At 46.8% G+C, this 68354-nt stretch overlaps 7 protein-coding genes, 1 long non-coding RNA gene and 1 pseudogene across 14 annotated transcripts; 5 read left to right on the top strand and 4 right to left on the bottom strand.

The window, feature by feature from the left end:
* The first annotated feature begins 1480 nt into the window (after positions 1–1480).
* On the top strand, positions 1481–5317 carry LOC120671029 (hydroxyproline O-arabinosyltransferase 1-like). Of its 2 annotated transcripts, XM_039951254.1 has the most exons (8): positions 1481–1993; positions 3083–3150; positions 3231–3432; positions 3505–3602; positions 3760–3829; positions 3948–4019; positions 4125–4250; positions 4759–5317. In XM_039951254.1, exons 1-8 carry the CDS (start codon positions 1595–1597, stop codon positions 4828–4830), a joined length of 1107 nt encoding a protein of 368 aa, XP_039807188.1. In that variant the 5' UTR covers positions 1481–1594; the 3' UTR covers positions 4831–5317. The 2 variants fall into 2 exon arrangements, with proteins under 2 accessions (XP_039807188.1, XP_039807189.1); XM_039951255.1 differs by lacking the exon at positions 4125–4250 and having other exon boundaries at positions 3948–4066.
* An 8298-nt stretch (positions 5318–13615) lies between these two features.
* LOC120670973 (putative glycerol-3-phosphate transporter 5) lies at positions 13616–16139 on the top strand. The gene is made up of 2 exons (XM_039951162.1): positions 13616–14671; positions 15421–16139. Exons 1-2 carry the CDS (start codon positions 13735–13737, stop codon positions 15936–15938), a joined length of 1455 nt encoding a protein of 484 aa, XP_039807096.1. The 5' UTR covers positions 13616–13734; the 3' UTR covers positions 15939–16139.
* Positions 16140–18387: 2248 nt separating this feature from the next.
* Positions 18388–23050, top strand: LOC120670974 (probable protein phosphatase 2C 54). Its single transcript, XM_039951163.1, has 4 exons — positions 18388–18895; positions 20238–20438; positions 20802–21004; positions 22196–23050. The coding sequence occupies exons 1-4, from the start codon at positions 18809–18811 to the stop codon at positions 22761–22763; spliced, it is 1059 nt and encodes a 352-aa protein (XP_039807097.1). The 5' UTR covers positions 18388–18808; the 3' UTR covers positions 22764–23050.
* Positions 19164–30036, bottom strand: LOC120670976 (autophagy-related protein 8D-like). The gene is made up of 6 exons (XM_039951167.1): positions 29832–30036; positions 29694–29749; positions 28984–29036; positions 28701–28819; positions 27968–28095; positions 19164–19416 (listed from the first exon to the last, which is right to left on the bottom strand). The coding sequence occupies exons 1-5, from the start codon at positions 29860–29862 to the stop codon at positions 27992–27994; spliced, it is 363 nt and encodes a 120-aa protein (XP_039807101.1). The 5' UTR covers positions 29863–30036; the 3' UTR covers positions 19164–19416; positions 27968–27991.
* Positions 30037–30159: 123 nt separating this feature from the next.
* Positions 30160–32510, top strand: LOC120670975 (THO complex subunit 4B-like). Of its 3 annotated transcripts, none has more exons than XM_039951165.1 (5): positions 30160–30458; positions 30536–30661; positions 30856–30924; positions 31013–31203; positions 31954–32510. In XM_039951165.1, the coding sequence occupies exons 1-5, from the start codon at positions 30273–30275 to the stop codon at positions 32132–32134; spliced, it is 753 nt and encodes a 250-aa protein (XP_039807099.1). In that variant the 5' UTR covers positions 30160–30272; the 3' UTR covers positions 32135–32510. The 3 variants fall into 3 exon arrangements, with proteins under 3 accessions (XP_039807099.1, XP_039807098.1, XP_039807100.1); XM_039951164.1 differs by having other exon boundaries at positions 30171–30458; positions 31951–32510; XM_039951166.1 differs by having other exon boundaries at positions 30187–30458; positions 30542–30661; positions 31951–32510.
* Positions 32511–33896: 1386 nt separating this feature from the next.
* Positions 33897–36068, top strand: LOC120669047 (annotated as a pseudogene).
* Positions 36069–45679: 9611 nt separating this feature from the next.
* On the bottom strand, positions 45680–46433 carry LOC120669046 (probable protein phosphatase 2C 36). The gene is made up of 2 exons (XM_039948872.1): positions 46061–46433; positions 45680–45976 (listed from the first exon to the last, which is right to left on the bottom strand). The coding sequence occupies exons 1-2, from the start codon at positions 46400–46402 to the stop codon at positions 45680–45682; spliced, it is 639 nt and encodes a 212-aa protein (XP_039804806.1). The 5' UTR covers positions 46403–46433.
* Positions 46434–55685: 9252 nt separating this feature from the next.
* LOC120670782 lies at positions 55686–57581 on the bottom strand. Its single transcript, XR_005673367.1, has 2 exons — positions 56875–57581; positions 55686–56667 (listed from the first exon to the last, which is right to left on the bottom strand). It is a non-coding gene; the product is annotated as an uncharacterized LOC120670782 (long non-coding RNA).
* A 487-nt stretch (positions 57582–58068) lies between these two features.
* On the bottom strand, positions 58069–66176 carry LOC120670781 (cysteine-rich receptor-like protein kinase 29). Of its 4 annotated transcripts, none has more exons than XM_039950926.1 (9): positions 65490–66176; positions 65107–65276; positions 62933–63196; positions 62590–62818; positions 62358–62508; positions 62059–62244; positions 61460–61502; positions 60549–60581; positions 58069–58483 (listed from the first exon to the last, which is right to left on the bottom strand). In XM_039950926.1, exons 3-9 carry the CDS (start codon positions 63093–63095, stop codon positions 58209–58211), a joined length of 1080 nt encoding a protein of 359 aa, XP_039806860.1. In that variant the 5' UTR covers positions 63096–63196; positions 65107–65276; positions 65490–66176; the 3' UTR covers positions 58069–58208. The 4 variants fall into 4 exon arrangements, with proteins under 4 accessions (XP_039806860.1, XP_039806861.1, XP_039806862.1 ...); XM_039950927.1 differs by having other exon boundaries at positions 65809–66176; XM_039950928.1 differs by having other exon boundaries at positions 65813–66176.
* Positions 66177–68354: the final 2178 nt, after the last annotated feature.

Genomic DNA, 68354 nt, shown 5'->3' with positions numbered 1-68354 from the left:
TTACAGTCACCGCCGGAGCTGTTCGTCGTCTGTGGTTTGAAGTCTTGGATGTACATCCCCCTACCGTACCGCTGTACCTCTCGCCGTGTAAAAATGCAATTAATTGTCTTTTTATTTATTTTGTCTACAACAAGTAGATAAGATTGAAAGTTTGTCTTAGTAGGACTGCAGGAGATAAAAAATGAGTTGGGGGAAAAACTCCAGGAAATACGAGAGAAGTCCATTCATATTCATCTTTCCAACTCATATCTAATCTCCATGATGTCTTATGTAGGTTTAGAGGACCGGTCCTCGCTAGTTAACTTTTCCGATCAATTCTGAGTACATAAAGAAGTGCTTCTTTAAAGTGGGTTTTTGTTCTGAGAATAACTAGAACAAATTCTCTCTTGAAACCTTGGAGGCATCTATCCGGCATGGGTTGAATACCTCTGAAAATCAAGTCATTTCTTTGCATCCATAAACTCCAGCAGAAAATGATTATTATGTCCATGAAGAATGGAAGACTTATCTGGTTTTTTATTTCCTCCAGGGCTAGCATTGGATCAGATTCTATCAAAATTATATTCATCTTTATTCAGCACGCTTGTGCAAAAGGGCACGTGAAGAACAAGTGAGAGAGAGATTCATCAGCCCTCAAATTGCAGCAGACACATTCATATGAAGGCAAATGCATGTTCCTTCTTCCGAAGCATCTCTCTTGTGCTGATTCGGTTGCGAAGAAGAAGCTAGAAGAACACTTTATGCTTGTTTTGACAAGAAGATTTCCATAACCATCGGAAGAGGGGGTGTGTTGGCATATGACCAGTTAAGTGAATGTATGCTTTGGAGGTGGAGAAAAAGGGAGAACCCAAGATATAGGTCTATGGTTGAATATCTACAAGCATTTGTGTAATTCTTCAGATTTTCTTTTTAATCTTTTTTGTATCTTAATGTTTTGCCCAAACACGTGTAGGGTACTTTTTTTCTTCTTTCAATATAATATAATCAGTTGGGGATCCTCTCCTGTTTTATATAAAAAAAGTGCTTCTATTTTTTTCTTTCTCGGAAAGACCATAACTAGGCCAGATATTAAAGATTGTATCACAAAAAATTTGCCTCCGAAGTTGTGTCCTAGAAGTACAACCTTTTTATGTTTGATATTTGTATTTGAAATATATAACTTTTCTGTTTTCAGAGAGAGTAAGAGGTATATGCGTGCCCCATAAATGAATCTCTCTGTCTTTTGAATTTAAGCATAAATGAATCTCTTACCGAGTGCCTGCACCCTCAACTCTGTTATGTAAAAATGAAGGACCCCTTAAACAGAAAAGATACACGCACTCCACTAAGGCAGTAAGCACGTTTTCTTCACAAAACCTAATCAGGTAAGCAATTAGGATGTAATTCCTTGGAATTCAGTACAAATTCGAACCAAATTATAAATGTTCTGGAGAATGCCCTTCTAGAACACGTGCTCCGAAAGCGAGCCTTCACCGGGACGCCAGCCTCGCCTCGCCAGCCCCCCGATTCAAGGCGCACACGCGCCCCGCCTGGGCGCACTCGCGCCACTGCCCGAGCTCGCTCGCGGGAGCACCCGCCGCGCCACCGCCACGCCATGGCCGCGCGGTGCGGCCGCGGCGCGCTGCCGCTGGCCCTGGTGGCGATCTCCGCGGCGCTCGTCACCTACAACGCGCTCCTCTCCTCCCGCTCCGGCCTCCTGCCCCTCACCTCCTCCTCCTCCTTCCCCACCGCCACCGCCTCGTCCTCCCGCCGCTTCGGCGCCGCGGGGTCGGCCGGGCGGCCGAGGCCGTTCCACACCGCGGTGACCGCGTCGGGGTCCGCGTACAACACGTGGCAGTGCCGCGTCATGTACCACTGGTTCAAGGAAGCGCGCCGGGCGCCGGGCGGCGGCGAGATGGGCGGGTTCACCAGGATCCTGCACTCCGGGAAGCCCGACGAGTTCGTCGACGAGATCCCCACCTTCGTCGCCGACCCGCTCGCCGAAGGGGATCAGGTAACTGCGCACTGTTGCTTTCGCTTGACGAAACAGCATTCAGTTTCGCCACGTTGTTCGATGCTTTTTCGCTGGTTCTCTGGTTAGTTGGAATTCTGTAGAAATGCGTATGGACGTTGAGTGAAACAGAAAAATCTGTGTGTTTATCAAGGAGCGATGGTGGACAGGTGGAGTCATGTGAATTGCTGGTTAGTGTTCTATAAAATGCACCTGTGAAACACTTCAGTATTTATTTGATTTGGGCTGATCAGTGTTCATCAGTGGGTACCAGAGAAACATGAACCTCACAGTCACAGTAGTTCTTGGAGTATCTAGTAGCAACCCGTGGTTTGCACTGCTTGAGCTTCGTATCACTACTCACTAGAAATTAGCACGTACAGATCTAAGGTCTTAGCAAACTCCTACTGTCTTGCTACTGTCGTGCTCCTCCTTAACTGGAAAAAATCAGGCAAAAATTCATGACATCACACGTATGAAGCTGTGCTACTTGCCTTGTACAAGCATGTGGGAGAAGGGACACGAGGAAGTAGTGAGGGCAAGTTGATACAGGAAAACAGTTTGGCCGTTACGAGCTCATGCGGCGACAAATTAAGGCGAAAATTGTGACAGCACAAAACCTCTGGGCAAATAACAGCTGTGCTGCTTTGGCTTGTACAAGCATGTGGTGCGAGAGAAATTAGGGAGCAGTGAGGGCGACGTTGATAGGAAAGAAAAAAACAGATTGGCCGCAAGGACCACACGTGGTGGAAAGGGATCTGCTGATTACTGCCTTTTCATCATATTGCGTCTGAAGCAAGTTAAAACCACCGGTGCAGGCTGCAAGTTGCTAATAACCCTCCTGTGGGGTGGGCTGCAGGCTTGATGTCATCATAGAACCTCCTATTGCGAAATGCAACTGTTGCTGCTTGGCTGCATCCTATCGCTTATTTTTGTTGTTGCAAAATCATATACTGGTGATATTAAAATTCAAGTATTTGCTCAAGAGATTTAACAGTTCAGATGCTTAAAGGAGTTTATGACCGACCATTATTAGTAGGAATTTGATGCTGCTTGTTTTTTGTTCTAACATAGTTCATTCTAACATCTCAGGGATACATTGTTCTGAATAGGCCGTGGGCATTTGTTCAGTGGCTTCAGAAGGCAGACATAAAGGAAGAGTAAGTTTTATATAAGTTTATTTGATAAGCAGCAATCATTCTCCAGATTCAGTAGGTCAGTAATTTCGTACTATGTGCAGGTATATCTTGATGGCAGAGCCTGATCATATTATTGTCAAGCCTATCCCAAATTTGTCAAGGGATGGTCGCGCAGCAGCTTTCCCTTTCTTCTATATTGAGCCAGAGAAAAATGAGAAAGTGTTGCGTAAGTTCTTCCCTGAAGACAAGGGGGCAATCACTAAGATTGACCCTATAGGAAATTCTCCTGTGATAATTGAGAAGGTAAGCTTTTCTTTTTTTAAGCATCTACTCAGATTTACGTAGCTAATTCAGTTACTCTCCCTGATTTACTAGGAATCCCTTGCAAGGATTGCACCTACATGGATGAATATTTCAATTGCGATGAAAAAAGATCCTGACGCAGATAAAGCTTTTGGCTGGGTTCTTGAAATGTAACGTCCTACCAAATAATTTCTTATTTTCTCAATTTGTCTAATCTTTAATCTGGATTTATTATGTACTCCAAATTTTTTTTACAAATTATATGCTATTTTGTTTAGGATTTAAGTGGGTATCTAATTATTTGTTATATGTATTTTCTGGAAACAGGTATGGATATGCTGTAGCATCTGCTATTCATGGAGTGGGCAACATCTTACGCAAGGACTTTATGATTCAGGTTTGAAGTTTGGTTAACTGTCATTTCACCATCATCCAAAAAACATATCATGTAACCATCCATATTAGGCAGCTCGTGCAGTTATTTTCCTAGATGATAGTTTGATTCTGTTTTTCAGCCACCTTGGGACTTGGAAGTTGGTGATGCTTTTATCATACATTATACTTATGGGTGTGATTATGACAATGAGGTACATGATTCACCTTTGATGTGGAATTTCAGAAAATCCGACTCCAGGTTTGTGCTAACAACCATGCTCTTCTTTTGCGTTAGTAACCATGCTCTTTTGCGTTAGGGTAAACTGACTTATGGCAAAATTGGAGCATGGAGGTTTGACAAGAGGCAGTACATGGAGAAACCTCCACCTAGAAATTTACCATTACCTCCAGATGGTTTACCTAACCGTATACCTCAGAGTGTGGTATTGTTCTGCATTGTTTGCAAATATGTAACATTGTTTCAATGCTTCGTACCATTTCATTTGGATGTTAAACAATGTTTGCTTGGCAATCTAGTCTTTTGAGTGAGTAGTGGAACCAATACGCTAGTATATTATAATACACAAAAATAAAAAATAAATTATAGCTATTATGTTGCACCTAGAAGCATCATTGAAGCACTTAAGGCCACCATGAGATAATTCAGTAATGTCATGCATTTTGTCTGTTTCATCACCGGTTTATATAAGGCATTCCTTATGATAAAAAGTTGTTCGTCCACAAGACTTGTTAGTTTCTTGAAATTTTAGGATTAGAAATGACACCATAAAAAAAACATTAGAAATGCCAACATTTCTTTTGTTGATATATTGCAGTGATACATAGTACATGGACACACATGGCTACGATTCTTTGCTTCTTCCCTGTCCTTGTTCTTCCAATATCCTTCTTATACATATGATGGATTTTGTTTTTTTGTGTTGCGCACAGGTTACACTTGTGAAAATGGTCAATGAAGCAACATCCAGCATACCGAACTGGGACTCTTATGCAGCTGGTTGAGCTTTTACAGATCTGGCTAGCCAATTCAGTTTGCCAAATGTTTCCATGGTGGTACATGATCTTGCCGAACATGGAAGCTGGGTGGCTGACAACCATGGGATGCAATGATATAGAGGTTTACCAGGCTACTACCGGCTCCTGACCTTTCTGCCTGAATTTTGCTGAGAATGTCTGGCGCAGAGGCGCTGGTTCGTTTCTGTTAGGAGAATTTTGTGGAGACAAAAATGTATGGTGACCAGTCTTTTCCATTGATCTCAAGAGTGCACCTATATAGGGATTACATGCTGCAGATGTTACATCTAACATAAATGTAATGTTACAAATTCCATCTCTAACAGCTTAATAAACAGCCTTAACAATGGCTGTTACTGCAGCCTTAACAATGGCTGTTTACTATTGTCTTAACCATGAGATTCATGGCCTCAATTGTAACTGTTGTATTGATGAGATCAAATAAAGTTTTGTAACACTCCCCTTTTGATCGAGTCCATCTTGAGATCAACATGTTTCTTTTAATTCCTTTGAAAACCCTGTAGGAAAAAAAATAGGAATAATATTTCTGATGATTATACATGCCTTGGTTTATCTCTAGAAAAACCCCGGTGGGAAAAAACATGACATAAGGCATATGCTTGCATCGAACATTGTCTCATTAAAAAATTTATATGAGAAAACCTGATGGTAAAAACTCATAAAAGAAAAGAGTGCAATGTGAAGCGTTTAATAAGGTCCATCATTCAGAGAGTCTCCCCCTGAAGCCGTCTCATATCAATTCCCTTAACATATTTCTAGAATAAGGTAGGGACTTGGTAAAGAGATCTGCCAGATTATCACAAGACTTTGTTTGTAAGATGTTTATCTCTCCACTTTGCTGAAGCTCATGGGGATAAAACAATTTAGGATCAATATGTTTGGTGATATTGTTTTTGATGTGACCTTTTTGCATCTGTGTAATACAAGTGGCATTATCTTCATAGATAATGGTAGGTGATTCTGCGGAATCAATACCACAAGATTTCTCAATGTGGTTTATCATTCTGCGGAGCCACACGCATTCGCGTGATGCCTCGAATAGTGCAATAATCTCATAATGATTTGTAGATGTAGTCACTAAGGTTTGTTTAGATGACTTCCATGATATAGCGGTTCCTCCGTGAAGGAACACAAAACCTGTCTGTGATCTGGCATTGTGGGGATCAGACAAATAGCCAGCGTCAGTGTATCCAACTAAGCTAGGATCATTGGTTTTCTGAAAGAATAAGCCAAGATCCTTAGTACCATTCAGATATCTAAGAATTTGTTTTGCTCCGGTCCAATGACGCTTAGTCGAGGCAGCACTATGTCTTGCTAACATATTCACTGCAAATGCAATGTCAGGCCTGGTATTGTTTGCAAGGTACATTAGTGCTCCAATGAGACTGGGATAAGGATATTCTGATCCTAATATCTCTTCTCCTTCCTCCCGTGGTCGGAAAATGTCCTTTTCCTTATCGAGAGATCGAACAACCATGGGAGTTTTATTTGGATATGCTTTGTCCATATTGAATTTCTCCAATAGTTTCTGGACATAGACAGATTGGTGCACTAAAATTCATGAGTGAAGGTGCTCGATTTGCAAACCTAAGCAAAATTTGGTTTTACCCAAATCCTTCATCTCAAATTCCGTCTTAAGATGTTTGCGGGCTTCATCAATATCTTGTGTGTTGCCAATGATATTCAAATAATCTACATACACTGATATAATGCAAAATCCTGTGGAGGATCTTTTTATGAAGACGCACGGGCAATCATCATTATTGGAATAACCTTTTTGCAAAAGATACTCAGTCGGTTGTAACACATCCTTCCCGACTGCTTAAGACCATAGAGTGATCTTTTGAGCTTTACACAATACATATTGCGATTTGCGCTTTTATTTGGTATTGGGATCCCATCAGGGACCTTCATATATATATATATATATATATATATATATATATATATATATATATATATATATATATATATATATATATATATATATATATATATATATATCCGAATCTAGTGACCCATATAAATATGCTGTCACGACATCCATCAACTGCATAGATAGACGTTTTTGAGTTGCTAGTGAAATCAAATATCGGAACGTAATTCCACTCATAACTGGAGAATATGTTTCATTGAAATCAATGCCGGGTCTCTGCATGAACCCTTGTGCTACAAGCCTCGCCTTGTATCTCACCACCTCATTGTTCTCGTTCCGCTTCCGGACGAAAACCCATTTAAAACCCACAGGGAAGGTTTTTGGAGGTGTAGATATCACTAATGAGAATACCTCTATTTTATTGAGTGAGGCTAACTCTGCTTCAATTGCTTCCTTCCATTTGTTCCAGCCCGAGTGTTCCTTACACTCTACCATGTATTTTGGATCTGGATCATTTTGGATGGTTTTCTGCAATTGATGAGGCAAAGTATATGTCGATAATTGTAGTCTTACAATCGAATGATTCTCCAGAATCAACAGAGTTTGTGGAAATTTCATGTACCACATTTGACGGTTCGGTATTTCCCAATACGACAGCGTCAGGGCGTTCCAATGTCCCATCATTAGAAATTGAGTGCAATGTTGATGTGGGAGGTGGATTGGGTAAATCCACTTGGTGTCTGTCAACTTGAGGTTGAGTTTCATTTACTGTGTCAAAGGATTGTTTCCTCTGTTTCCTCGTGCGCTTGCGAGGGTTTGCCGTACTCCCCCCACTCTCTTTTGAGATAGGGAGTTGAATAGTTTTATTTGGTACCTCTACTCTTTCCGGCACATTCCTTGCAGGAATGTATGATTTTGTGACACCTTTACTCACAGTAAATGAGTCTGGCAAATTATTTGCAGCATTCTGCAAATCAATGATTCTTTGAACTTGTAGTTCAAATTCTGTGGTACGAGGATCCTCCTTTATTAGGGTGTCTAAGGCATCCCAATTTATTTCCGGGCATTCAGTGTGGTAGTTGAATTCTTCCCCTAATGTCGGGAAATGTTCTTCATTGAAGATACAATCAGCGTACCGAGCTGTGAGCAAATCTCCTGTGAGGGGCTCCAGGTATTTAATGATCGACGGAGATAAATACCCCATGTAGATCCTCATTTTCCTGTGAGGGCCCATTGATGTACGCTTGGGTGGTGAGATCGGTACGTATACAGCGCAACCGAATTTCCGCAGATGAGAAATACTTGGAGGATCACCACGAACTAATTGCAGCGGGGAAGCTGTATGGTATGCAGTTGGGCGCAATTGTATTAAGTCACCAGCGTGTAAAACTGCGTGACCCCAACATGAGGTTGGTAAGTTACAATTTTGCAATAATGGTCTGGCAATGAACTTTATTCTCTTGATAAGAGCTTCAGCTAAACCATTCTGAGTGTGGACATATGGTACAGAATGTTGAACTTCAATTCCTAAAGCCATACAATAATCATTGAAGGCCTTGGAAGAAAATTCTGCAGCATTGTCCAATCTGATTGATTTTATCTGGTGTTCAGGTTGGCTTGCTCTAAGTCTGATGACTTGTGCAATCAATTTTGCGAAAGCATGGTTCCGTGTCGATAAAAGACACACATGAGACCATCGTGTGGATGCACCTATTAGAACCATAAAGTACCTGAATGGTCCAGACAAAGGTTGAATGCGGCCACAAATGTCACCTTGAATGCGTTCAAGAAACTTTAGTGGTTCAGCCTTTATTTTGAGATGTGAGGGTCTCAAAATTAATTTCCCAGTTGCACATGAGGTGCACACAAAATATGAGGATTTTGGGAATTTTCTGTCGCTCATACCATGTGCATTAGAATTACCCATGATTTTTCTCATCATCCTGATGCCAGGATGGCCAAGGCGTTCATGCCAAGTTTTGAATGTATCAACATTCTGAAAAATCACTTTGTATGCAAAATGTGGTACGGGTTTGATGTATGTGCAGTACAATTCAGACGGAAGAGAAGGCACTTTTTCAAGTGTTTGTTTGCCATATCCGGTATCTTTTGTGAAGAGGAGGAACTCCTCATTGTGTTCTTCATATGTTTCCACATGAATTCCATTTTTCCGGATATCTCTATAACTTAGTAGGGTACGTGTTGAATCGGGATACAATAATGCCTCCTCGATATGAATTTGAGTACCCATTGGAAGTATGAAAGTGGCCCTGCCGGAGCCAACGATCATAGCATCGCGTCCAGCGATGGTCAAAACTTGTCCTTCTCTCTTGGTGAGAGTTTGGAAAAATTTGACTTCCCTAAGTATAGTGTTAGTGGTACAACTGTCCACTAGACACATCTCTTCTTCCATTGGATTGACTCCCGTAACAATCTATATGATGCAGAATTTAAATTCATAAGAATAAATGCAAAATATAGAAAGTACATACAAATATAATAAATGCAAAATATTTATTACATAAGAAAAATATTAAGTTAGCATTTATTACAATGAGAAAGTAGCAACATCATGTCTTTTATTACAAGAATACTTCTGCAAATTTAAATATAAAGGTATGGAGCCTATTTGAGGTCTCCAAAAATGTCATTGGTGGAGAAATCCACGAGCATATCGTCGATGTCCAGAGAGCATTCGTCTGTTGGCGGAGTCTTGGTTTTGCTTGGTCTCCAGCACTTAAGAAACGAAGTGTGCTTCATGCTTCTGGGTGTTCTGTGTACGACCCATGAACTTCATGTATAGTTCAACAAGATGCTTAGGGGTCCTGCATTTCTTAGTAACATGATTATAGCAGCCACACCTATAGCAGACGGTCTTGTTGCTATTATCAGTTTTGGTCTTTGAAATGCCTTTCCCCTTTTGGACATTAACACGTGGCTTTCTGGCTCTCTTTTGTTTGCCCTTTGATGAGGAATTTCCAGATTGTTGATTCCTGTTAGAACCAGTATTGTTCACATTTGCATGAACTTCAGGCAGTGGTGCAGTACCCAAAGGGCGCTGATTTGAGTTCCATACAGTGAGCTCATGGTTCTTTTCTGCCTATTTCAATGTCTGTATGAGTGAAGAATATATTGTGAAATTCTTCTCACAATACTGTTGAGTTAGAATCCTTTCTGACGGGAGCATTGTGGACAAAGTCTTTTTAATTTTATCCGCTTCAGAAGGCTCTTTCTCACAAAACCGGAGTTTAGAGCAAATCTTATGAACAGCGTGGTTGAACTCGTCTACAGATTTGAAATCCTGTAGACGTAAGTAGTTCCACTCCTGCGTTGCCACGGGGAGGATAATTGCTTTGTGCTGTTCATAGCGATTTTTGAGAGCTGTCCATAAGACACGTGGATCCTCCTTGTACATGTATTCCATTTTCAGATCCTGATGGATATGATTCCTCATAACCTTTAATGGATCCTCCTTTGTACATGTATTCCATTTTCAGATCCTGATGGATATGATTCCTCATAACCTTTAAGGCAGAGTAGTTAGACATGCTTGAGGGGGTAACTGTCCCAGCAGCCGTTTCGTCTATACATCTGTATAGTCCAAGGGTCGACATACTGACTTTGGGATCCATCACCCATGAAGGGAAATTGGAACCATCAAGAGCGAGAATATCAAACTCTTTGGTTGCCATATCACCTACATTGTGAAAAGTCAAAAATTTTGAGAAATTATGGCATACTTATTCAAGAACTCAAATAATGAATAAAATTTTCCTTCATTTTTGGTAGAGAATTCCGATTAAGAGGGATTATCACAATGCTGATGCATACGTAAATCTATATGATCTCATACTACAAAGAATTGATCCAAAACAGCGGGATTTTTGCATTGAATAATGTAAAGGATGTGGAAATTTAAATTTGCATAGTACTTGTAAAATAAATATCATGGGAATGCATAAAGTGCTGAAAATAAATGAAAAATAGAGAAATTTATAGATGCTGAAAGCATAAAGTCTCTGATTATTCGCCGAATTTAAATAGTTCGGAGTACAAAACTCGAATTTAAATTCTTGCTGAAATTGAAATACTGGAAATAGTAAATATTATTGGGTGGTGGGCCGAGACAATCTCGATTTCGGCCCACCGCCGCTTTGGGTCCTAAGGGGCCTGGTGGGGATGAGCAGGCCGGCGCGGGCTTCTTGGGCCAAACAGGCCGGCCCAGCAGCCGGCGGCCTTAAGTCCTGGCTCGGGCTAGGGTTGGGGGTAATCCCCTCCCCGTGCCGCCGCCGCAAGCTTGGGCGCCGCCGCCGCGCCTTGGAGCCGCAGCTGCCGGGCCGGTCCACCGCTTTCGCCGCGCCGCCGGCGCGCACAGAGGTGCGGCCGGGCCGTTCGGCCGCCGCCGTCGCGCCACCGGGGCGCACGGAGGTGCCGCGCTGGGCCGCCGCGTCGCCAGCGGGCGCAGAGGCGCAGCCGGGCCGCCGATGCCGCGCCTGGGGCGTGCGCTGATGCACCGCCGCCAGGGCAGCTTGCCTCGCCGCCGCGCTAATGCGCCGCGCCAAGCCGGTCCGCCTCGCCCCGAGCGTTGATGCGCCGCCGCCCCATCGCGCCATCCTCCACCACCCGCCACCGCCCGGACCCCTCTCCCCAGTGCCGCTCAGGCCTCCCCCTCACCTGAGGGTGGGGGGCGTCGTGCCACGCCGTCGCCGCTCGTCTCGGCCGAGCGATGCCCTGTCGGGATGATGCGGTGGCGGTAGGCAGGACGGGTGTTGGCCGCCACTGGTGCGGTCGGAGTGGTGACGGTGGGCATGGTTGCCGTCGCTGTTGCGGTCGGGCGGCCAGCAGTCGAGGTGGCTGGCCGTGGAAGTGGAGACGGCGTCGCCGGGGCAATCCTGCTGGAGCTGCTGCTCGTAGTCATCGAGAAGAATGGGGCATCGCGACGAGCAGCGATCACTCCTCAGAGGAGGAGTTCCGGCGGCGGTGCCGGAGTTGGGGAGGTTGGCGGCGTCGCCGGCGTGTACTCCGGCGAGGAGGACCCATCGTTGCCACAGGGTTAGATGGACCAGCCATGGCAAGGGCAGAATGCCGTGTCCTCCCTGTAGGACCACCGAGTTGCCGCGCTGATGCGCATTTGTGCTGGAGTTGCTGCTGTGAGCAGCTCTCCATGCAGCAGCGTTGCCGCTGCGACGTAATCCTCCCTGGTTGTTGAAGCCCCTGCCACGTCAAGGGTGGTGCAGGGGAGTCCGGAGGAGGGCGTCCAGCATTCGGCGGAGAAGACGAGCACGGAGATGCCTCGGAAGTGAAGAAGCAGCTTCAAAGTATGAAGAACGTGGTGCCATGCTTACCGTAAGGTAATTATTCTTCTTCTACTCAGTTGGCTAGGGCCAGTGCTGATAACGTGTTAGGAGAATTTTGTGGAGACAAAAATATATGGTGACCAATCTTTTCCATTGATCTCAAGAGGGCACCTAATTACATGCTGCAGATGTTACATCTAACATAAATGTAATGTTACAAATTCCATCTCTAACAGCTCAATAAACAGCCTTAACAATGGCTGTTACCGCAGCCTTAACAATGGCTGTTTACTATTGTCTTAACCATGAGAGTCATGGCCTCAATTGTAACTGTTGTATTGATGAGATCTGTAACACTCCCTCTTTGATCGAGTCCATCTTGAGATCAACATGTTTCTTTTAATTCCTTTGAAAACCCTGTAGGAAAAAAATAGGAATAATATTTTTGACGATTATACATGCCTTGGTTTATCTCTAGAAAAAGCCCGGTGGGAAAAAAACATGAGATAAGGCATATCCTTGCATCGAACAGTTTTTTTTTGAAAAGTAAATCGAACAGTTTCTTTTGTCAAACACACGCAAGGTGACACTGCACACTACGGTCCTGTTTGGGACCGCAGTCCAAAAAAGCGCGGCGCGTATAAGCCTTAAGCGGCTCGAACCTCGCTTCTCGCGATTTTGGGACTCCACGTTCTAACTGCCGCTTATTCCGTTGCCGGCGGCCAGGCAACGCGCGTCGAACGCGAAGAGTTTGGCGGGATTAATCTGATTATTTGGCTCATAATCGAAGCAACCGTGGAAACAAACAGGGCCTACGTCAAACACACGCACTGATCTGTGAGACTGTCATTGGTTGACTGTTGAGTAGTACTTGTCTAGTACAGTATGTGGATGGCGTAAACAAATGGTAGGGTTTGTTTGGCTGTGGCCGGTGGCTAGTGTTGATTTGTTATGAGAGAACAATACTGCTGACTGGCTGGCAGCTGGTGACTGGTGTTGATTTAGTATGAGAGAACAGTACTGCTGGCTGGTTGGCTGACAAGCCAAACGAACATAGCGTTTATGCCAAATTTGTTTTTTTCAATTTAAGTTATAAGTCCCATCACATCATATGTTTAAACACCAATTAGTAGTACTAAATATAGGTTTATTATAAAACTAATTTTATAAGTCATGACTTAATCACAAGACGAATATATTAAGCCTAATTAGTCTATCATTTGATCACAAATGGTTAAAGTAACCATTCATTAATCATGTATTAATTATACTTAATAAATTCGTCTAGAGCTCTAATGGCAACTTATACAATTAGTTTTATATTAAGTTGGCATCCAAACATTTGAATTTAAATCCAAATATTCCCAGCTACTTAACAAACCAAACGAGAAACATTTTCTGCAAAGTTCAGCTGATCCGAGTCCAGCTGCAGAAACCACTCTTGTCAGGCTTCAGGCGCAAACTCTGAATTCTGAACAACCTGTTCTTCAGGCTCAGCTTGCTTTCTCTGAAAAAAGAAAAATGGTAGGGGAAAAAAATTCAGGTTTGAAAAAGAAGAAGTGCAAACGGAGACTTCCCCTCTTGTCAGTCTCAGGGTCGTCGTCTCCTCCTTCCCCCGATGCCAGATCTCACCTTCCCCTCGCCTCCCATGCCCTCAGACCTCGCTCCTCTCTAGCATCCGCTCCGGCCCCCACTCCGATGGAAGCCGCGGCGGCCGCGCCGCCGCCACACGGGGGCCCTCGCGCCGCCGCCGGGGGCGCGCCGGCGCGGGGCCTCGGGCGGCACGAGTACGCGGTGCTGGCGCTCACCTTCGCGTCCTACGCGGCGTTCCACGCCTCCCGCAAGCCGCCCAGCATCGTCAAGGCGGTGCTCTCCGCGGAGTGGGCGCCCTTCTCGGGCGCCCGCGGCCCGCACCGCCTCGGCGAGCTCGACGTCGCCTTCCTCTCCGCCTACGCGCTCGCCATGTTCGCCGCGGGCCACCTCGCCGACCGCGCCGACCTCCGCCGCCTCCTCGGCACCGCTATGCTCGCGTCCGGGGCCGCGTGCGCCGCTCTCGGCGCCGCCTACTTCCTCGACGTCCACGCGCTCGCCTTCTTCGCGGCCGCGCAGGTCGCCAGCGGCGTCGTCCAGTCCGCCGGCTGGCCCTGCGTCGTCGCCGTCATGGGGAACTGGTTCGGCTACGCCTCGAAGCGCGGCACCATCATGGGGGTGTGGAACTCGCACACCTCGGTGGGGAACATCGCCGGCTCCGTCCTCGCCGCCGCCGTGCTCGAGTTCGGGTGGGGGTGGTCGTTCTTGGTGCCAGCATTCGTCATCGCCGCGCTTGGGGTCGTCGTGATTGTGTTTTTGGTCGCGCATCCGAGTGAGGCCGGGTTGGAGGTGCAGGCCATGGAGGTTGAGATGAATGGCGATGGTGGGGAGGAGGTGGAGCTGCTTGGGGAGGATAAGAAAGAGGCCCAAGCGAATGAGGATGACGAGCTGGAGATGGAGATGGGATCACAATTGCCAAGGGCGATTGGGTTCTTCGAGGCGTGGAGGCTGCCTGGCGTTGTGCCGTTTGCATTCTGCCTCTTCTTCTCCAAGCTTGTTGCTTATACCTTCCTCTACTGGTTGCCGTTCTATATCAGGAATAATGGTATGCAGTCAATTGCTTATACATTATACTATTTGATTGATCTCACATTGACAATGGTCGGGTATGAGTTTGTTACCTGTACATAATTTTCTCAGGGAGTAAATCTACAAGTATGTCCATGGTTAATTTTAACTTCTGTGACACGAACTCTAATTTGGTTGCTAAATGTCACGCATTAGAATTTTGTCCAGTGCAGTGCTCCTCAATTTTACATTTCAGGCTAAATAGTTGGTTGCTTCATAGTATCATCTAAATCAGTTGAATAGGTAGATAACAGCACCAAACAGTCTTAAAAGTTAGTTCTTTGAAGCCTTGTTCTACACAGTGTGATAGTTGGAACTGATGCAGTGGAAGTACACCAATACCATTTCTGTTGGTAATACACCAGTTCTAGCTTGCTCTCAAGTTTCTAATAAGGTGCCTACCTAATTTTTTATAATATTATTTTGCTCACATGTTGAACTGTTTTAGTTGTTGATTGACAAGTCAATCGAATTGTACCAATTTCCATCTGTTATTTTTCCTAATTTCCTTGGTTAAGATAGTAAGGTTTGACACAAGAAAATCAATAGTCTAGCTCATGAATGTAAACCTCTCTTTCCATGGTGAGATTAAACCATGAAAAGTACGAGTTCAGAAAATGGAATATTGTTTTACTTCTTGGGAGCATTGTTTCTATAGAATTTTCATTTGTGGAGTATCAATCAGTCAAAAATTTTCTTGATACCAACCTATTCTTTTATTTGCAGCTGTAGCAGGCCAGTTCTTGTCACACAAGGCTTCAGGAATTTTATCAATTGTATTTGATATAGGAGGGGTTTTAGGAGGGATTTCAGCTGGTTTCCTCTCGGATGCCATAGGTGCCCGTGCAGTAACATCAGTTCTGTTCCTCTTCCTCTCAATCCCTGCACTCATCGTGTACCGGACATATGGAAGCATATCCATGCACCACAACATTGGTCTCATGTTCCTCTCCGGCTACTTCGTGAATGGTCCATACTCCCTCATCACCACGACTGTGGCAACTGATCTTGGCACCCAAGACGCGATCAAAGGGAACTCGCGAGCACTGGCGACAGTTTCCGCCATAATCGACGGCACTGGTTCTGTTGGTGCAGCTTTGGGACCCTTGCTTACAGGGTACATTTCAACTAGAGGATGGAATAATGTATTTTTCATGTTGATTGTTTCCATATCACTTGCCATCTTGTTTTTGATACGGCTGGCAAAGGATGAGATAGTAACCAAGCTTAGCACAAGAAGTTAAAAGAGTAGCATACATGGCGAATTGGTGTTGCTTCAGAGTTCAGGCTGTAGATACTTAGCTTAGTTAGGCCATTTCTTGCCTCGTCTATTTACATTGGTTGTTTGTTGTGATACACTTGTGAAACTACACCCCCGGAAAGAGCCAAAGAGGAATAAAGTTTGCCCGTGAGGCCGTGACTGCAGCACGAAAAGAGTTGGTAAACAGTTCTTTTTTCTTCTATTTATTCACTGAAGGTTAGATTTCGTTGAAATGACTATTGGTGAGTGCAATCAAACACATTCAAAACTTTCACTTTGGATCCTTTTTAGAACAAAGAAAAAAAATTCATAGTGGGCCCGTACATGGGCCAACCCGTCTAGGCATACTGGGTTTCACATCGTAGAATCGAGAAAAAAAAAGAAGCAGCAGGTAAACGCACTGCCGTCTGCAGCAAACAGCAGACCACCATTTCTCAAAGACAAAAAAAAAAAAGCACCACCACAGCCGTGGCCACGCTGACGAGTGACGACAACGGGCACCATAAAACTTTTAACGAGCATGTTTTGCCTCATCTTTGTACTTTGCTTATGACTTACGAATAATGATACGGGTTCTCTCATTCTTTTTATTGAGCATAATGATGCAAATCGAGCTTTAATGAGTTCGAATATGCAACGCCAAACAGTTCCATTTTCTCGGTCCGAGAAGTGCATTGTTGGAACTGGACAAATCTTGAGTGGAATTCATAGAACGAAGAAGAGAATAGGAAAGAATTTACGTTTACGCGAAATGAGCAACTTTTGAAGAAAGATAGCACTTCTGGCTCCTCTGTGGTTCCAATCAGGGGACTTGTTAGAAAGAGATAAACATTTCATTTTTTGTCGTATGATAGTTTCCAATCGGTTCAACGCTAAAAAGTATAAAGGTTGTTCTACAAAGCGTTCGTTTCGACTTCTTTTCTCAAATGATTCAACAGGAATACTTAAAAGAGAAAAACTCAAACAGTTAGGACGTGATTGATTGGGTGTATTTGTCTCAACCTAGCTCCCAGGATGCAAGATCGTGTTGTTTGCTTTATCACCTTTGGGGCCTGGCTGAGCTAATGCAAAAAGCAGTTCCCGGCCTGGCTCCATGGATACGAGCAAAATCTCCGTTTCTGGCGAGACCGGCTCGCTTGGTGTGTTTAGTTTTTTGGCTTCCGCAAGTACCAAGCACACCAGTCAATTCGTTGCACAAGTAACCAAACAGTAACTAAAGACAACCAGGCTAGGAGTGTGTTTAGTTCGCGATTTTTTTGGATTTGGCACTGTAGCACTTTTTTGTTTTTATTTGGTAATTAGTGTCAAATTATTTACTAATTAGGTTCAAAAGATTCATCTCATCATTTACAGCTAAACTTTACAATTACTTATTTTATAAAACTATATTTAATATTCTATGCATGTGTCCAAAAATTTGATGTGACGAAAAATCTTGAAAATTTTTGAGAACTAAACATGGCCTAGATATTGCACATATCCAATCATAACATTCTTGCATGTGCTAAGCTTGTCTCACTGGAGCCTGGCTCTAGGATATGAGCCAGGCTGAGCAGATACAGAAACCAATCACGCCCTTATGAAAATGGCAAAAGTGGGATTGAAACTTGTTCAGCTGGATCAGGGTAAAAGTGGAATGGCAAAGAATTGTCCACTGAATGGTTATGGATTTTTTTTAGGAAAAATAAAAGAAAAGGAAAAACATACCTAACTTGAAAAATATGTATAAAATTCTTATCAGTTCAGAAAATATATAAATTTCTCCACAGCTCAAGTGCCCAAAAGTATTTCACATGTTTGAATTTTGATATTAACCGGGGAATTTTCCTTCCAAAAGTACCCTTACACAAAACCTAAAATTGAAGTTGACGGGCTTCACATCCAAAGCACCCCAGCAAGGGAAGGGCCCTGGCCGGCGACGCCGCGCGCAATGTACCTGCGACTCCACAGGTTCACCTGGCGCAGCTTCCGCCGCCCCCGACCAGACGCGGAGGCCTCGTCCGCGCACGCGCGCTCCAGCTCGGCGGCCACCCATCTCGCGTTCATCCCGCGCTCCCGGCGCCGCCGCCTCCTCTCCGCCAGCGTCGTCCCCGACGTCTCGGAGTCGAGCACCCTGAACACCGTCACGGCTCTCGCGCCGTCACGCTCGACACCGGCTTGCACGACGCAGAAGTTGACGCACCGTCACTCTTGGATAAAACTATTTTTTAGACTCACCGGTTTTAATCTTCACCCGTGAATGTTTTGGAAGAGAAGACCTCCTCCCATGCGTAGTACATTTCCGTTAACCAAACAATTGAACAAATGCAGGAGCAGCGGACATCAAACTCCCTACCTAGACACGTCACATCTGACGCCTGCTCACCACGTGCCTTTCTTCCTCCTCGCCGCTTACCTTACCTGTCCTCCTGCACCCAAGTGACAACTGACAAGCCACGAGCCAAAGCTACAGTCCCCACCCCACTGCCCCAACAAAAAAAATCCGAGCTCCACCAAACAACTACCGCCTCAATCTCCTCCATTCTCCATCCCTCTCGCAGTCTCGCTACCCCCCACACGGCCACACACCATCTCCCTTTCACCGGAGGATTTCTTTCTTTCCCCCACAGATATTCCCAAAGAATCTTCCGTGTTGCTGTCCTCCTCGGATTCCTCTTCCCCCTCCTCCGCTCCCCTCACGCTCCAATTATTCTTCTCCCTACTGACTTGCTTTGCTTCTCTCTTCTCCCTGTCCTCTCCTCCCGCCCCTTCGTGTTTCTTCCTCCTACCAGCGGAGCACCAGTTGCGTGCCTGTGCCTCGTGCCCTCGTGCCAAGAAGAACGCCGGAGGTGAGGCTGTCCGGCCGCCGGCGTCATGTGCGCGGAGGAGCCGGAGGACACGGAAAGGCTTGGTTTTGGAGAGGAAGGGGTCGAGGAGGCCGCCGAATTCCCCCTGGGTCAGGTGGGTGCCCACAGCTCTGTGCAAAATGAAGATTCGATTTTTGGGGTAGATGAACCTTTCGATGTATCTGCGAATCTGGTACGCCTTTTCTGTCGGTTCATTTGAGTGATTCATCATGGCGTGAAGGATGGAGTTACTGCAATGCAATTATTGTCTTTGCTTTGTGTACACGCCGCTGGGTACCCATTTTATCTTTTTCTTGAATCTGCAAGAATATAGGTGGGTTATTTGTGTTTAATTGATGCTAATGAAGGTGTGAAGTTCAACAAGACAGCTAAAATTTCTTGCATTGTACAACCAAAAAAGGTTCCTTGCATTGTAGCTGTATAATGTCGGTAGGTGTTATCTGGTGAACGGTGGCAGCTAGTTGTTTGCAGCTTGGCAGCTTGCACATGCTTTTCATTGTTCCTCAGCGCGTCAATTTTGTACTGAATGCTGAACTTGTCAAATTGTCCAATCATTGCTTGTTCGTTGTGAGATGTGCTGTGGCAGACTTGAATAGTAATTTCTAAGCATTGTACCTAGCAAGCAGGAAAAGTCAGAAACTTCTTCAGAAATCAAGTATTTGCCAAGTGCACATGTACTTGATTTCCCTCCCAGACTGAAATGAAATGAAACAAACGTGTTTTTTCGTGCTGCTACCTGTGAAGGACATAATTTTCCTGAAGTGGTCCATGTGATTACTGACTTTCAATCGGATTTATATCCACATTGGTGATAGAAACTGCTAGAATTTTAGCCCATGGCTTATGAGGTACTGTAGTTTGATTTTAGGTGTTATTGTCATGGGTGGATTATCCTTTTGGACTGGTAATGTGGTTACCAGCATTAATTGGTGCCACGGAATAGGCAATAAGTGCTGAAGCTTAGTGTTGGTTTCTGGCATTAATTTGTGCCATGAAATAAGCAAATAGTGCTGAAGCTGGCAAAGGATGACTTTTATCAACTTATTGTGTATATAAATAGGTTCTGGTTGTTTTACAACATTTGCCACTAATGCGCTGCATAGGAATGACAATCATTTCTAATTTTTTTTGCTGTTCCAACTAATCTGAAAATTTATTCGTTAAAATAGATTTGTTTTTATATAACTTAATATGCTTCTACCTGACAGTAATTTTTGAATTTGTTTGACACTAAAGTAGACTTGATAGACATTTTAGATACAAGCTTATAATCAAAGTATCATAGTTTGCTTACATTAGTATGTTCAGTATAACTGTAGCAATGCTGCTAACTTGACTTTGTGATCGCATGTAATTAATATTAGCTAGCTTATCTATAGATTCACATTTTGCTTCCTAGTGCTTTTTGTGTACTGACCCTTTCTTTTTACACACAGATGGAGAGAGTTTGTGAAAACACAACTTCTGCTGATTTCAGGCAGAATAAGTTAAGCAATTTTGTTCCAGTGCTCCGATCAGGAGATTGGTCTGATATTGGAGGTCGCCAATACATGGAAGATGCCCATGTGTGCATTCCGGACCTCGCTAAGAACTTCGGTTTCCCATCATTGAATAGTGAAATTGTTTCCTTCTATGGGGTAATTACTGCCGTCTTGCCCAGTCCGTTTTTCTCTTTCCTAATTTGACAGACAAATTGTATTGCCACACGTGCACATCTACAAGCAGTGATGGTATATTCCGACTACATTCACTAGAATAACCCATATAAGCAGTTAATACATTCACTAGAATACCCCAAGTTTAATGGAAGTCTTAGCAATGTTACTCTACTCTGTGTATGCACAGCTAGTGATCAGTTCTGCACCCTCAATAATTACTTTGAATCATAGCCTTGCTTTTCATCAGTTAATCTATATAAGCACGTTAGTTTCTCTGCATACATGAATCTTGGAAAATTGATATTTCTCTTGGTTATGTATTTTCTCCATTTCAATAATCAGGTATTTGATGGTCATGGTGGAAAAGATGCTGCCCATTTTGTTCGCGATAATTTACCAAGGGTAATTGTGGAAGATTCAGATTTCCCTCTTCAGCTTGAAAAGGTTGTCAGGAGGTCTTTTATTCAGACTGATTGCCAGTTTGCTGAGACATGCTCTCACCATTCCTCTGGCACAACTGCACTTACAGCAATGATTTTTGGAAGGTACTTTCCTTTCACACGGAATGATGATGCCCAGCTTTAAATAGTATATATTTATGATTTTTTTTCATCAATACCATGAGATGTCTGCCTGTATTTGTACTTCTGTAGTATAATTGGTTTTTATTATTTTTTCATCAACACCATGAGATGTATGCCTGTATCTGTACTTCTGTGGTATAATTGGTTTTCTCATAAAGCCTTATTGTTCAACATCTACCAGATGGAAATTTACACAAGAAATATTTTAATGGAGATCTGATGAAAATATACCTAGTATCTTGTAGAAATGATGCTACAATGTTCAAACATGTTTGTACACATTCCATCGCATGTTAAGTTTTCCTTGAGGAAAAAAGGTTGCCTATTAAAGTTGGATGGAGCTAGTACCATGTCGGTACTAGGTCTAGTCTTCAACACATTTTAATATTTTTTTTGAAAAACTGTACAGTGGGGGAGACCCCCACTGTGGTATTTTATTAAAATATAGAAAGATAAAACAAAACTATACAAAGCATGGGGATGAAGCAATCCCCAGGTAGTAAGAGACTTCAGAGGCTACAAGAATTGGATATATATATATATATATATATATATATATATATATATATATATATATATATATTGTATATTTTAATATTTGACACAAGAATTGGATATTATATTGTATTTGTCCCTAGTGACACAGTTCTAAATCAAGTTGTAAAATTCTCCAACCTGGGATGGGATGTGCTTACTTTTTTAGAGAAAGTTTGCGAATATTTAAGCAAAGTAGTTAATAGTAGGTGAGGTTAATCTTTGTGAACCTGAAAAGGTGAGATTGCTTATTAGATACCATAGCTGCCTGTCCATATAGAAATTGAACTGATTGTCCTCAATACAAATCACGGCCTGTTCTCTTTGACAACCTTCTAGCATTATTCCCTTAAATGAGAATTTGGGACTCAGAAGCTTAGAGGGCCATGGTTTAAACCATCAAGGGATCCTTGTTGGTTGGTACAGATTTGCAGCTACCCAATGTTTACTGCCTTCTTTTTCAAATTTGTAATATCGTTTTAGAAGAGAAGTCCAAGGCGTACTCCGTGTGTGATATGTCACTCTCTAACTGTCTACTGTATTTATACATTTAAATTTTATTGTACTTGTTATCTGTTGAGCCCTATGGCCAATTCTAAAAATCTGTGTCTCGTGCAGGTCTCTTCTGGTTGCTAATGCTGGTGATTGTAGGGCGGTTCTTTCCCGGGGTGGCACTGCAATTGAAATGTCCATGGACCACAGGCCATGTAGCCTCACTGAAAAATTGCGCATAGAATCGCGTGGTGGCTATGTTGATGACGGCTATCTGAACGGTTTGTTAGGAGTCACTAGAGCTCTTGGTGACTGGCATCTTGAGGGTATGAAAGAAGTTGGCGAGCCAGGAGGTCCCCTGAGTGCTGAACCAGAGCTCAAGATGATCACATTGACAAAGGACGATGAGTTCTTGATAATTGGCAGTGATGGAATCTGGGACGTCTTCTCAAACCAAAACTCCGTGGACTTTGCACGGAGGCGCCTCCAAGAGCACAACGATGTGAAACTATGCTGCAAGGAAATTGTTGAGGAGGCAATAAGGCGAGGGGCCAGTGACAACTTAACCGCAGTGTTGGTTTCGTTCCATGTGGAGGCCCCTCCCCAGATCAAAGTAGACCGTCCTGGTAGGGTGGCACGGAGCATATCAGCTGACGGGCTCAATAGCCTCAGGATACTCCTGGGAAGGAAATAAACTAGGTGCTTCGTTGCATTGCCGAGTTGTAACTGTATGTAGTCATCTCGGCGCCTCATTGTTGTTAGTTGCTAAACGTTGCATGGGTTATTATTCTTGTTGGTGATTGAGCCAACAAACTTGCTACTATTCTTGTTGGTAATTGGACCAACAAATTTGAGCTCCACTGTAACGAATTTTAAGTAGATGAAACTAAACCTTGGAAGGAAGTTGTCAGCTCCCAGCTCAGTGTAATGCTTTCCCCCTTTTTTCCCCTGCAAATAAAAATGTCGCTGCCTAGCCATGCACTTGACTTTCCATCATGTAACAAACGTTTCATCTAACTGAATGAAATATGTCAAAATTTGGTCACATTTCCAGTGTTTCTCCTCACATTACTGTTCACTTGTGCTGTCTCGGAATAGAAAAACTATGGAGCTGAACGCATTAGACTGACTAGCAAGTTTGACTAGTGTTAGATTGCAAAAAGGTTAGATTGCACAAACATTGATCCTTTAGTCTGACTAGTGTTGTCTTCTTGCAACAAGGACAAACTAGCGCCTTTTCGTTAAGCCAGTAAAATGACCGAGTTAACAAGCCTGTTTGTACTTACTGGAGGAATGCACGAACACATATACGCACTCGTGTACATTTCTTTGCAGACACGCACACAAGTTTCTAGGAGCAGATGTATCTTGTAGCTGAGACCAGCCAGTGTACTTGCCAAAATTCTTAATTCTCTTTGGTACTTTCAAGTGTGGCATTAGCACCTAATCCAGGGGGCCAGTGGCCTAACCAGGGCCCATAATTTGGGCAGACATACCTCTGCAAAGGCTGACAAAGATAACACAAACTACGGCCACATCTTGCATTGGTACTTCAGATAACCCCTCCACTGCAGACATGAGTACACCAATCACTGGGTGGGGCCACAACTGTGTTCCAGAGCAAAGATGCATATATACCATCCCAGGGTCAAATGGCTCAAGTCCAAGCAACAAAGACCACAGCTCTTCAGTCCTCACTATTCCATCTAAGCTTCGCTACAGAAACCGAACTGTTCCAAGATCCTTACACAGAGATCAGATGAAGACCTCCCTGCCGTTGGTCGCTGCTGCCATTGTCCTGCTGCTGGTGATGGCAAGGGCAGAGGGTATCCGGCTGGATGCAGAGAGCCATGAGGCATTCAGAAACCAGATGGCTCATGTAAGTAACTGCAATTCCCCTGCGCATCTTAGTGCACATTGTGCAGTCAAGTCCTTCGTTCTTCAGGTGCTAACTGATGTGCATTCTTTCAGAAGTTTGGGGAGACGGCAGTGAAGAACACTGAGGATGAGCCGTCAGGTGAAAAGATGGGGGAAACCATTTCTGAAGAGAAAGATAAGGTTGGCCACAAGCTGCCAGAGATCCATGTGGATTACTTTGGTCCGAGAGGCCATACGTCTAGACACCACTGAGCAAAATATTTCTTGATCTTTTCCATTATTTATTCGTTTTCTCCTTCTCTAGATGAAACCTGCTTGAACGGCACATCACTTGATGAGGAGCCTACTGCAGTAGATATAGCAACAGCCAAGATGTAATTCATTTGTTTACCCCTTTTCATTCTGCCCCTCTGTTGAAGAGGGAAGAAACACCACTGATGTACTAACTTCTTGAAGAAAAATCAATCAAGAAACTGCAAATTCCAGGATTACTCCAGAAACTGCACCTGGGTTCAAAGTTCCAACTGCGGCGTTACTAAGTTCACCAGAGTGGTATTTAGGGCTACTAGTTTCTTTAGCACTTTAGCAGTTTTCTGAATGCAAAGGTACGCAATTCTACTGCTTATTTGGGAAACAAAAGAAAAAGGATAGTTGTTCACTAATGTCGCCGGCGTAATGGGGCTGCCGAAGTGTAGCGTGGTTCTCACTTCTCGTGTAGCTACTCCAACACTGGATGCCGTATGCGCAGCTTCAGGTGTCGGTGTGTCATGTATGACTGAGCATTGCAGGATAAGCTGCAGTATTCCACGCCAAAGTACACTCTTTTAGTCTTCTTTAAGTGTTAAAGATGGTATGATAAAAGAGGACACATACTTTTAGCCATTAGTTTTTTGATTAGTCGATGCTTTGTGTCAATTGGATGCACAACAAAATTAGTTGAGCATGCATGGTTCTCATCCACACTTAGCCGCACTCCTTGTCAAATCTTAAATAAGATGTGCGACTAAAAATTTATGAGCTCTTTACAATGATTGTGAAGTACCAATGAGTACTTTCGGGTACTTTTACCTTAAAACTTTTTTCTAGCTGTTGATCTATGGAAAATATTTATAAAAATTAAATTAAACTAGTATTCGGTCCCACATTTTGGAAGTACTAGGTATTTTATTTTAGATACTTCTAGGTACTTCCTAGCTTCACCACCGTAGGATTTTATCAGATGGACGGCTTCTATTTTTTTCAACCATTGTAAAATTTCTCAAAATGTATAAGCCACACCTTAGTCAAAATTTGTCTATGAGCTTTGTTACAATGATTGTAAAATACCAATGGGTATTTTCAGGTACTTTTGCCTTGAAATTTTTTCTGGTCGGTGATCAATGGAAGGTATTTACAAAAAAATAGATTAAATTAGTATTCGGTCTCACTTTTTGGTACTTGGTCCCACATTTTTGTACCACCAGGTACTTTAGTTTAGGTACTTCCAAATACTTCCTACCTTGACCGCCATACGATTATGTCAGATCGACGGTTCTTATTTTTTTCAATGATTGTAAAAATTCTCTTTGTCTTAATATTGAGTCTAAGACAAGAGCCATAACTGTGGTGTGAGCCAAACAGCTGCCAAAAAAAGTATGCCAATTTTTTTGCAAATTGTGGTAGCCAACCAAACACGCTACAAATCACGATCATCCAACTTCTCTTGGAAGATTAGATGGCCCAGTTCTTGATCATCCGTCACGGATACATAGCAACCCAAACCAGCCCATGCACTATCTTCCATTAGGATTTCTTATTAAGGCCTAGATTAGATGGCCCAGTTCTTGCTCATCCGTCACGGATACATTGAGTGGTAGTGGAAGATTATTGGAAAAGTAAGTCTATCCTAACATTCTTGTTGCAAGTGGGCGGCTGGAGCAGCATCTCTGCCACCTTGTTCAAACAATGCAGAGTTCCCTTTTTTCATGCGACATTTTCTTCTACAGCAAGCATCATGAGTTGTTCTTACACTTTGTTCCTGTTTGCGCATTCTTATATATCGAAAGCATGATGAGGTCATATGATGCAAATAAAAATGGTAGGATTCCTACTTAACATTAATGTTCCATAAAAAGATTGAATAGTAATTAGAAAAAACTTCCCTGCTGCTACTTTACAGTGTGGACAATTAACAATATGCAAATGTGTGGAGCATACTGAAATCATTTGAGGTTTAGTGCTCATCACTTCCTGTGGGGACTCAAAGGGCATATAGTCGATCTGGAGCAATTTTCTCTGATCAAAATGTTATGTCATGATGGAGTAGTAGCTAGGGAAGCATCTTGAATTGTTAATTTCAAATCAAGGCCCTTATCAAATTAACTAGATGAAACTAACTTGATTCCTACTGTTGGGTTGGCTTCTTTCTTTTTCTGATTGGACTTTTGGTTCGAGGTTACAAGCTATATATTTCATAAAAGCCGGACCATGACCCTAAGTATCATGTTCATTTTGACTAATTAATCTGCGGTATAAAGCCTCACAGATATCTTGAATGTTTAAGCTACAAAGGTTAGTTTGATGGCATGGATGAAAATTTTCGAAGTATTATAAGCTTAATTATAATATATTTAAAAGGGTTCCATTATATATCATGGTTTACATGGAAGATGTTACCGGTAACTCTAATGATCATAGGTGATTATAATGTCAAACTGCTGGCGCTAAATGCGCAAGTTTTATTAATCTCAACAACCAAAACAAAAGAAAATTGCCCAAGCAACCACACTATCCAACAACTGTATGCCGGTGCCATTTCCAGCCAAACCAAACCCAAGCAAATCATGTCGCGAAGCCAGATCAAGAAAGGCGCCCAAAAATCTGATCGGTAATCACTCCGCCGTCGAGACGGTGATGGCGCCGAACCACCGCGAGCAGGTGTAGACGGAGCAGAAGGCCTGCAGCGTGGTGAGCAGCAGCATCATGATGGCGGCGAGGAATGTGTTGTCGGTTAAAACCCATCGGCGAGTAGCGACAGGCAACACGAAGAGCCGGGAGGCTGCCGGGGCGCTGGCTGGCACCGGTCCCTCGGTCAACGGCTCAGATCCTGGCACACGCCGATGCTTTCGGAGATGCAGGGCGTGCCACCTGACCTATACCCGATCAGGAAGGTGCAAACGTGCTTTCGACGATTTGCATACATGCACAAACACGTGTAAATATTAGTCCGAGCCGTGGTCGGCTCCCCGTGACGACTCTTGCATCGGCTTTAAAGAGCCGATCGAGTCCCGGTGTCAGATCAGATCTGCATATCTGGATATTAATAGATAAAGCAAATAACTGCAAAAACTACTTCAATTAGATCTAGCTAATCTAATCCACGACGGTAAAAGCTTCACTGCTAGATCGGAACGTCCTACACGTAGTTAGGCCTAACGAGCGTAATAGATAACCAAACTTTAACCAGAATAGAGGGCTAAGAATAAGCAAAAGCCGATTCTCGGATCAATCCCTGTTAAGATCAAGGCAAAGCATCTAATACGTCGCCGGATCGTCCAATCCGTTTGCAAGGCCTAAACTAACAGATATTAAGCCGATTCTTACGTATAAGAACAAACCATAACAGATTAGATCTACTAGATAGAAAAGAAGCAGGGTGTTATCTCTACGCGACTAACTCTATGCAACGAGAATTAGCGTAAGATTAATACATGATCACGTAGAGATAACATGATATTCGTAGATGATAAACAACAAAAGCATGATAGATCTACTAAAGGTCATGCTACGAATACCAGGATAACTAGCACTACTCGCCATAAAAAAACGCTTCAGTACGTGTAATAACAAGGTAAAAGTAAGAACAATGCTGCCCTGATCACAAAATTGGAAGGAGGCTGTAGGCCTTCGTGGGCCTGGTTGCCCAGCATGTGTTTGCGTTTTTAGGGTGATTTTAGTCCCTTGATTAGGGTGCCCCTAATCATAGTACCCGACAATTTTATATGTACAGTCGTACAGAGGTGATCACATGCAGGGGCTTACCTGACCGCAAAGCAAATTTTTACGTCAGGTCAGGCCAGGGCAGCCAAATGTCTTCTCGCTGCTGTAGCACATGTATAGGAAACCATCCTTATCCTTGTACGAGTCATATACACTTCCCATTAGGCTAGCTGTGGATAAAAATTGCACCATCACTATCAATTCAAGTTTTTTTTCCAAAAAGGGAGAGAAACTACCAATTCAAGAAAAACAACACCCCTTTCTAATTTCACGGAATCTAGTTTTGACCTTCAGCTGCTTTGAAGTCTAGAACATAGTGCTTGTTACAACATTTGCTAGATCCTAACATAGCACACAGGCCGCAACTAGGGGTGGTAAAGGGCCTTGAAATTTTACTTAGATAATCTAAGGGCCGGGCTCAAAAAGGGCGGCCTGGTGCAAGTGATAGTGCTTGCCGCCTGTGAACCGAGAGGTCACAGGTTCGAGCGGTGGTCTCTACACATTGCACGGTGTGTGGGAAAGACCTCCCGCTAATAACCTCCCCCAGACCCCACGCAGTGCGGGAGCCTACGGCACTGGGTACGTCCTTTTTTTTTAATCTAAGGGCCGGGCTCAGCTAAAAATATATAAGGGCCAAGTTGGACTGTGAAGAGACCACTAGGGTTTAGGGCCATGATCCGTTGCCAACCCTAGCTGCAACCCAACTAAGGAACAAAATGCCTAAGGCTTCGGCAGGGATTGGAGTAACAGATTATATGAGCATAGGCGGTCTCACCTGTTTGGGGTAAAGTGTTGTTTACAAACACAAATAACGCTGTTCCTGGAGATAGGTGTAACCTGGACCGTAGTATGAAAATGAACTGCCCAACAGGCATGTCACAGGGAACCAGGTACCTGCACCATATATAAAGTTGTATTACTACATGTCAATCTTCGAAAAAGATCAGTGAAATTACTAATAGCATATCAATCATGGTGCAGCGTGGAATCAATGACAATCAAACAACCGATCCATCTCTAGGCTCTAGCAATGTAATAGGCACAAAAGAGTAACTTACTTCCTTTTCTCCATTTCTGGTAAATTACTCCTTGAAAACCTTTCAACGATGACCTGCAAATACAAGCTAACAATTCAGGAGGTTCATGTTCGTCGAGCAAGAGATGCAAAACTATCAGAGATTTGGGGCAAAAGGGGAACACACTAAATTGTAGGCTAGAATTTGTTAAGTTTCAGTAGAAATATTGGTTTATGCTATGATTTGCAATGTTTCTAGACCCTCATGCATGCATGTAAGAACACTTGAGTATCAGAAAATCGATTTGCAGGTGCATGGTGGGCATAACTTGAAAGAAAAGGAACTGATTCAATCGGCAAAGCATAACGAAATAAGATAGAACCCTGAACGAAACCCCACTACCCCAGCGCCCTACATGAGAGATGCTAGTAATTTTTTTTAAAGTTCCGTAAGCCAACAAATTGTGTGAAGCAATGAAGGAATTCTGAACTGAATCCTAAAATCAGTTATGCCGTTTGGTCTCGTCCACATCCATATATGTTATTACATGAATGATATCTGGAAGAGGAGGATGGGCGGAAGTGCAAAAAAAGGAGCAGCACTCGATGGAAGTGACAGGAAGCAGTGTGATCAACCACTAATCGGCGGGCTAGCAATGTGAACACGAAGAACAGAAGAAGGGGCAGGCCCTTCCTGCCTAGGGTTTGGGCTGGAAGAGGGAAAAGGAAAGGGAACAGAGAGGTTTCACATACGGGGACCCTGGCGGGGTAGTTGGCGATCATGGCGGCGGATTCCTGGAGCCTCTCATCTGCACCCGGACCCTCCGCATGCATCAGAATTCATTCAATGGAGTGAAATACAGAGGTAGATGTGTACCGAGAGCTACTGACCGAAGGTGAATTCCTTCTTGAAGGGCATCATGGAGAATCAGATCTGATCGGAGCGAATCGCCGGTCGGTTCCTTCCCTTCGTTGAAATCTGCTATAGCGAATTGCCCCCCGAAATCGGCCGCCGCCGCAGGAAGGAGAAGTGGAGAAGAAAGAGGACTCGAGGAGGAAGACGGAGGGCAAACGGCAAACCGGTAGTTGGGCTGGGCTGCCTGGTTCGGGATAGTAGTAGGAGAAACCCATACCAGCCCAATTGGGCTCATGGGGGCCCAACATCCCGACAACTATACCTACCAGAACTGCAGCCCACGGAAAACTAGTTGCTTGTCGTCGCGTCGCCTGCATCCCCTTCCTCCTCACTGAACCCTCGCCGCCGCCGCTCCGGGTCCGTGCCCCTGCTGCCGCCGCCGCGAGAGAGAGAGAGAGAGAGAGAGAATAGGGGGGATGGCCGGCGCCCTCGACATGTCCCTCGACGACCTCATCTCCAAGAACAAGAAAACCCAACCGCGCCCCAGCGGCCGAGGCCCGACCTCCGGGGGCGGAGGCCCCGCACCCACGGCACCGCGCCGCCGCTTCAACGCCCGCGCCGCAGCAGCCCCGTACCACCGCGGCACCACTTTCCCTTTCCAGGTGAGAGATCTCCTGTCCTCCCCAAATCTAGATTACTAACACCCCCTCGGCCCCTGCTACTACTAACCGAATCGCAGGCGCAGGCGCGGCGGCCCATGGCTTATGCTGGATACGGAGCCGCCCAGCCCCAGCCGCCGATGGACGCGCCTACCAAGCTCTACATCTCCAACCTCGACTATGGCGTTTCCAACGACGACATCAAGGTATCTTTCTCTTGCCCTAAACCTAGTGCCAGGTCATGCCTTTCCCTGCCTCTCTGCTTACATCTGATTCATCGATTGAGCGCCTAGCGCGGCTTATTACGGCGATGGAACGAACGGAATTCCATCTTTTCTTTAATTTTCGCTGCTGTGCCATTCTACCCAGCCAAACACAATGCTCATCCTCCTCTGCTTAGGAACTATTTTCTGATGTCGGCGATATCCAGCGTTACTCCATCAACTATGACAGGAGTGGAAGATCAAAGGTTCCTTCTGATGCCCACGCTCTTCCTGTCTGCCCCTTCCTTCTCTTTACTTGGTTCAAATGCTCATTATGTGCCTCAACTTTGACAGGGAACCGCAGAGGTTGTCTTCTCAAGAAGGTCTGATGCTGTAGCTGCTGTTAAGAGGTACAACAATGTGCAGCTTGATGGCAAACCTATGAAAATTGAGATCATTGGGACAAATATTGAGGCGCCAGCGCCACCAACAGCTACCTTCTCCTTCAATCCACCACCTGGAAACTTCAATGTGCCTTTCAAAAGGTTAGTAGTATCATTCTTGACCATTATGCCTGTCTTGATGAAATATCACCTGCAGAACATTGCTTTCCAAATCTAGGGCACTTCGTTCCAACCATTACCCTTTTGCTTAATTAGCATATATGTAAATATGCAGTAGGTATTCGTGCTTGTTAAGAGTTTCAGTTCTGCAGCATGGTTCTACAGTTTGTCAAGTCATCAAGTGTGCTGGTACTACAAGCACAAAAAAAAGGATATATTTTCTGTCCTGTGGGGAGGAAATGCATAAAAGTCAGATTAGTGACAGAAGTATTTATATGACTGACTTGTTTCTCATATCAAGCTTTTCTTGACATTTTAGAATCACATGGAAATTAGAGCTCATCAATGTTGCTTCAAGATAATACTTATGTAGTGTGTCAAATCTGTCAAGCATGAAATGAAAGTGGAGCTGAGTCTTAGCTATTGGTTGCTAATCTTGAGATTGTGTTGTCATGTGATTGAACAATTTCGACTATGCTTTATTGCACCCTAGCTAATTTTAAGATTGCATTGTCATGTGAATGAACAATTTTGATTATGCTTTATTGCACCCTAGCTAATTTTAAGATTGCATTGTCATATGAATAAACAATTTCGACTATGCTTTATTGCACCCTAGCTAATTTTAAGATTGCATTGTCATTTGAAGAACAATTTCGATTATGCTTTATTGCACCTTAGTTTATTTTTAAATATCTGGAAAAAGAAATCATTACTGAAACTTTGCAGCAGGCCCGGAAGAGGTGGTGATGGAGGATGGCCTCGGGGTAGAGGTGGTTTCACTGGGCGTGGACTAGGAGGGTATGGGAGCCGTGGACGAGGGAGGGGTGGGCGTGGCAGTGAGAAAGTGTCTGCTGAAGATCTGGATGCGGACTTGGACAAGTACCATGCAGCAGCAATGGAGACCAGCTAAATGATTCTGGCAATGATTCAACACAGGCAATAGGCCTTTCTCTGTCTCCTTTTGTAGGAATGCTGATGCAGAACTGTATTGGTTTGTGAGCGGAGAGCACGTAAGGTTAAGCTGTAAGAAGCTTCTTTTCGTTTCACTGAGCATGTTGGGTGATGAGATGAGGGCTGATTATTTGGGACATGAGGTGTTGCCGGTGACCAAATGGGACTCTGTTAATTATAGTTTAGAAGCTTTTAGGGTGTGGTAGAATAGAGACGAGACGTTTTTAAGGCTTATTGCATTTGCAGTTGGAGGTGGAGGTCTGTCATCACATTTGTGCTTGTCTGGGCACTATTCAGATAATCTGAGGGTGTGCATGGATTGGCTCGTGTCTGCATCCAGGATTTGTGGTTTTCTGTGTTTTTGGTGCTTCATGAGTTTATCCTTCAGGAAAGGGTCATGCTGTGTACGCATCAAACTAGGTGTATACGGTAGAAGAATGCAGGCACGTCAATTTACCAGTCTATGAGGTTGCCGGTTAGTTATCGAGGACGATGCTGTGGGGGCCTTCAGCGCTGCAGCCGGCGAGCACGAACGCGCGCGCGGTCGGCGGTGATCAAAATTCAAAAACAAAAAGAAACAACCAGATCGTAAGGCAAGGGTGCTTGTATTGTTGGTTTTGTAGCGCAGATCTAGACCCGTAAACCTACACGGCTACACACAATCATATATACTCCCTCCTTCTCTATTTATAAGGCATACACGTATATCAAGATTCAAACCTTGTCATCTTTGACCAATAATTTGACTATTAAATTTTTATTTTTATAATGCAAATTTCATATGATTGGATTCATAATCAAATATATTTTACAATGATTATAAGTTTATAATCAAAAGTGATATAATATATGATAAATAAATGGTCAAAGTGTTGTTTAGAAGACCGTGTCATGTTCCACCATGTCTTATAAACGGGGAAGGAGGGAGTATATATGAGAGAGAGAGAGGATCTATACCCGTTAAACATGTGTTCATTGTTCAACCTTTTCGAACCACACATTAGCAATAGCGAGTTGCCATGATTCTTGGGTCCGTCCAAAAACGTCGGATAAAAAGCTTCATCTAACACTGTCGACGAAACGGTTACACGCCTGGTCCCTCGTGCTCCGCAGTCCCGATCGGCAGAATGATGTGCGATTTCGTTCGGCGGAGCAGCACGTGCCACGTGGAAACAGACATCGGGCTAGAGGCTCGAGTGCCGAACCAGCCGATGATGCGGAAAACCGCCTGAAGCTAACTGGAGGGCCCCGTTCGTTTCAAAAAAAAAAAAGAACGAAAAAAAAGAAAAGGAAAGAAAGGGAAAGGAAAAAAAAGTGACCTCGCCGTCGTGGGGCCCACGATCACGCACCACGGCACCAGCCATGGTGACCTCGCCGTCGCATGCCTCGTCGATCCGCTCGAACGCAGCGCATCGGCGGGCTCCGTCGCCACCGCGGCGACGCTGCTCGCCTCACGCAGGGGTGGGTCCAGCACGTGGGTAACCTGCCACCCTGGTGCCGACCTGGCGCTCGACACGGACCCACATGACACCAGCTGGAGCGCTCGGCCGGCCGCCGCGAGACTGGCTCCGGCGGCGGCCCCGCATGTCAGCGAAAGGTGCCGCGCCGCCACCGACCTACCATCCCCTTCAAATTCTCCCCCGACCTCTAGCGCGGCGCCCAAACGTGACCGCCCCGCAACGAGCACCTACCTGCTCGGCTCTCGCCTCCCTCCCCTCCCCTCCTCCCCACCCCGTCCTCCGCTCGAAGCAGCCGCCCCCGGTCGAGAACCCGAGAGAGCCCCCACGCGCTCGCCGCCTCCCGGAGAGAAGACGACCGCGGGCGCCGCGCGGGGATGGAGCTCTTCCCGGACGGGATCCACGTGCGGCTCCGCAGCCGCGTGCACGGCACGTACCTCCACGCCGACGAGGACGGGGTGGGGTCTCCCTGCGCCCGCGCGGCGGCGGCGGGGAGGTCCCGAGCGCCGCCGGGGTGTAGCGCGTGCACCGGGTCCTGCGCGACGGCATCCACTACGTCCTCCTCCACGGCGCTGCCTACGGCCTCTACCTCGCGCTCTCGACCGACGAGGTCGCCCCGCCCCCGCAGGGCTTCGTCGGCAGCCGCGTCGTCCAGCGCGGCTTCGACCACCCGGAGCTGGACGCCGTCATGTGGAGGCCCGTCCCGGTCGCGGACGGCGGCGGCTACGTCCTCCTGCGCCCAGGGGCGGAGACGGGGGGCGGCGGCGGACAGGGGCCTGGCCCGTCCCCAATATTAGAAATTTAAATTTTGATTAAGTTTTTATATAAATTTATATGATTGACAACGACACTAATTAAATTTAATTACTCTACAGTATCAATGGAAAAATACATAAGTTAAATATAATTACCTGCAGATCACAAGTGATCATGATAATTTTCTTGGATTTGTTTAGTTCAGTTTGTATTCCTTTTCTGATTTACCTTGTTTAGAGTGGCTGAAAACTCTTATATTTGTGATTAATTATAGGGAAAAAAATAAAAGGGAAAAATAGAAACAATTGAGAAAAAATAGAGCACTACAAAAAATCTATTGATCCATGACGATTGAATTTTGTGACAGATCACAAAATCTGTTCACGGCAACCTCCGCGCCAACGGCAGGTTCTGCTTCTGGAACAACTCCGGCGTCATCCTCGACTACTACTTCGGCACCCGGAGCACGATGAGGCATTGGAGAGTCGAGGTCGTCCCGCCCAGGCCTCAGGGTGCGCCAGACCTCCCGCACCCAACACGGGTGAGTTCGCCGTCCTTCCTCTCTCTCCTAGCTAGCTAGTCCCTCGAGCGTTGATTTGGGCGGAGTGGGATTCGTGGAACCAATCGATGCCGTGAACGGGTTACTGTCTGCTGGGAACACCAATCCCGGATGTTTCTGTCTTGTCGCGTCGATTCTCACAACTACTGCTGAATCTGATTGTTGCGTTTGTTCATGCCAAATCCTGCATTTGCTGAAGCAGTTAATTACTGGATTAGTGGATTCTTCCTGTGATCGAATTCGTTGCACTTTTTTTTTGCCATGATTACCTCTTCTGCAAGTACAAAGTTCTAGCTCCGAAGCCCACGAGCAGCTCCTCTGCAATACTTGGTACGCTTTAGGGAGCAGTTAGATGATCAAATTAATCCTGTTCGCCTCCCGATTCCCCAAAGTTTTTCTCCATTGTAGATTATGCTTGCTTTATGAAAAGTTCTGTCGTGTGTTATCTGCATTGAGTAAGACGTTCTGAAAGCACTTGATTCTTAGTTGGTAATCTGCTGTTGTTCTCGACTGCCATATGCGAGTCAACAGTAGAATTTGACGTGTACTTGGGAAATCTGAGCAATCTTTCATTGTCGTCGGTCTTGGATAGTTGGATCGTTCTTTCCAGATCACAATGAGTGCCGCTTATCTTGGTCTGAACATTTACTTCTCATTATAGTGTTTATTCAGACTAGCTTGCTTGTTCATTCAGTCACCGGTGTTGTCTAGCTGTTTGGCTTTCCTAAATACAATTCCATTGCAACAGAAACCAGGACGCCGCACTGGCTTCCTGTTCCTGCAGCACGCTGAGCCTGAGGCGGATCGGCGGCGGGTAATCAGGCACCTGCGTTCGGACGAGCCGCTGAACTTCGGCGAACCCAATGTGCGCTTCTTTTCTTTCTACGGCCGCTCCGTGTACAACCTGAGGACCCAGATGGGGATCCGTGCGAACCAAGGGAACGTCTTCGTCACCAGAATGTGCGTGCAGGGCGGCTTGTATGGGAGGCTGACCCCTCTGGTCAACGACCTGCCTCACAGCGACGAGCTCATGAACATCGTCTTCTTTTTTTTAGGGGTAACATCGTCATCTATACCGCTGGGACACCAGGTGAGGACTTCGGAGTTTTTTCAATAGTTCGTGTAGCACTTGTTAGCTTGTCGCCGTTTCAGGTGGTGAGGTATTTAAAGTTTTCAAGTGGTCTTGTGATGATGTTGAAACGATCAGTAGTGATGTTTTAAAGTAAACAAGTTTTCAACATAGGTCGAAGCTCACAGTTTTCACAGTAATTCTTTAGTATAGTAGCAAATATATTCAGAGTACTTCTGCACTTTTATAAATGATTGCTATATGTAGTAGTATGTCCTCATCTTGGGTTTTTATTTTACTCAAGCGTGCAGATTTGATCTTGAGAAAATTGTTTACTTTCTTTGATTTGGACTAATCAGAAACATGCTTTAGAATTTAAATAAGCAGAAGCACTTGAATGGAAACAATCTCAGGTCTAGTATTGAGAGTGCCTTGTGGGCTTTAGCAATCCTTTGACAGATCCTAAATTCAGTTTATTAGCATGATCCTGAGTTAAGAAATTCAGTGGAGCCAAACTGCCAATAGTCTGATCTTCACTCCAGAAAATTCAGTTGTTGCACTTGTTAGCCAATAATTTTGATCTTGTAACTGATTGTTTGCTCTCCTTCGTTATTCATCAAAGCTCAAATCATTAGTTCTACTTGTCAGCCAATAATTTTGATCTTGTAACTGATCGTTTGCTCTCTTTCGTTATTCACAAAAATGAACTCATTCTTTTACTTATTCCGTTGCGATTTCAGATGCTGAGGCGTTAGTGTACCCAGATGTTGATGCACAAGGACCATAGAGGAATACGGGAGCAGAACTTCTGACAACAACTTCACAATTCATCCCTTCAGAAATCAGAAGTCTGAATACTTCGGCTACAGTGTCTTGAGAATCAGCTTGTCTTCTTTTTGTTCAGATGGCTTCAGAAAACTCAGCAACTCTACTCTTTCTATTAGTTAGGTTCTACTTGCCCCGCTGATCCGATGGGTTTGAATTGGCCTTTCAGTTTCATTCAGAACTTTCAAACTGGTGAAGGCATTATATTTTTTTTTTCTCGAATACGCAGGAGAGCTGCGCATTTTTGTATTAAGAAGGAAAATAGTTTCAAATTACATCAACGCGCGGTCGTGTGAAACACGCCGGCCCCAAATACCGAACACTATATTACAGAAAAGAGCGACCGGGGACTACAGTAAGACCGAAAGGCTACTCCTCGCAAAAGAGACAACCTAAGTTTGTAGCGCCCGCGGCAATCCAATTGTCTCCCTCGAACTTGATCAAGCGACAAACCATGAGAGTTTGCTGGTTATCGTTGCGGAAGGTGCGAGCATTACGCCCCTTCCACAGCTGCCAGGAGATCAAAGCGAACAAGGAGTCGAACCCCTTCCGCTTTTGCATCGGGAGTTGTCTGCGGAGATGTGCCCACCACTCGGAGATGGACATGCCGGCTTGTGGAGTGATGTTCTGCAAGCTAAGTCTGCGCAGAAATTCCCACCAAACCTGACGGGAGAAAGAGCAGCGGAACAGAAGGTGGTCGCAGGTCTCCTCGTCCTGGTCGCACAGCCTGCAGGTGGCATCCGCTTGAAGGCCATGACGGAAACGGCGTTCAGCCGTCCACAACCTGCCCAAGAAGGCCAACCAAAGAAAGAATTTCACTTTGAGGGGGGCCCAGGCTTTCCAAATGAGTTTGTGCCCGGGGAGTGAGGAGGACCCGAGCTGAAGGGCCTTGTACACAGAGCGCGCAGAGTATGTGCCTGAGGCAGTCCACCTCCAGACAAATGTGTCCGCGACATCTGGCCGCAAGGTGATGCGTTCCAGGCGATCCCAGAGTAAGTTGTACTCCTGCAGAGCCGGCTCGGTCATGGTTCCAGTGATGTCCTGAATCCAGCGACGGTTGGCGATGGCCTGTGCCACCGTCCTAGCATTTCTAGGTCTGGTTCGAACAAGTTTCAGTAGGTTGGGGGCCAAGCAGACGAAGGAAGCTCCATCTAACCAGCTGTCAGACCAGAAACGGATGGATTCACCGTTCCCAAGCACAGCAAGGACTGAGGCTCTGAAGAAAGCTTGTACTTCCGCAGAGACTGGGATGTCTAGCTCTGACCAAGCACGCTCGTGGTCGGTTCTCTGTAACCAGAGCCAGCGAGTCTGAAGCGCCGTGTTGGCAAGGCGAAAATCAAGCACTCCCAGTCCTCCCGCCGAGACAGAGCGGCAGACGATAGGCCAAGCAACCATGGATTTCCCTCTGGCCGATTGATCCCCGCCGGCCCAGAGAAAGTTACGGCGGATGGCGTCGATCTCCTCGATTGCCCATGCTGGCAAGAAGTTCGCCATGATCAAATAGATAGGGACCGCCGAAGCCACGGACTTGACGATGATGAGACGACCGCTTTTGTTCATCAGAGTGCCATGCCAAGGTGTAAGCTTAGAAGCCACCTTCTCGATGACCGGCCGGATAGCCGATTTGGGTAGGGACTTGACAGACAGCGGCGCCCCCAAGTACTTTGTTGGAAAGTGCTGGATTTGGCATGGCAGTTCGCACTGCAGCTCGGTGAAGCAGGTTGCCTCGCCGAAGATTGGCGTGATCGAGCACTTGAGCAAGTTGGCATGCAAGCCGGAAGCCTTGCCAAAGATGTCGAGCAGCCTGGCGATGGCCCGTCCCTCTCACGCCGTAGGTGTGGCAAATAGTATCACGTCATCTGCATAGAAGCTGCAGGAATGCTTGATTGCCTCGGTGCCACACGGCTGCAGAATGTTTTCAGCTAGAGCTTTCCGAAAGAGTCGGTCGAGGACGTCCATGGCGATGATGAACAACATGGGGGATAAGGGTCCCCCTGCCGCACACCACGGCAGTGCTGGATTGGTTGTCCGGGAGAACCATTCAGTAGAACCTTGGAGGAGGCAGTGGAGAGTAAAGTGGCAATCCAGGAGCACCAACAGTTACTGAACCCTCGGGCTTGAAGGACCTCAAGGAGGAATGGCCAGGACAACGTATCGAAAGCTTTGGAAATGTCCAACTTTACCAGTGCTTTCGGTATCTTCTTCCTTCGTAGCATGACTGAGGCTCGTTGCACATATTTGAAATTGTCCAATATGGAACGGCCTCGGATAAAAGCGCTTTGATTGTCCCCAACCAGCCGAGGCAGCGAGGCTGACAACCGATTTGCTAGTAGTTTGGAGAGAAGTTTGGCGAAGCTGTGAACAAGAGTGATGGGCCTGTAATCTCTTGCTTCCTTCGGCACAGGGATCTTCGGGAGGAGAACTAGCAAGGCATTGTTTAGACAACGAAAGCTTGAACGTGCCGAGGAGTGAAAGGAGTTGACAGCCCACATGATGTCGCTACGGATGATTGGCCAGGCGGTTTGGTAGAAGGCGCCAGTAAACCCGTCTGGACCGGGCGCTCTGTCGGAAGGCATGTCCCTGACTGCCGCCCAAACCTCCTCCTCTGAGAAAGGTGCATCAAGACCAGATAGGTCCAGCGCGGGCAAGTTTAGGGTGTCGAGGTTGATGGAGGCCTCCCTGATCTCCTCCCTGCCCATGATGCTCGAGAAGTACTTATGTAGGACATCAGCTTTCTCATCATGAGAAAAAGCAATCTCGTCACCATTCCTAAGGTTGACGATGAATTTCCGCCTGTGCCGATCCCGAGCTTTCAGATGGAAATACCTGGTGTTTGCGTCGCCCTCACGTAGTTCTCGAACCCTGGCTCTTTGACGCGCGATGGTGCGTTCCAGGGAAGCCAGACCAAGACATTGCTGCTTGAGCTCCTTGCGCAGATCGGCTTCCAGCTCCGACAACTGGCGGCGATCCTGCTCTTGCTCCAACCGGAGTATCACCTCCCTGGCGACAAGCAGTTGGGTTTTTATGTGCCCGACTTGCTTGGCTGACCAGCTTTGGAGTTCCCGGGCCGTGCGCCGGAAAAATTCATCGAGCCGCCGGAACGGGTCATGAACGGTGTCCGGGCATTTCCATCCACGGGAGACTGCCTCCATGAACCCGTCGAATTTTGGCCAAAAGATTTCAAAATGAAATCTTGGTTTCCTCGTGAATGCAGCGTTCGTTTGCAGCAACAGGGGAGAGTGATCGGAACACTCGGAGGCCAGAGCTTGAAGGAAGCAGGAAGAGAAACGCTCCTCCCAGTCAAGCGAAACAACCGCGCGGTCGAGCTTGACCAGCGTGGGATGGAGACGATCATTACTCCAGGTGTAAGATCGTACATGCAGGTGGAGATCTTGCAACTCCAGCTGGTTAATGGTCCGTCGGAAGAGCCGCATGTTCCTGCGGTTAACTCTGGCGTTGTTCTTGTCAGCTTCAGAGAGGATCAAGTTGAAATCACCTACAACGGCCCACTGCCCAGCGCAGGCACCGCGGATAGCTTGCAGCTCCTCCATGAACAGCTGTTTTTCGTTGTCGGTCTGTGGTCCGTAGACCGAGGTCAACCACCACGGGTCCTCATCACCCGGAGTTTGCACACGCACTGTCAGCGAGAAACAGCCAACGTGTACGTCGGAGATGGAGGCGGCTCCCTGGCGAGCGGCAATTAGAATTCCACCTCGAGTATCGGAAGCGGGGAGATAAGCGAAGTCCGTGAACTGGACTCCCAGCAACCGTAGCATGAAAGCGTTGGTTACAACATCAAGCTTCGTCTCCTGGAGACAAACGATAGAAGCCCGGCAGTCCTCTACCAACAACCTCGTATCGTCGCAACGGGCACGAGAGTTTAACCCGCGGACGTTCCAGGACAAAATGTTTAGATTATCCATGGACGATCACAACCGGGAGCTAGGGCAAGGATCTAGGCGGGGATGCTTGCCGATCCGCGCGTCGACGTTGTCCTCCTCGAAGGGCATATCTCCTTGATGGCCTCGGCATGAGAACGCGTCAAGCCGCTCTGGTAGACGTTGCTGTAGGCACGTCTGGCGCTGTCACAGACAGGAGCATTGTCCGCCAGGAGCTCGAAGCGGCGCATCAGGATCACTTCTCCACGTTTGGCCGCCGGCACCTTTGCAAGAGCAGTGCTCGCAAGCCTGGAGCTTCGCTTGGGCTTGTCAGTAGCTGGCGGCGCCGGAGTCCGCTGGCGCGACGGTTTAGGAGCCAGCGGCGTAGAGACTTGGCGCAGCACGCTAGCGGTAAAGCGCTCGAGCTCCGCGCTGGCCGCAGCATCCGCAACAGTCGGCTGCACAGAAGTGGAGGGGCAAGCAGCGTCCGCCGCGTCCTCGTCGGAGAGGAGCACGGGGGCAGCTGGTGCCCCCGCTTCCGGAGGGGTCACCGTGGGCAGCGTCATCCCCATGGCCACCTGCGTCGCACATGTGTCGGCATCCGGGGCGAGCGGGGAGGCTGGCGGCACGTGAACCACCACGACCGGCTCGTAGGAGGGCGATGCAGTCGTGTCCCGGTCCGCCTGTGTCGCCAAACCCGTGTGCCCCCCGAAGCAGATGTCCGGTGCGAGAAGCATCGGGTCGGTCGCCGTCGCCCCCGGATCGACAGCAGTTGCCAGGAAGCAGACAACCGCTGGATCGGCGTAGGGGTCCACCACTGGTGCGCCTGCCCCCTCGTCGGGAGTAGGACAGGGCACGGCAGGGGGAGGTGTCGCCTCCGGAGTGGTCGTTGGTGGTAGTGCGGCTCCAACGGCACCTTCCTTTTCAGAAAAGTGCCTTCCCGTCTGCCAGGCAGGGCTCAGGTCAGCACCCTGGCCCAAAGCAGACGAAGTCGGCAGAATCCCAAGAAGTGGGGCCACGGCCGCATCTCCGAATTGACTGGAGGTCGCCGTGGCGGCGGTCTCGCCGGCCGCAGCTGTTATACAGGCGACCGGCGCCGGAGCAGCTGGCATGCCGGAACCAACCAGCCGACTGGGCGCCGACGCCGCCACATGGGTGTCGCCAGCGACCCCAAGCGAGGCGGCGCCGTCCGAGCAGTAACCACCGCGGCGGAGAATGACCCCGCTGAACGCGTCATCTGCCACGCCGCGACGGACCGCGAAGCCCTGTAGCAGAGGCCCGGAACCGTACGACTCGCCGTAGTCACGATCAGGATCTCCATCGTGCCCGCTGTCGCCATTGGAGAAGAGCGGAGATGGAGAGGTTGACGACGAACGAGGGGTGAAGTCGGCGGTGCTCCTGATGTGGATGAGGACCTCGTAGGCCAAGGTCTTCTTCCGGCGCAGGTACCTTGGCAGGTTGCCGAAAGTCAGTTGGAGCCCCGGATCAGCATGGTCGATAGGCGGTTCCGGCTCCGCGATGTGTAGAGGTCTGGACGTGGGTATGGAGAGAGGATCGGATGTCCAGGCAGTGAGCTTGAACGACGCACGGTCCGTCTTGGACGCAGTCGCAGCATCGATCTTCTCCACCCAGCACGACGGGGCGAGCAGCTTGCTCGCGGTGTCGAGGCTCCAGGCGTGAGGCGGGACACCCTCGAGCTCGACCTGTACCCGAATCTGAAGGATGGTCGACGAAGCATGTGCCAGGCGCGTCCATGGCCGGAAAACCATCATGGTTCCCCCAACCGGTGTCCGACCGGCGGCGAGCAGACGGTCGCGCACAGCCTGGCACCCACAGAGGATGATGAAGTTCTCTGGGTAGAACGGCCGAACCAAGCAGCCGATCTCCACGTCGGTGGAGCACCGGACGGCAGCAGAGAACGCCTCCAGGGAGACGGTCTGAGAGGCGTTGCCAGCCAGGGCCACGACGGCGAAGCGGAGACGGTCCTCCTCAGCCGCCATGTCATCGGAGAAGTCGATGTAGCATGCTTCCCCGCGGCATCGCCCTTCCGGCGGAGCAGAGGGGACCGCCACGTCGAAGGACACGGGGGACGGCTGCGGCGAGGGGGACTGCCCCCGAGAGATTGGTGGCGGGAGTGTTGGTTCGGAGCCCGCGCCGCGCGGGGTGCCAGGGCTGCGCGACCGCCGGCGCGTGCGCACTAAGCGCCGCGCGGAGCTGGAGGGGACAACCCCGGCAGCAGAGCTGCCGGTCGGGAAGGATCGCGGCCGCTTGCAATCCCGAGCAAGGTGCCGGAACCCATGGCAACGAAGGCACCGTGTCGGCAACCTGCACGTGGCCACGCGGTGGTCGTAGGACAGGCAGTTGAGGCACCTGCCATCGAGCTCCGTAGGTAGCCGACGACGGGGCGTGGGAGGCGAGTGGCGACGGCTCGCCGCCGCAGCGGCCTGGTCGCCGTCGACCCGAGGGAGCACCTCTCGCCATCCGTCGGCGTCCGGAGGCGAGAACCTGCGCCGGCGAGCCGGCTGCCCCGCAGGCTCGACCCGTTTCCCGAGCCGCTGGTGGATGGGGATGCGCGGGGCGGACGCCCGCCGGCCGCGGCTGGCCGCTGGCCCAGCAGGAGGCTGGCAACCGCACTGACCTCGAGGCACCCGCCTCGGAGGCGCGCCGCGGTGGGGCAGGCCGATCAGCAGCTCGGTGGTTCTCTTCCCACGGCGATGCGACCGCCGCTTGGGGACGGCCGTGCCGGCCCGGGGCGCCGGCGCCCTCTCCATCACGACAGCGGGGCGAACCTGGCGGTCCAGGCGAGCCGGGACCGGGGAGGGGGGCCGACGAACGGCGTCGAGGTAGGGCGTTGGTGAGATGTCTGGCGAGACGGAGTAGGAGATGGGGCTGGCGTCCGCCCAGCGGTTCGCCTTGGAGCGGCCGGCGGACGCAGCCCCAGGGTAGAACGGCGCCGCCGTCGGGGAGAGAGGAGTGGTGAACGATTTTGCAAAGTAACGTTAGTTGTAGTTACCATATTTTCATCTCTTGTCGGTTATAACAAGAATAGATGTTGCTGGTTTTGCTTGTACGGTTGTACCTTGCTTCTGATGCATGAAAAAATAGAGTCGACGCCTGTTAAATTTAGCTTTTAGTTCAAGCCATGGTTAATTTGTGTGTCGAAGCTCCACACCGAACTTCCCTGTCTCTGTTTCTCGATATGTCCAGCAAAGGAATGGCTCTTTCTTTGTCTGCGAGCCGCTTGGTCTGGTGCCTCTGAACCTGCTTGTTTCTGCTCGTTTTCTGTTCTCGGATTTTTTTTTTTGTCAGAGTTATACTAGTCTGTCTGATGCTCAGCTCAGTCTCTGCTTCCATTTCCAAGGCTGTTTAGAGGAAATAGTAGTGCTCTTTAGTTTTTACAGCACAGCCCAAAGTGGCCCTAAATTTTTTTAGAGGAAAGAGTTTTTCCCCTGTTTCATTCAAAAGAAAGAAACAAGTTGGATACATGAAGTTCAGGGCGTATTCTAGGCGCGCCCGCAAAGTGACCCTAATTTCTATCCATCCCAGGCCAAAGCCGCGGCCCAGCAAAAGACAGGTCGCGTCTCCCTCCGTCGTACATGCGAAGCGTGCCCAGACGGGCGGACGAGCTGGGCTGGTTGTAGCTTAAAAAATAGACGATTTAACCCAGCATAATATAAAGGCATCCCTAGTACAAATATACATGTATACTTCATATATGGTTGATATTTTTCCCGGGAATACCTATGCAATTATGCATCACTATAGTTCCGCCCCATGAATGCTAATCGAACATGTCAACTAAACACTAATTTGTTTATACATAAGCAGCAGGCTCACGTGCCGCTCCAAGAGCACCCCACGGCCACGTTCCTCCTTGTGGGGCACCTTATGGAAAGGGTTTGTACTGGATGATTAAAAAACAAGACGATGACAGTAATATCGTCATGGAAATGCCTGCGAACCCCCCTGACGACCTTCTTGAGGTCCGAGTAACGCATTTCATATTTCCGCACTGCTCCCCACTGAATAAAACAACACCAAGTATCAAGTATGGCAGTCATCAATTGGAAAAACCAAAATGATACTATATCCAAGTGAACAAAATTTACTATGCTCATTACGATGTACAGTTACAAAGCCATATCAGATTGTCAGCAGTGTTGCTGTTACTTTATAGCATGTACAACAGAAGCTGAAGGCCTGCCTTCCTTAAAGCGTAGCCTGTGTGCCACACATTGGGTTTAGGGTCTGGAGAAGGGAATTTACCTTCAATTATTGTTAAGTTTACTTTTTGTCAGCTTTACCCATAGCATATATATTCAGCAATATAATTTGTATGGCGATAGCAGCAAATGCAGGCATGAGTCATTAAGATTCAGTGTGCTAAACAAAATCACTGCAGTAAGTAATAAATCCCTAGAGCTTGAAAAAATAATACATGATTGGTGTTTCTTCCATGTAAGAAACAGCATTTCTCTATTTGCATGGACCTAGAATAGTTCATCAGTACGCATTGCATCACTAGACAATAAATATCACAAACTGAATGAAGTTGTTAACGATAATTTCAGACACCCCCAGTTTCCACTATTGTTGATGATGGGATAAAGGTTCACCGATTTTATAAGACTGCCACCAGAAGATAAGGAAATAAAAAGTGACAATGTTCATTGACCAAGAAATAGGGGAAACCCAACAGTATCTCCTGCATCTAGTCCAAGCAATAAGATGCTGGTCTGGTAGTTTCAAAAACTAACAACTACCAGCTACTCATTTTTTCTTAATGCAAAGAAAAACCCGTAATGCATTAGGTTTCCTTATTGTTACAATGTGTCCGAGGCATAAAGAGTTAATGCACGTATTTTATGGTTATTGTTCTGGCAGAAACATTTCGCCGATCGCCGATTGATTGATTGATTTTAGATTATATCAGGGCAGACAGCAGCTGAATGCCCGAAAACTAAGAAGCATCACATAAACAAGCTGGATGCAATGAAGAATGAACAGGCAAGTGGAAGCTTACACGTTGATGTTTTTGAACAATCTCAACGGCTTCCTGGTTACTCAAGAATTCCCACAAACCATCTGACGCAAATATGACGAATTGGTCACTTGGTTGAATACAATGAGATACAATAGATGGGTTAGCACTCAATAAAGGTTTGGTGAATGGTGTATGAAGCCTAAACTTTGCAGGGATTGGTTCCTTGTTATATTGCGCGTATTTCAAGTACGCGTCACCTATTGATCTCGACACCTGCATCATCAATCACTGCGTAAGCACTGAATATATACAATTCAAGTATTGCAACACAAAATTAAACATTAAGATAAGACCGGCCTGTATGATGCCTCTCACTCTCCAGACATTATTCTTAAGTAAAACAATATGCGGATCATCAGGATGTTCAGCAATGAGCTCCTGCCTGATACCCTCATCGCTGACATTGTGCTCCCTGCATAGTTGCTCTGCGACAAGCTCCCCATTGGGGCTGACTTTCCCAAGAACAGCTCTGGAGTCCCCAAGGTTGGTGATGAAGAGAGTCCTCTGGTGAATGATACCAACAAGGCAGCATGGTCCCACGGTAGCGAGGCTTGGCCTGGTTTCCCATTGGTCTGAAACGAGTGAGATGAATCCTTGCTCTGTGGCCAGGAATGCCTTCCTGATGGCATCAGGTGTCATGCCTTGCGGGCCATATGCAGCCTCTACACAGATCGAAACTAATTAATGTAACGAATATGGCACCATTTATATAATTTCGAGTGATTTTGGTGATCGTATGACAATGCAATCAATGGGACTAATAGTTTTGTTAAGTGAACATTTCTAGATCTCAGGGATGAAGTAAAAAGGCCATGCAAAGTAATACACGAAGAAAGAACTCAAAGAAACGCTGAATTGGATGAGTTCTGCAGAAAACAGGAGCACCGGAAGAACCGATGCCTATAGCATCGGTGCATCCGATGGTTGTCGGAAGATCCGATGGCCTGGCTTTGGTGCAAGACTGAGCGCCTCTGGAGATCAAGTGAAGAAAAATATGAAGCACCGGTTGAACCGACGGTGTCAAGAGAAGCATCGGTGCATTCAATGTACTATGTTCCAGAGACGTTGTCAAGCGTACAGCAACTAGTCCTTCGGCACCGGATGAACCGATGGCCCATTGGAGCAAGCGTCGGTGTAATGACGTCAGCAAGGAGCAACGGCTATCTGCGGATCAAGTGTCACCGGAAGGACCGACGCCTAAGCATCGGTTCAACCGATGGTCCATGAAGGTGCTACAACTGTGTCAGGAAGCCAACGGCTATTTCAGTTGCTGTGAGTGACCGGAAGAACCGATGCCCTATGGTCGAATGTTTCGATGCTTACGCAGAAAACTAGCCAACGGCTAGTAACGGCTCTCTTGAGTTGGTGGCCTATATATATGTGTTCCTCCGGCCATTTGAAGATTGCTGGAGTTGCTGGACATCCCACTCACACCCAAGAACACCTCCAAGCCATCCAAGAGTATAAAGATCAAATTCTTAGTCCTTAGCACAAGTTTTGTGAGTGTTAGTGCTAGGTTAGCTCTTGAGTGAGTGATCAAGCAAAGTTTAGATCCTTGTGTTGTGGTTCTAGAGTGAACCATCATTTTATCTTGGTGCGCCGGCCATCTTTGGAGCTTTGGTGGCTCGCCAGCAAGTCAACGACCCTCTGGCTTGGTATGGAGCGGCGTCGACGACATTGTGCGGGGGACGGAGACCCCTCCTTCGTGGGCAATCTCCCTTAGTGAAGATCGGGATCAAGGTGACCGTGATTGTGTTCACGGAAGAGACTTGATTGCTGGGGAGCGATACTCTTCGTGAGTGCTTCAACAACGTGGAGGTAGGGGCGCCTTTGTGGTAATCCGAACCACGGGATAAATCCTCGTGTCGAGAGTTCATTTCCTCTCATCCATCTCATTAAGCTTCCGTATTTCATATTGCAACTTGTGTGCCTTTACTTTCTTAGTGTAGTATCTTGCTAGAATTGGCTATAGGTTGCAAAACTCTTTTGGGATGAGGTTTTCACACTAAGGTGAACCGTAGTTGCACATCTAGATAGCTTTAATTAATTTAAGTTTTGTGCAAACTAGTTGGAGCCATAGGTTTAGGTTTTAATAGTGCCTAATTCACCCCCTCCCCCTCTTAGGCTAGAGCACCCGATCGTTTTCAATTGGTATCAGAGCCGGGACTCACTTCTCTCACAAAAAAGTCAGTTTCATTGGCAATTTGTGTTTACCGACTCATTAGATCGGTAGACTTCACCGCCTTGTGAGTTAGCTCTTAGGGGGAAAAGATGGATCCTTTTAGCCCCGCTCCACGGTTCGACGGCACGGGCTTCCAACGATGGAAGGTGTTAATGCAAGCCCATCTCCAAGCAATGGGACTAAATGTTTGGAGAGTTGTGAGTGTGGGCATAAAAAATAATGGTCAACAACAGAAGCAATATGATGTCACCGCTAAATGCATAATCTTGTCTTCTCTTAGTGACAGTGTGTTCAATCGTGTTTTTTCATGTGAAAATGCTAAAAAGCTATGGAAGACTATCATTGAGAACCATGAGGGCACGGAGGATGTTGCCAATGAAAGATATCATGTTCTCATTGATAAGCTTAATAGCTTTAAACAACTTGATGATAAGAATGCCGAATCTATGTACTTACGTTTGAACACTCTTGTGAATGAAATAAATTCCTTAGATGTGAAGCAAATTGAAGATTTAGAACTCATTCGAAAGGTCCTTCACTCACTCCGAAGGCCGGACTATGATTTGGTGACCAAAATTCTATATGAAAAAGAGCTCGACACGATGACACCAAATCAAGTCCTCAACAAGGTGATTGCCCATGAGCTACGTAATGACATCAAGACAAAGACGTCATCTTCTTCACCAACCCATAGCGCACTTACATGCAAACAACTCAAGAAGTTGAAGAAGATGACCATCAAAGGTAGCTCAAGTGATGAGGAAGAAGAGGATGCAAGAAACTCCTCAAATGATGAAAAAGAGCCAATGCACCCCAACCTCTACAAGCAAGTAAAGAAGATGAACAAATGCTTGAAGAAAATCAACTAAATAGGATATATAGTCTTTCTCAAAGATGGGCATCACCATCAACTTATGAAGGTTGATAAGAAGTTCAAGAAGAACAAGTAAAAGAAGCAGAAGAAGCCCAAGCATGAATCATATGCCATATTTGGTGAATGGGTAAGCGGTGGTGAAGAATCAAGTGCAAGTTCAAGTGATGAATCAAACAAGAAATTCACCACCCGCATGGGATCATCATCCAACACTTGCTTTATGGCCAAAGGTATGGATAGCGATGTAAGTGATGATGACTCCGACTCTCCTTCAATTGATGAACTTCTTGACCTTGTTCATGAGCACCAAAAAGTCATTAAGAAGCAATCGAAGGAAATCAAAAACCTTAGTGCTCTGAAAGATCTAAATGCTTCTCTTGCTACAAATTTTGAAGATTTGATGTGCAAATTCAAATTGCTTAGCAAGGAGCATGAAGAGCTTAAATTAAAATTTGAGAGCATTAATGATACTAATGACTCTTTAAAAATGAAGCAAACTATCCCTTGTGCAATTCCTATCTCTAGGGTAGATGCTTCAACTTCTTGCATTGATTTAATTGATGATTCTTGCTCTAACCCTTGCAATGAGAAATACTATGAGAATGTTGTTGTAGAATCATGTGATAATCTCATTGCCAAGGAAAATGATGAGCTAAAGTAAGAAGTGGAAAGGCTCATGAAGGACTTGTATAGATTGAAGGGCAAAGGCATAGAGAGCAATGTCCAACCTTCTCAAGATAACCGTGAAGACATGGTGAAGAAGTTTGAGAAGGAGTCCACCGTGACTTGCTCAAAGTGCCACAAAAAAGACCACAAGTCCAACAAGTGTCCTCAACCAAGAAAAAAGCTTCCGGATGAGAAAAACAAAAAGAAGCTCACAATCAAGAGTTCTCTCATCTACACCAAGCCCAACCGGATGAACAAAAGCAATAGCACCTCCTATGTAATAAAAAAGAATACAAATGACAAGGTGGTTGCTCACAAAGTTGGGAAGAAGGAAAGGAGTTGAAACCACTCCATTTGGATGCCAAGGGACATCATCACCAACTTGAAGGGGCCTCAAATGATGTGGGTTCCAAAGGAGACTTAAAGCCAAGAATGACTTCGGGGGATTTGGAGGCTTAGCTTACAAGTTGAAGTGAAGGTTCAAGCCAAAACAAGCTAAGCTCAATACTTGGACATTTATTGCCCAAGTCCCCCATAATGTAATGGTAGCTAGATTTAAATTTAAGCATTATGTAGCTCCATTGCTCTTACTAGGATGGTTGCATACATTGCATCTCCTAGTTTTATATATGGTGGGTTGCTTGTGTCATGATTCTAATCCATGAGCAACCTACATGGTTTGATAAGTGTGTAGAAAGCTACACAAAGTCACCCTTCGTGGTACATAAACTTCTTGAGGTATGTATTTCATATGTGTACCATGAACACAAACTATAGGGTAAACTTCCCAACTGTGTCAAAATCAATGTGCATACATTTGCTTGGTGATTCAAACACTAAATGCACATATTTAGGGGGAGTTCATCCCATAGGTTGTGATTTTGAGACTAACATGTTTGCAAGTTTATCTTTTATAGTCTCATGATGGAGTTAACACTCTAAGAGAATGTTATTCACGCTTAATGTGAACAAACAACTCTATAAGAGTGATTAGATAAATTATGCTTCATTCATATTGAGCCATGCTCCTTAGAACTTAAATGCTCATATTTAAGTTCAAAGGCTATGTGCTCATACATTTGCTTAACCTTAGTGTACCAAGTGCTCTTTGTTTAAAGACTTTCAGTTGGTTGCAAGTCACTTTCAATTGGTACATATAAGGTAAACAAAGTAAACCCACGGAGGTATGCAAGGTTCTAAATTCATTCAATTGATATCATTGTCAAATCTTTATTCTTTTAGAGCTACCTCCGTGCATGATATGATTTAAGCTTTCTAGTTATAACATCTAGTTGTGCACTTGTTTTTCACATTATCTTTTTGTGCACACTCTTATGGAAAGTTTAGCTCATGTCATGATAGTTTCGTGATTTTGTGATCCACCATAGTAAATTTTCAATTGGTATCTTTATTGATATCATACAATTGGATCATAAGTCATGAAACTAACTTTCTAGGCTACTAATCTTCTCTTGAGCTATATTGTTTTGCAAGACATTTTAGGTGCAAGACCTTTTAGGTGATTTGATTCCAAAGGGGGAGAAATATGGATCAAAGCAAGGCATATTACCAACAAAGGGGGAGAGACGTTCCCAAGAAAGAAAAGTATATTCCAAAGGGAGACATGCCGAGTGGGTCAAGTCAACATATGAGAGAGGAGTAGCAAATAGAGGAGGAACAAAAAGGGAAATCATGTCTTTAGGGGGAGGCCAAGCCATCATTGGATGGTGGTAAACATCCAAGCGAGTGTAAGTGGTTAAATTTATCAATTTTTGCAAATTTTATGCTTGCTTTGATTGTGTTGTCATCAATCACCAAAAAGGAGGAGATTGTAACGAACATGGCACTATTTATGCCATTTCGAGTGATTTCGATGATCGTATGACAACGCAATCAATGGGACTAATAGTTTTGTTAAGTGAACATTTCTAGATCCCAGGGATGAAGTAAAAAGGCTATGCAAAGCAATACATGAAGAAAGAACTCAAAGAAATGCTGAATTGGATGAGTTCTGCAGAAAACATGAGCACCGGAAGAACTGATGCCTATAGTATCGGTGCATCCGATGGTTGTCAGAAGATCCGATGGCCTAGCTTTGGTGCAAGACTTATCGCCTCTGGAGATCGAGTGAAGAAAAATATGAAGCACCGGTTGAACCGACGGTGTAAAGAGAAGCATCGGTGCATTCAATATACTATATTCCAGAGACGTTGTCAAGCGTACAGCAACTAATCCTTCAGCACCGGATGAACCGATGCCCCATCGGAGCAAGAGTCGGTGTAATGACGTCAGTAAGGAGCAACGGCTATCTGCGGATCAAGTGTCACCGGAAGGACCGATGCCTAAGCATCGGTTCAACCGATGGTCCCTGAAGGTGCTGCAACTGTGTCAGGAAGCCAACGGCTATTTCAGTTGCTGTGAGTGACCGGAAGAACCGATGCCCTATGGTCGGATGTTCCGATGCTTACACAGAAAACTGTCCAACGGCTAGTAACGGCTTTCTTGAGTTGGTGACCTATATATATGTGTTCCCCCGGTCATTTGAAGATTGCTGGAGTTGCTGGACATCCCACTCACACCCAAGAACACCTCCAAGTCATCCAAGAGCATAAAGATCAAATTTTTAGTCCTTAGCACAAGCTTTGTGAGTGTTAGTGCTAGGTTAGCTCTTGAGTGAGTGATCAAGCAAGGTTTAGATCATTGTGCTGTGATTCTAGAGTGAACCATCCTTATATCTTGGTGAGCCGGCCGTCCTTGGAGCTTTGGTGGCTCGCCGGCAAGTCAACGACCCTCCGGTTTGGTGTGGAGCGGCGTCGACGACATTGTGCGGGGGACGGAGACCCCTCCTTCGTGGGCAATCTCCCTTAGTGAAGATCGGGATCAAAGTGACCATGATTGTGTTCACGGAAGAGACTTGATTATCGAGAAGCGATACTCTTCGTGAGTGCTTCAACAATGTAGACGTAGGGGCGCCTTTGTGGCAATCCGAACCACGGGATAAATCCTCGTGTCGAGAGTTCGCTTCCTCTCATCCCTCTCATTAAGCTTTCGTATTTCATATTGCAACTTGTGTACCTTTACTTTTTTAATGTAGTATCTTGCTAGGATTGGCTATAAGTTACAAATTTTTTTTGGGATGAGGGTTTCACACTAAGGTGAACCGTAGTTGCACATCTAGATAGCTTGAATTAGTTTAAGTTTTGTGCAAACTAGTTGGAGCTATATGTTTAGGTTTTAATAGTGCCTAATTCACCCCCTCTCCCTCCTAGGCTAAAGAACCCGATCGTTTTCAATTAATCCACATGGTCAGCAATCTGCACGTTATGCAGCTAGACAGCAAATCTGGTGGCACTTAGGATCTCACCTTGGAGGTTGGTGAGGAAGTGGTCGTGTATGAAGTAGGAGGCCTCAGGGCCGCCATGACCGTCGAAGACACTAATAACAGTGCCAAGAGGCAGGGCTGACTCGACAAAGAACAGGTCCTCAAGGAAAAAGTTAGCCTGCACGACAGAGATGGAGAGGTCCCCGTAATGGCAGCACGCAAGGTCATGCCACCATAAGAGGCCGTTGTATCCTTCATGGCCACCAGATTTGGATTTCAAGGTGGGCTTGACCGCAGCGCACGTAGAGCGCAACCTCTCGAGTGTCCCACTAGTTTGCGGGCGAGGATATTTAGGCTGTTTGTTTTCGTTTATCTTAAACTCATTTTTTTAAGTCGACTGTCCAGAAAATCGGTTGTCTGAATAAATTAGGTGTTTGGCAATTCTGATTAACTCCTAAACTGATGATATTTTATTTTTTACTGAATAAGGGTAGAAAGCAATAATTCTAATGTTTTTCGTGTATCTTGACTAGATAATGATATTATAGTAATATTAAATATATGTTAAAGCTAGATCTATATAAAAAATAGAGAAACAATATTCTCTTCCTATTTTTTCATATTTATTTTCCTTTCCTCCTTTATCTTATCCACTCTTCTTCCCCCACGCAGCTCTTGCAACCACTCTCGGCTCCTCATGCAGGCATCGGCCACGGCGCTGGTGTGCGCCGGCTGCGGAGGGCTCGGCCACGGCGCTGCTGTGCACCGGCTGCCGGTGCCACTGCAGCTTCCTGCACATGCCCAGGCGTGGGTCTCCAACGCCCGTTGGCCGCCTCCGCCCGCGGTCGGTGCGGCAGCAGGGGAGGGCGGGCGGGAGGACAGGGGCTGCAGCGTTGCTCCGGTTGGGGGAGAAGGCAGGGGCGCCGGTGCTGCTTGGTCTCGGGGGATGGAAGTGCCAGCGGCGCAGATCCAGCTCGCGCGTAGGCAGAGCACGAATCAGGCCGGCGGCTCCGAGCTCGCTCGGGTCTGCGCACGGGAGGGGCCGCGTCTCCCCGAGGGCGGCGCAGAAGGGGGGGGGGGGCGGCGGCGATGAGGGGCCGCAGCGCCAGGAGGGGGGTTGGCAGCAGTAGGGCGGTGGCGAATGGCGGGGAGGAGAGCGTAAAATCTATTTATCGCGCGCGCAAGAAATCGCCGCGCCGTCGCAGAAGTGTCCCTCCTCCCCTGTTCATCTTCTTCCTCGCGACAGGGGAGGGGGCGCTGCCCCAGCGAGCAAGGGGGGAGGGGGAGGGGGGCGGGAATGTGTGGTAGGTGGGCGGAGCAGCCGCCGGTGAGGTCGCCGGCGACGGAGGTGGTGGCGGAAGGCGGCGGAGCTTATGGATCCGGGTTGCTGGGGGTGGGGGGCTCACTAGACCTAGAGGAGAGCTCGGCGGCGGCGGCGGCCCGGCGGCGGAGGCGGTTCGGCCGGCGGAGGGTGCGGTGGCGCGGGAGTGCTGCCGGCCGGGCGGGGCCGGAGCCCCGGTGGGCGGGGCCGGCGCCGGGGGCGAGAAGAAGGCGGCGCGGCGACAGCTGGACGGCGCGACGGCGAGCTCGGTTAGCATGGCGGCGGTGGAGGGCGGCGACGGAGCCGGGGGAGGCGGGGGCGGCGGGGGAGCACAGATGCGATGTGCCGTCGATTCCTCGCACATGCGAGGAATAGACGCGCCTGGAGGAGAGGGGGTCGCTAGACAGGGGGAGGGGCGGGGTATCGGGGCAGGGGGAGGAAAATCCGCTCGCTTCTACGATGCGCGACTCCTGCGACGACGGGGTGGGGAGAATCCCCTTTCACGTTGTATTCAGGATTTCGTGAGAAGCGGCGACGCACATAGGCCCAGTTTAGATCCATAAAATCAAAATGTAAAATTTTTATAAAAAATTATTTGTATGGTGTACTAAATATAGTCGAAAAATAAATCGCATTACACAAATAGACTGTAAATCGCGAGACGAATTTAATGAGCCTAATTAGAACGCGATTAGGCACTTAAATGCTACAATAATGCTATAGTAAATATGATCTAATGATGGATTAATTAGGCTCATTAGATTCGTCTCGTAGTTTACAGACGAGATTTGTAATTAATTTTGTGATTAGTCTACATTTAATACTTCAAATGTTGAAGATTCCATTCCAAAAATATAAAATACAAAATGATCTAAACAAAGCCATAATCAGAAAATAAGCAGATCGTTTGGGTGGAATTTTAGATTATTTCCATCCAGAATCAAATTATAAGTGGAAACAAACACCCCCTAAATGTCGGATGGATCTTTCTCTAGGACCTTCTGTTCTAGAGTCGTGTGTTCTTGATCACTAGAAAAGGCGCGCGACATTGCCGCGCAAGGCCTGTGACGGGCCAATTGCGATTGAAGTTGTATACGTTGTTTTTGAAACAGGTTGTGCTTTCTGTTGGTTTTGAGTGAGGGATCATGAGTATGAAATCATATCTAGTAGCTTAGATTTTACCACCCTCAAACCTGCAATTTTCACTACAACATTGGCAGGCCAATTGCGATTGAAGTTGTATATGTTGTCTTTGAAGAGCTTGTGCTTTCTGTTGGTTTTGAGTGAGGGATCATACCAGTATGAAACCATATCTAGTAGCTTAGATTGTACCACCCTCAAACCTGCAATTTTCACTACAGCATTGGCTGTCACTATATGAATTCAATACGATGAATATGAAACTCTACTGCTCCAGATTCCTTGTGAGAAAGTAGTTAGTGAGATGGAGAAGTAAAGGACTTGAGGAACCCATCATAACGCTACTAAGCTTGTCAGGGATCAGCTGCAGAGCAACACTTCTCAAAGTAAGCGGCATACTGACAAAATCAAGTGTTCTCATCGCCCTCTTTTCTAAAATTGGATGCATGCATAAGGTAACTATGTGTCTCATTTCTATGATTCCGAATGATTAATGAGACATCACCATACTCTTGAATGGTGTAAGTGGGAAGCATGCTTAAACTGAGCAGTTTCTTAAGAGAATGTACCTCATGATTGCACATTGTAACACATAGTCTGAACTCTTAAAAACACAAAAAACAATGACAGCACTCAAGTTGACAGAGACAACAGCTCCCACTTCACTTGTTGTGAAAAATACTCCACAAACTTTACCCTTAATGGTTGCAGTTCAAAATACTCCACGCACTAAAGTAAGTGAACTGGTGTTGCAAATGGCATAAAATTTATTAACCATGCTTATTAGAACTTACAGGAACGGAAATGAAAGTCTCCCTGCAATGCCTGCATCACCTGCAAAAAGCAATGCACCAATGTCACTGGTGTATAGCAGTTAAATCCAAATGAGATCTATGGCAATTGCTGAGTCGCAATACAAAGTATCAAGTTCCAAAGGTTATGCTTCAAGCTCATTGGTTGCAACAGAAATAACTAATTGAAATTATCTTTTCAGAGGTAACTTCCCTAAATATATTTAGAATGGTAAGATCTCAGTTTTGCAAATTAGTTGTTTCTGTAGTTTTTGGACTTCTGTAAAATCATTTCTATTTTCTAGATTGGAATTTGATAGTATGCATAAAGCAAATCTTGCTTGTTGGTAAAATGTGATTGCAGATTGAAAATCTGATTTCACTTCATAAACCAAGCTATTTATATTGTGAGACTCTGGGTAATGAGGAGACAATAAACCATGTATAACTTGGAGCTAAGAAAATTTGACAACAGGAAACATATGGAGAGGGGGGAAAATACCCACACCCCATAAATCTGCACATGTTGGGTAACCTCGACATGCTGAAGGCTTTGTATGGCCTCTGATCTAGATTCTCTAACTCAAGAATTTGATAATGTCTGCTTGCTGCTAGAAGAAGTATATAATCAGGTATGTACTGTATTAGGTAAATAAGAATGATATGATAGATATTGGAGTAATAAAATAAATTTCACTTCTGCGGTTGTTGCTATCGACCTATCGTAAAGAAAAATGGGCTTAGTGTAGATGAAGAAATCTATGGTAATCTTCAAGATCCATGTATTGAAACTAAGCTGAAGGTATCGCACGTACTGGAGCCGATGGCTTCCTAAAGGATGGCCTCGCTTTGCAACAACAGCAGCAGCTGGTTGCCGGCGTGGAGCAGGTTGGCCGGTGCCCACCGCAGTGCCGCATGGCTCACCTCTGAGAAATTCTGTTCTGGCTTCGCGCGATGGTGCTCCCTGGTCAGATGTTCGCGGCCATGGCGCGGAGCAGGCCACCACGCGGCATGGGGAGTGGGGAAGCCGCCTTCTGTGGAGCTTCAGCTGGCGGAGAGTGCGGTGGTGCCGGCAAGACGGCTGACGGCCACTACAGAGGCGGCCGACGGGTCCACATCGGAGCGGGAGAGGGCAATCCGAAGGTAGCGCATGGCGTGGGAAAGGGTTGCCGGGCGTGGGGAAGGAAGAGAATACGGCTGCTCTCCGCTCCGACTCGCGAAGGTTCGCGCCGCCGCCCCTGTTGTCTGCTCCGCCACGCCTCTGCTCCCCTCCGTAAGGGATGAAAGAGGAGAGCCTCGCCCGCGACGAGATCGCGCCGCCGCGCCAGGGCCGCGCCGCTCGGGTAGACCTCGCCCGTGCTGGAGCCGCGCCGCCCGCGCGGGGAAGGAGGCGGCGGCGGTGGCTATGCGGGCCCCTCTCCAGGAAGGGCACCCACCCGATCCTTCCCGGGCCGTTCGATCGGTCGATTCAACGGCCAGTGATTTTTCGGGCGACGTGGCGCAACGAGGAGCTAGAGAATCGCTCGGGGACGGACGCGCTTTCGTGTTTTAGAGATTTGTCCTGTACTTGTACATTGTACAATCATGGCACCCTCTGCATCAGCAGCACCTGCACCCATTTTTTTAGAAAGAAATAGTGTACTATCATTGCAACAACAATTAAGACTCTGACACTCAACAAACATCATGCTGCTCAATAATGTGCCAAAATCAAATTCTGCCTGACTTACCTTTTCTTTTACTGCCACAGTGGCAAATGAATGGTGGAAACACAAGGTAGTCACCATTCAGTGCCAGTGTGAAACTCACTCCACGAAAAAAAAGCCATTTGCATAACTACCCTCGTTTTCACCCTTTACTACACGTTTGCCCCTCTTTTTTTGAGCTTTGCATGTTTGCCCCTCTTTTTTGAATCCTAACACATGGTATGCCCCTACCCCTATTCTGTGAAGTAGAGCTAACGGTGTTAACAAAGTTGAAAGACAAAAATACCCTTGACATGGACGACAGGCCAGATTTGCATATTTGCCCTTATTTTCGAAATGTACAAGCAAATGGCCACATAAACTCTAAATAAATGATGTCAAAATCACATTTAAGCATAGAAGATCAAAGGTATATGTCACGATGACATTTAGGAATAATATTGTCACAGAATTAGCATTAGGGCAGCGGCGTGGCGGGGCTGTGCTTGCAGCGCGGGTCGAAGAAGGGGGAGGAGACGAGGCTGCAGTCGGAGTCGGTGACGCTGGACGTGACGAGCGGCTGCGGCGGGGGCCGGCGCGGCGGTGGCAAGGAGGTGGAGTTGCTGCAGCTGGTCGCGCGCGTCATCGCGCTCCTTCGCCACCTGACGGACGAGGTCGGCGAGCTTGGCGATGCTCTGCTCCTTCTTGAGCTCCTCGGCCACCTCCAGCTCCAGCGTGGCAGGGGCGGAGGCAGCTTGATGCCTGTGTATTCCCGGGAATACCCAACATTTCTTACATAAAATCAAGTATACTTCAACTTATACACAAATACATTTTTTGAGATAACTTATACACAAATACATATGGTGTTAGGCTTAAATTCTCCCACCAAGCCAGCCCAAAAGGCCCGTCAGCCCACAAATCGATCCCCTAGCCTCCAGTACTCCTCTCTCTCGTGTATCGATCTATCCCTCGGTCTCTCAGCACTCATCGGCTCGGCATCTTTCCCCAACTCGGAAATTGAATCCCAGCCCCAAATCAGCAAATCCTAAGCCCTAGACAACGATTAACCAAGGCACCGAGCGACGGGAGGATTGGAATCGGTCTCCTGCCTCCGTGATGGCAGGGCGCGACGGCGGCGGACGGTTGGCTCGGGGCCTCATGCTTGTGCTTCATAGGCCGCAACTCCGCTGAGGGCGTGGGCACGGCGGCACAGCTTGTCGGTGTCCTGACCCGGCGGTCCGTCACCAACTAGTGAAGATGTTGCGTGATCTCTCTCTCTCTGGATGGTTAATGCAAGAGGTAACACAGGAACACACGGGTTTATCCTGGTTCCTGCCGCGGGGCCGTACGTCCAGCAAAGGTGTGCGAGCACATTGTACTATCTTGCACTGGGGTACTTGTAGTAGGGGGTACAAGCGAGGCGAGAGAGGGAGGGAAGCTCCCAAGTCTCTGCTAGATGATTGAGGCAAGTGCCAATATCAGGAGAACGAGCGGGCGAAGCTAAGGAGTTGGTCATATGAGAGCGTGGAGGCGAGAGGGAGAATGGAGAAGATAGAGCCCGCCTCCCCCTTTTATAGACACAAGGAGGGGCGGTGTACATGTACGGGAGGGGGAAGAAGTTGTCGTTTCTCCCCGAATCGGGGGCGCACAGTGAACAACTACTATAGAAAGTACACTGTGGGGCACTGGAGATCATGGCGCCAAGTGTACGGTTGTCCTGAGCTTCGTCCTTAGCCTTGCGGAGATCGCGCCGACGTCCTTGCGGCTCCAGTGGGCGTCGTGGTGATTGCTGTGGAGGGTACCGTCCTCCGTGCTCGACGTGGCGGGGCGCCGAGGGTCCTGTGGGCGGGTGTCTTGCTCTGGTCAAGGCCCGGGCCGCGTTCGAGGGTCGCGCCCATGCCGATCGACGGTTCCGCAGCAGGAAAAGTACACGGGGTAGTACGGGGAGTTGGCAGCACAGTGGCGGGAGCAGTGCTGGGCATGTTCGCACAGGGCGTCGCAGGTTCCCATAGTGGCGCCATAGTGCTGGGGCTGGTTGAGCAGTGACCGGAGTTGGCGGATGGGATTCTGGTCACAGCCGCTGTGCGGCGTGGCGGCCTGACGCCGCCTGACCTCCCACTCCGCGGTGGAGTGGCTGGCATTTATTGCTTTTGTCCGGCGGATGGTGAGCCGGCGGATCGTTAACTCCGTCTGCCGAGGGGTAGCCTCGAGCGAGGCGGAGTTGGCCTGCTCTCCTGAGGGTAGGTCAGTGACCCTCGAGCGACGCGGAGCTGCGGTGCGCTGTCGAGGGTCTCGGCGGGGAGGCCTCGAGCGAAGCGGAGATCGCTCCGCAAGTTCGAGGGGAGTTTTGAATAGGTCGTACTGTGGACGTGGGCTACGTATTGGGCCTTTTGAGTCCTTTCCTTTCCTTTGGATCGGAAGGAGACTGCAGGCTTTGGTGGGCCCGATCACTCGACACGTGTTTTGCGTTTTGAAGGTGATTTAGTCCCCTAGTTATGGTGCCCCTAATTATGGTACCCGACACAGCTGGTCGCCGCTAGGGCGGGACCGGGGGAGGTGCTGGGGCAGGCCAGCAGCCCCAGCAACCAGGCCCTCGACCAACAGCGGCAGGTCGCCAAGTGAGAGGAGGCGGCCGACTGCATTTTGCATCCAAGCATTGCTAATGACAACTTGTAGCTTTATTTCCTCGATTAACTATTATTAGTACTGACATATTGCGGATTTTTTTACTGTTCAACTGCTCTTTTTTCGAAAGTGGGAATACCCAACTTTCGAATCCTGGCTCCGCCACTGCAGCGTGGTGGCCACCAGGCTCTCTTCAGCTCCGCCACGCTCTGGCATCAGCAAGAAATCAAGATAGTTAGTACTCTTTTTTGTTTCTTCATGTTGATGCGTGCAAGATTCAAGAATCATTGGCACAAAAAAATTTGGGATGCAAAAAAATCAGTTTCAGAAATTCAGAATTAAAACTGATATACTAGCACTAACAATAATCTGGTTAAATTTCGCTGTACGGCTGGATGCAACAACGGTCGCGAAACACAAGGTGATGGCTGGACAGAGACATGGCAGCACGATCTAGAGGGCAAATGATTTGGATTCCTGCAAATGATTGCTCCATACAACCACTGCCAGCTAGGATCTGCGCGCACCGTCCCCTGCCGCCCCACGCTGCTCCGCCCAGCGCCGGTGCGTGGCCGCGAGGGGATCCGCGCGCCCTCCGCCCAGCGCCGGTGCTGCCCTGCCTCACGCCGCCCTCTGCTGCCGATCTGCCTCCAGCCGCCGCCGCCAGGGAGAGAGCGAGAGGGAGGGTACGAGTGGAGGAGGACACGGGAGAGAGTGGGGTGTTGCAGATAAGGCAGGGGCAATAGAGTCATTACATACCTTTTTCTCTCCTCCAATCTTTTTTCTTTTTTTCAAACAAACAACCTCTGACGGCGTTCGGAAACGAGGGCAGACGGACAACCCAGGTTCAAAAAATGGGGGCAAATATGCAAACTCTAAAAAAAGGGGCAATGGTGCAGTTGGAGGTGAAAACGAGGGTAGTTATGCAATTTGCCCTAAAAAAAGCTCTCTCTAAACCTTATAGCAGTTCATCAATATTTTAATAAACAAGGACAGAAAGCTTTATCTCCTTGTATGATATTTATCAATCTGTTTCTGGATATGCCACTTAGCTCTTAGACAATGATCATGAATTCATGATGCTTACCAGAATTCCTTTGTTGCTTGGATTGCGTGGTTTGTAAGTTGTCCTGCAACAACAAAATTAGGTCCAATCCTCATCTAGAAAAAATTAGGCAACATTGCGGTGAATTACATCAAATCCATATATCTACTTAGAAAGTGCTTTAGATACCCAACTATCCATATAATATCAAGATTCATCCAGTAACAACGAACAACCGATTAAGCACAATATACTATATATGATACAGTATTAATTTCTGAATATTATCAGTGGGGCTGGCTCCATTGTTTAAAAAATCTTGTAGTGACAACTACAATTAGTTTCTTTTTTTTTAGCTCCAATAGTTTATTAGTACTCTCCTTTCTTATCACTCGCATAGATATATGAAAAAGAGTATAATGGTACAAGGTGAAAAAAAAACAACTGTAGAGGTAAAGTGCCAAAGATTGAAATTAAAATGGTAGTAGTGTATGAGATGAAAATTTGTTTATTGAGGACGATATATGGAAGCTAATTTAGCTTAATCATTCCATTAAACATAAGATGAGGAATGACACAATTTGTAGACAAGTAACGTTGAAAGTGAAAATGAATAGTCGATGGGAAAAGTGTGACAAAACCTGGTCTGGTAGTGATCCTTTTCCATTATCAATCTTATTCAGTTCATCAACAATCTCTGCTATAGTAGGCCTTTTCACTGGGTCGGAATCCACACATCTTAACGCTATTTCGATGCATGTCTTAATTTCATGTGATGTATGCGATGAATTTGTGACCTGAAGCCTTTCCTCCCAGTTTCCATGTACCTACAGATTTGAAACACAATGCCGAAAGATGGCAAACATGCACAGAGGCAAGTCAACACAACATAATGTTTGTGAAAAAGGTCTGATGTTCATGTTGTAGGATGTTTTCTTACAAGATCAATAAACTCTTGGCGAGGCATATTTCCACATTCCAAGTAACCCCCACATCCTGTCATTACTTGTATGATTATAACACCCAAACTGAATACGTCAAACTTATTTGTGATGTGGTATCTATTGATGTACTCCGGTGGCATGTATCCCCTGCATGATACCAAATAAAATATTTTTTTAATAAAAAGTTAACAAAAGAGGTTGACGATTCCTCATTCAGAATCAACTTACGGCGTTCCTATGATTCCTTTCGTGGTACAGGTTTGTGCTGAATCAAAGAGTCTTGACAAACCAAAATCTCCTATTTTTGGCACCATGTCCTTATCCAGCAGTATATTTGCAGGTTTTAAGTCTAGATGGTAGATAGGATCTTTGGATCCATTGTGAAGATAGTGTAAACCCTCACAAATTCCTTTAATTATTTTGTAACGTGTGTGCCAACCAAGTCCGCTGCATTCATCTGTACAGATAATAAATAAAGGTGTGTTACCAAGACATAAAATCTAGAGAGCATTTTTCTTGTTTCCACGCAATGATCCAAAAATACTATAATCAAAGTAGAGCACAATCATACCAGAAAGAAACTTGTCAAGGCTTCCACCCTGCAAGTATTCAAAACAGAGAGCTCTTTCTTCCACTCCAGCATAAACATATTGTCCATTGTACTCCATAACTTTATGAGCTATTTCATAGCAGTAGCCAACTAAGCGGATGATATTTTGATGTTGGAGTCTCATAAGGTTAGTGCACTCATTTGTAAATTGCTTATCATCTTCAAGTCCTATATGCTTATTATAAAGCTTCTTTACTGCAATCTCTTCCCCGTTGTTGAATACTCCTATTAAATTATATCTCGTTTAACATTGTGCATGGGGTTGTTGTACACTCGTAGTTAATGATAGTAAAATATAAATTTGAAATATACAAGACCACAATAATAAACACAGAGTAGAATGCACTGTAGGTCCTTAAACTAGTTGAGCTGTTCTGTCCAGGTCCATGAACTTTGAAAATACATTTTTAGGTCCAGGATCTATTTAAGTGAGTCGTTTGAGGTCCAAAACTTGCCTCGCCATCGCCCGCATCCGACGTGGACGTGCCACGGTGGCAGTTAGAGGGCGCCCTCGCTGGTCCACGCGAGGCGTGCGTCAACCTGGCACCTGGCCCGGTGAGCGCGAGCGTGGCGTACGCGAGCGCGCCGCCGGGCAGAGCTCGCCTGCGCCCTTCGCCCCCTTCCCTTGCTGCGCGGCGGTCGTGGGCGGACCGGGCGGAGCGGCGCGCGCGGTCAGAGGCAAGCCGGGCTCCACGCCGCGCGGGGCTCCGGCGTTCCGCGGCGGGCGGTGGCGCGGCCTGCAGCATCCGGGCGGAGGCGGCGCGCGGAGGCCGCGGAGCGGCGGCGACGCACGCGCGAGTGGGAGGAGGTGGAGAAGGAGCAGGGGCGGCCGCGAGCGAGCCGAGCGAGGCGCCGTGCCGCTGAGTTCAAGCTCGTCCGATACCAAGCGCAGCGGAGCAGGGGTCTCGCGGAGGAGCAGAGCTCCTGGAAGACCGCGCGCCGCCCCCTTCCTCTTCCCTCGCAGCGGCCTCGGCTCGGCTCCGGCCGTGGCGCCGCCCCCTTCCTCCTCCCTCGCAGCGGCCCCGGCTCGGCTCCGGCCGCGGCGGCGGAGCTCCAACTCGCGCGCCGGCGAGCCATGGGGGCGTGCGGCGGGGCAGAGGACGCTCTGCTCCGAGCACCTCGCCGGCTCCCCCTCCGTACGGCGCCAAGGACCCGCCAGCCTCAAATTGACCACGCAAACAGCGTGGGCATGCTCAGAGGCTCACCCCAAAGCAGCACAACACGACAGCAGGGCCCCAAATCGACTGGAGCACGGTCGACCACGACGGAGGCGGCGACGGAAAGCTGAACGTCGACGAGCTTCGTGTTCCGGCCAACCTGCTGCACAAATCGACCAACGGTCAAGCCAGAGAGCACTACAGCATCAAGGCGAGCATGAGGCAAAAGCAAGGAGGAAGAGAACGCGGCCGGAGAAAGCTGGCCACGGCAAGGCGGTCCGCGGCAGTGCGCCGGCCGGCCGCGAGGAAGAACGGGGTGGGTGAGTGGCTCCGGTACTGCGGGGCGCAATTGAGCGATGCAAGAGGTGCACAAGGATGAGGCGAACACATTGACACAGCTAATTTGGATGGAGGGTGAACGGAGTGGCTGGATTATGCCGGCGCGGTGGAGATCGGCTCGGCCGCCGGTGCGCGCTGGGGAGCTCCGGCCGGCCGCCGCGGGCTCGGGCGCAGACGAGCTCTGCCCGGCAGCCGCGAGCGTGCGTGCCGAGGAGCTCCGCCACGTTCGCCGTGGGCGCAGGCAAGCTCCGCCCGGAGTCCGCCCGGCCAGCGCGAGCGCACTCCGGGGGAGCTCCGCCCTAGCCGCCATGGGTGCGCGTGGAGGGCAGCTGCGCCCCGGCCGCCGCAGGTGCAGGCAAAGGCAAGCTCGGCTCGGCCGCCGGTACGCGCGAGGGAGCTCCGGCCGGCCGCCACGGGCGCGGGCGCAGGCGAGCTCTGCCCGGCGGCGCGCTAGCGCTCACCGGGCCAGGTGCCGCCGTGGCACGTCCCCGTCGGATGCGGGCGATGGCGTGGCAAGTTTTGGATCTCAAGTGACTCACTTAAATAGATTCTGGACCTAAAAATACATTTTCAAAGTTCATGGACTTGAATAGAACATCTCAACTAGTTTAAGTCAGTGCATTTTACTCATAAACATACCTTGTAAACCACTCCATACCCTCCATAACCAATTATGCGATCCTTGGAAAACTTATTTGTGATTTGTTCTAACAAATGGAACGTGAAATCCCTTGGCACCCCACGTGTATGTTGCTGATTGTTGTCCATGGTATTCTCGAACTCCTACCAAGGCTGGTGCGGCATCCCATCTATAATAACAAATAAATCCTTCCACATGAGTTAAGCTAAGCTCATGCATGTGCATAAATTTGCAAACAATAAAAGACATGTGGCATGGGGATTAACTAACTATTCACTGATTCGAAAGCAAAAGTACCAGAAAAAAAACTTTGGACATGTCACAGACAATTTGAAGATTAATTAATATAACTTGTCTTCAACTCTGCGGAAAATGCAAATACCCTCGAAAGAAAATTACAAAGAGATGGTCCGGCTCTATGATGATTGCTGCCGCAACTTGATGTGCTCAATCAGCAGGGGTGGTCAGGTAGAGGCTGAAGCACTCCATGGGCATGGTGGGTGGACTGCGGGTCTGCAGCTGTGTGAGTGACTGAGCAGAAGCAGATGAAAAAGCCGACGGCCACGGATGAGACCGGTGAGGGTCTGCGTGTTGGTGGTCAGACCACTGTTGGAGGCGGTCACGCCGAAATAGCGGGACAGCAAGACAGAGAAGAGGGAGGAAGACCACGATCTGAGCCCTTATCAGAAGTTCAGAACTACCTACGGTCGAATGGGAAATTCGGCGGCAGGGCAGGAAGCTGCAGTCGATGCCTCAAGGTCGATAGCAGCAAATCAACCGGAGGGAGTGGAGTCAGGGGCGGAGCCCATAGCCGGATCTGGGAAATGAGGCGGAGAGGATGAGAGGCCGAGACAACTAGTTTGAAAAACGATCACATCAAGAGGAGGAGGAGGAGAAGAAGGGAGGAGGAGGAGCAGAGTTGTCGTGCGGCAGAGGCATCGAGAGCGACGCATGCGAGCTGGGAAGAGGGAGGGGGAGGGAGATGAAGCGGAAGCAGCAGCGGCGCCGCTCATTTCGGCTATGGCTGCGCGAGGGAGGGGATGGATCGGTGTGGCCGATTGGGACGGATCACGGACTCACGGTTTCAAAGCAAAAAAATCTATATCACCCCTCATCTATAAGAGGTGGACTACATAACCTCTAATTTATGAAACAATCTATATCATCCCCTTAAACTTTTCAAAACCAGTCAAATTACCCTTTAAAATAGTTTTAAAATATCATAGTAAATTACAAAAAAATTATAAAATAAAAAAATATAATTCTGTTGGACTCCAAATAAGTAGATCTACACAGTGAACATATAATATGATATACTTTAGTATATTTTTTTACAGTTATGAAGAAAAATATAGATATAAAGCTACAGCAAAAAATATATTAAAATATAATATATTATATGTTCTCTGTGTAGATCTACTCATTTAGAATCTAACACAATTGGATTTTCCATTTTATAATTTTTCTATGATTTACTATGATTTTTCAAAACTGCTTTAGAGGGTAATTAGACCAGTTTTGGAAAGTTCTGGGCGTGATACAAACCGTTTCATAGTTTGGGGGTTACGTAATCCAACTCACATAAGTGAGGGGGTGATATAGATTTTTTCCAGTAGGGTTGTAGCTCTCCATTAGTGTTATGTGACTAGATTCAACGCGTGGCGTTGCCACGCTTGGGCTTTTCTAGGCCAGCATGAGTACCGTGAGCCTATTTATTCATCTGTCGGTGGAATTGTGTTTGAAAAAGTTTAGACTGGTAATGCCTCTTTTAGAGTCAAGTTATTTGTTTGAGTCTCAAAATTTATATTTCTCTCGTGATGATGTGTGTACTGAAATTGAAGCAAGAGTGAATTGTATGTTGATTGTTGAAGATGCTGGAATATATAGAAGAGCCAGGTGGTTATCAAATAACTGATCTTAATTATTATTATATGTGGAAATCATTGTGCTCAGATGTGCCGGAATTTGAGGAAAAATAGAGATGATCGGGTTTTATGGCTCTTATTTCACATCTTCGGTTGAGAAAGGATTCGTTTAATTTGAAGATAGATTAACTTTCATAAGAATATGATTCAAACAAAAAAAAACTTTCATAAGAATCACTTCAAATGAAGGCCCCTTAGCTTTTACACTCTTCTTATATCAAATATATTATCTTATTATTTGGCCAACAAACGAAACCTCCACGTTCGCTCTCAAGGTCTAGAAATTCCCACATTAATCGGAAAAAAAATTAAAATTACCCACCAATGCCATTACGAAAAAATTAGCCTAAAATATCCATATACATGTTTATAAATTACCCACCACTGCCATTACGTTAAATATTAGCCTAAAATATCCTTAAACATAAATAAATATAACCCACCTTTGTCATTAGATAAATAATTAAATCCAAAACATAACAGTTTTGGTATGCTACGAGCTACCTTTACGCATAAATAAATATAACACACCATTACCATTAAATAAACACTTTAAATCCAAAACATAAAAATTTTGATATATTGTATGCTACGAGCTACCCTTACACATAAATAAATATAACACACCATTACCATTAAATAAATACTTAAATCCAAAAAATAAAAATTTTGGTATATGCTACGAGCTATGAGTACCAAATAGAGAGGAAGAGATAAGAAACAAAATGATGCGATATATTTAGTGTTGTAGGGTCTTAAAAGAGAAAAAAAATCACACAGAGAATGCCATGAGAGCTCCAACGCCCATGTCAAGGAGGAATATGTTGATTCATGAGACGACACCGAAGGATGATGAGGAGCAGCAATGAAATTTTAGGGTGTGTTTAGATTACTTTGCCAAATTTTTTTGAAAGGGAATCTTGCTAATTTAGAGTATTAAATAAAATCTATTTATAAAACTTTTTGCACGGATGGGTTGTAAATCGTGAGACGAATCTAATGAGCCTAATTATTCTATAATTAATTCATAATTAGCAGATGATTACTATAGCATCACTATTGCAAATCATGCCCCTTTCGGGGGGCATTCCGATTTCGTAAGGGGCATGATAAATATGTATATGGATTAATTAGGCTTATTAGATTCATCCCATAATTTACAACCTATCCGTGCAAAAAATTTTGTAAATAGATTTTATTTAATACTCCATGCATGTGTCCAAACATTCTGTGTGATGTTTTTGGGTGTAAAATTTTGGGATCTAAACACAGCCACTGCCATGGGCATCCATCGTGATGACGATGACTCTCCAACCTCAGCA

The sequence above is a fragment of the Panicum virgatum genome, chromosome 4N (assembly GCF_016808335.1).
Source record: "Panicum virgatum strain AP13 chromosome 4N, P.virgatum_v5, whole genome shotgun sequence".
NCBI classification, from domain to species: Eukaryota; Viridiplantae; Streptophyta; class Magnoliopsida; order Poales; family Poaceae; genus Panicum; species Panicum virgatum.
The sequence above is the reverse complement of the archived record's forward strand: the minus strand, read 5'-3'. Positions and strand labels throughout refer to the sequence as shown.

Bases quoted from the DNA above. Each gene is read 5' to 3' on its own strand.
- LOC120671029 (XM_039951254.1), top strand. From the start codon at position 1,595: ATGGCCGCGCGGTGCGGCCGCGGCGCGCTGCCGCTGGCCCTGGTGGCG. The intron at 1,994-3,082 runs GTAACTGCGCAC...CTAACATCTCAG, and splicing joins CGCTCGCCGAAGGGGATCAG to GGATACATTGTTCTGAATAG. The intron at 3,151-3,230 runs GTAAGTTTTATA...TACTATGTGCAG, and splicing joins AAGGCAGACATAAAGGAAGA to GTATATCTTGATGGCAGAGC.
- LOC120670973 (XM_039951162.1), top strand. From the start codon at position 13,735: ATGGAAGCCGCGGCGGCCGCGCCGCCGCCACACGGGGGCCCTCGCGCC. The intron at 14,672-15,420 runs GTATGCAGTCAA...TTTTATTTGCAG, and splicing joins GTTCTATATCAGGAATAATG to CTGTAGCAGGCCAGTTCTTG.
- LOC120670974 (XM_039951163.1), top strand. From the start codon at position 18,809: ATGTGCGCGGAGGAGCCGGAGGACACGGAAAGGCTTGGTTTTGGAGAG. The intron at 18,896-20,237 runs GTGGGTGCCCAC...TTTTACACACAG, and splicing joins CCGAATTCCCCCTGGGTCAG to ATGGAGAGAGTTTGTGAAAA. The intron at 20,439-20,801 runs GTAATTACTGCC...TTCAATAATCAG, and splicing joins AAATTGTTTCCTTCTATGGG to GTATTTGATGGTCATGGTGG.
- LOC120670976 (XM_039951167.1), bottom strand. From the start codon at position 29,862: ATGATGCCCTTCAAGAAGGAATTCACCTTCG. The intron at 29,750-29,831 runs GTCAGTAGCTCT...GTCCGGGTGCAG, and splicing joins CAAGAAGGAATTCACCTTCG to ATGAGAGGCTCCAGGAATCC. The intron at 29,037-29,693 runs GTATGTGAAACC...TTGTATTTGCAG, and splicing joins ACTACCCCGCCAGGGTCCCC to GTCATCGTTGAAAGGTTTTC.
- LOC120670975 (XM_039951164.1), top strand. From the start codon at position 30,273: ATGGCCGGCGCCCTCGACATGTCCCTCGACGACCTCATCTCCAAGAAC. The intron at 30,459-30,535 runs GTGAGAGATCTC...ACCGAATCGCAG, and splicing joins GCACCACTTTCCCTTTCCAG to GCGCAGGCGCGGCGGCCCAT. The intron at 30,662-30,855 runs GTATCTTTCTCT...TCCTCTGCTTAG, and splicing joins TTTCCAACGACGACATCAAG to GAACTATTTTCTGATGTCGG.
- LOC120669046 (XM_039948872.1), bottom strand. From the start codon at position 46,402: ATGACACCTGATGCCATCAGGAAGGCATTCCTGGCCACAGAGCAAGGA. The intron at 45,977-46,060 runs GCCGGTCTTATC...TTGATGATGCAG, and splicing joins GAGTGAGAGGCATCATACAG to GTGTCGAGATCAATAGGTGA.
- LOC120670781 (XM_039950926.1), bottom strand. From the start codon at position 63,095: ATGAGACTCCAACATCAAAATATCATCCGCTTAGTTGGCTACTGCTAT. The intron at 62,245-62,357 runs GTAAGAAAACAT...TCAAATCTGTAG, and splicing joins GCCAAGAGTTTATTGATCTT to GTACATGGAAACTGGGAGGA. The intron at 61,503-62,058 runs GTTTTGTCACAC...TTGTTGTTGCAG, and splicing joins AAGGATCACTACCAGACCAG to GACAACTTACAAACCACGCA.